At 45.0% G+C, this 72,089-nt stretch overlaps 2 protein-coding genes across 2 annotated transcripts; one reads left to right on the top strand and one right to left on the bottom strand.

The window, feature by feature from the left end:
- Window positions 1-25,357: 25,357 nt before the first annotated feature.
- On the top strand, window positions 25,358-26,303 carry LOC103650244 (WAS/WASL-interacting protein family member 1-like). Its single transcript, XM_020550816.2, has 2 exons — window positions 25,358-26,115; window positions 26,205-26,303. Exons 1-2 carry the CDS (start codon window positions 25,537-25,539, stop codon window positions 26,301-26,303), a joined length of 678 nt encoding a protein of 225 aa, XP_020406405.1. The 5' UTR covers window positions 25,358-25,536.
- Window positions 26,304-49,555: 23,252 nt separating this feature from the next.
- Window positions 49,556-50,466, bottom strand: LOC118476677 (uncharacterized). The gene is made up of 3 exons (XM_035966238.1): window positions 50,349-50,466; window positions 50,077-50,264; window positions 49,556-49,987 (listed from the first exon to the last, which is right to left on the bottom strand). The coding sequence occupies exons 1-3, from the start codon at window positions 50,464-50,466 to the stop codon at window positions 49,556-49,558; spliced, it is 738 nt and encodes a 245-aa protein (XP_035822131.1).
- Between the last annotated feature and the right edge of the window lie 21,623 nt (window positions 50,467-72,089).

Here is a 72,089-nt window from a genome sequence, read left to right on the forward strand (position 1 = left end):
TATCAACACCCAGCAGCAGCTTGCCGAGGCTAATGAGCACCTGGATATGCATCACCAGGAGATCCAGGATATGGAGGCCAACGAGGACGTCGACATTGAGGGAGGAGAGGAGCCTGCCTCCAGCTTGGACACTGTTGGCTCAGGGAGACCACCTTCCCGCGAGTCGAGTGTTGCCTCGTTCGCTCACTAGGTATCAGGGGTAGAGCTAGAAGTCGGTGATGGTGGGACTCCTCAAAGCTAGCTTAGCTTTTGCACCCTTGGGGTACTAGGCTAGATAGAGTTGAGTCTTTTGGGCCATTGATGTAATCATGATGAACTCTTTTGGAAGCATGGTTGATGGATGATGTTGGTCTTAATTTGGGAAGAAAGGTTTATGCCTTGTGAAATCCTTTATGTTTATGCAAGAATCTATCAATTTCGCCTTTTGACTCCTTCACCGCGATTAAACCTTAAACTTGAAGATGTGTTATTGAGAATATATGTGATTTTTCAGATGGCCGGGAGAGCGCGTCGTGGTCAGAATGAGCGCGTTCCTCCACCGCCGCCACCGCCTCCCACTCTGCAGGAGCTAATGGCTCAGCAGAATGAGATCTTTAGGCAGCTAGCTCAGCGCCAACCACCACCTCAGCACTATGGTGGTGGAGATCATCAACGTCACCCCGCGGCAGCCACCTACCAGGAGTTCCTCAGTACCCAGCCTCCATTGTTCACCAAGGTAGAGGACCCACTGGATGCGGATGTATGGTTGAGAGTAGTGGAATCCAAATTCCCGCTACTCCAAGGAGTTTGCTCAGAGGTCAATAAAGTCAGGTTCACCACCCAGCAGCTTCGCAGACCCGCAAGGACTTGGTGGGACCATTTTCTTGCTATGCAGCCAGATGACCGAGAGGTCGAGTGGAGAGAGTTCAAGGCAGCTTTCAGGGGGCACCATATACTAGCCAGAATTATGGACCAAAAGCTCAACGAGTTTCTGGCACTCACTCAGGGCAACAGGACAGTGTTGCAGTATGCTCAGGCTTTTAATGACCTGTGCCAGTATGCCGGGTATCATGCAGACACGGACGAGAAGAAGAGAGACAGGTTCAGGAGGTGGCTCAGCACTAAGCTCCGTGACCGTCTCAACACCGTCAGGGCCAACAGCTATAATGAGTTGGTCAACATGGCCATCTCCCAGGAGGACTGTATCACAGCTCGTCAGGCATAAAAAGAAGAGGAAGACCCCTGTGGCAGAACCTTCAGCTCAGCCACAGCGCTTCAGGATTGTGTCTGACACTCAGAACAAGGGACCTCAGCAGCAGCAAGGGCGATGGGTGATCCGACCACAGCAGCAGCAGCAGGCACCCAACCGTACGTAGTTTCCAGTACAGAGGAACCATCAACAGCAGCAGCAACATCGTCAGGCAAATGCCAACTGGTGTTTCACATGTGGCAACACCGGACATTATGCCAAGAATTGCCCCAGAAACCAGCAAAGGCATGGGCAGAATGTTAATCAGAACCAAGGCAAGAGGCAGAAGGTGCAAGTGAGGCAAGGCAGGCTGAACTTCACCACCATGGCTGATATTCCAGAGGGAGCACCCGTCATGACTAGTATCTTTACAGTTTTGAATTATCCTGCTATTATTCTTTTTTATTCTGGTGCATCACATAGCTTTATCAGTGCCAAATTTAGTGCCAAGTGTCAATTGCCTTTTCACCACACCAATGGGGGTATTACAATTTCAACACCAGGAGGCAGGGTTGCCACCTACCAAATCAACAAGAATGTGCCTATAAAGTTTGGTAGTCTGATAATTAAAACCAACCTCCTCATTTTGGGTTTGGATAGTGTGGATATCATATTGGGAACTGACTGGTTGACCAAACATCAGGCTGTGATTGATATTTCAGCTAGGGCCATTGAAGTGCACTCACCGACCTGTGGTGAAACCACATTATATTTGCCCGACCAGGGATGTACCCGTTCTTGTGCCTTCGTTATGATAGAATCCCAAGTGGAAAAGATCCCAGTGGTTTGTGGCTACCCAGATGTTTTTCCGGATGAATTGCCAGGAATGCCACCTGATAGAGACATTGAGTTCGCCATTGAATTACAACCCGGGACTGCTCCTATCTCCAAGAGACCCTATAGGATGCCTCCCGCGGAATTGGCAGAATTGAAAAAGCAACTGCAGGAGTTGTTGGACAAGGGGTTTATTCGCCCCAGTACTTCACCATGGGGATGTCTTGCTTTATTTGTGAAGAAAAAGGATGAGAGTTTGAGAATGTGTGTCGATTACCGCCCTCTCAATGCGGTGACTATCAAGAACAAATACCCACTGCCCCGCATTGATGTTTTGTTTGATCAGTTGGTGGGAGCCAAGGTATTCTCCAAGATAGATCTTCGCTCGGGTTACCATCAGATCAAGATCTGTGCGAGCGATATTCCCAAGACGGCCTTCTCAACTAGATATGGGCTTTATGAGTTTTTGGTGATGTCTTTTGGGCTAACAAATGCCCCGGCTTATTTTATGTACCTAATGAACTCAGTATTCATGCCAGAGTTAGACAAGTTCGTGGTCGTTTTCATTAATGATATTGTGGTCTATTCCAAGAATGAAGACGAACATACTGAGCATCTGCACATCGTGCTTCAGCGGCTACGCGATCATCATCTTTATGCCAAGTTGTCTAAATGTGAGTTCTGGCTAAGGGAAATTAAATTCTTAGGCCACACAATTTCTCAGGACGGGATATCAGTTGATCCTGAGAAGGTACAAGAGGTAATGGATTGGAAACCCCCGACTACAGTGAGGCAGATTCGGAGTTTTCTAGGATTGGCAGGGTATTATCGACGATTTATTCCAGATTTCTCCAGAATTGCCAAACCAATGACTGAACTATTAAAGAAGGGAGTCAAGTATAATTGGAGCCAAAAGTGCGAAGATGCCTTTCATACATTAAGGCAGCATTTGACAACAGCCCTAGTGCTGGCTCAACCTGACAACACCAAGCCCTTTGAAGTTTATTGTGACGCTTCTGGTACTGGTTTGGGATGTGTCTTAATGCAAGATAACCGAGTAATTGCTTATGCTTCCCGAGCACTCATACCCCATGAGCAGAACTACCCTACACATGATTTGGAGTTAGCAGTCGTGGTTCATGCTCTCAAGATATGGAGGCACTACTTGATGGGAGCTCACTGTAACATTTACACTGATCACAAGAGTCTCAAATACATTTTCACTCAGGCAGATCTGAACATGAGGAAGAGGAGATGGTTAGAATTAATCAAGGACTATGATTTGGAGGTGCATTACCATCCTGGCAAAGCCAATGTTGTGGCAGATGCCTTGAGCAGAAAGGCCCAGTGCAATTGTATGAGCATGGATGCAAGAGTTACCACCCTGTGTGATGAGTTGTGCAAATTGAACCTGGAAGTTGTTTCTTCGGGTGATTTAAATTATATCTCGGTGGAGCCCACACTGCAAGAGCAAATAGTCAGGGCACAGATTGAAGACAAGGGTGTACAGGTTATCAAAGAAATGATCAAGCAGAAGGCGGAGAAATACAAGTGCTTCCATCATGACAGCAAGGGAATTCTATGATTTGGTGATCGATTGGTTGTTCCCAAGGACCCTGAGCTCAGAAAGAAGATATTGGATGAAGCTCACCTTTCAAAATTCTCCATGCACCCTGGCAGCAACAAGATGTACCATTTTCTCAGATCCTTATACTGGTGAACCAGAATGAAGAGGGAAATTGCCAAGTACATATCCGAGTGTGACACCTGCCAGAGGATCAAAGCTAGTCATTTGAAGGCAGCAGGCCCCTTGCAACCCCTTCCCTTACCATCTTGGAAATGGGAGGACATTTGCATGGACTTTATCGTGGGGTTGCCCAATACCTCCAGGCACCATGATTCCATTTGGGTTGTTGTGGACAGATTGACGAAGACCGCTCATTTCTTACCAGTGCATACCACCCACAAGACAGAGAAATATGCAGAAATTTATGTTGATCAAATAGTGCGGTTGCATGGTATCCCAAAGACCATTGTATCTGACAGAGGAGCACTGTTTGTGGCACATTTTTGGGAGCAGTTACAAGAATCACTTGGGACCCAGGTAATACGAAGCTCATCATACCACCCTCAAATAGATGGCCAGACAGAAAGGGTAAACCAGATTTTGGAAGACATGTTGCGAGCATGTGTGCTACACTACGGAAAAGACTGGGACAAGTGTCTTTCTTTGGCAGAGTTTTCTTATAATAACAGCTACCAGTCCAGTCTGAAGATGGCACCTTTTGAAGCCTTATATGGGAGAAGATGTAGAACCCCGCTGAATTGGTCTTAAGCAGGAGAGAGGGAAATATTTGGGCCAGACTTGGTACTTGAAGCAGAGAAAAAGGTCAGAGTTATTACAAAGAACTTAGAAGCTGCTCAGGCCAGGCAAACTAGTTATCATGACAAGAGAAGGAAGCCTCTACAGTTTGAAGTGGGTGAACATGTTTATCTTAAGGTATCACCCACCAAGGGTGTCCAGAGATTCGGGATCAAGGGCAAGTTAGCTCCTCGCTACATTGGACCCTATGAGATCAAAGCAAGTTGTGGACCCGTAGCCTATCAATTGGAATTGCCACCTCGCATGTCAGCAGTTCACAACGTGTTTCATGTATCTCAGCTGCGGAAATGTGTCCGCCTACCCACTGAAGTGCTACCTGAACCAGACTTTGAGATAGAACCAGACTTGTCTTATCAAGAGTACCCCGTCAAGGTATTGGATCAGAAAGAGAGGTCAACGCGGGCAAAGTCGATCAGAATGTATAAGGTTCAGTGGAGTCACCATTCAATAGAAGAAGCTACATGGGAGACTGAGGATTTTCTACGCTCTCGCTTCCCCGACTTTATGCCCAAAGGAGTCGGTACGTAACCCAAAACCCCACCCCCACCTGCCCTTTGAATACAAATATAAGAAAAACTTAGATGACAAGGGTAGTCTAAGTTGTGGATTTAACTTAAAAAGGACTTCCTTCTGAAGTTGCAAAGAGAATGACATTCGAAGAGCAGATAACAAGAGAAACTTGGATAAAGGGAAGGGTAACACACTAGCACACCTTCATAGCACCCCCTATAATCTCAGGGCGAGATTTCTTTAAGGGGGGAGGGCTGTAACACCCCAGGTGTTACCAAGGGCTGGCTTCCTAATAACACATATACCTCTTATCACATGTGGTTAAAACTTGGAGGAGAGGGAGCACTTAAGACCTTGGAAGCATGAGTGAGTTAAGAAATGCCAGGGACCAAGGTAATACCCAAGCTTTAGGCAATGCTCACCTAGGGCAAGGGAGGATTGAACCTTGGGCCCTCTCTCTTGAAGCCTTTAGTTGAGAGAAAGATTAGGCAAATGCACATTCCATGATTTAAACCCTTAACCAAAGTTTAAGAGTACCAAAATGTTTACAAAAGACAGCAAAGGAACTTTACAAAAAGACCCCTAAAGGACCCCTAAATCAGCCCCAAGTGGAGAACACTATGGAATCACCCCATTCCCTCTAAGTCCCAAAATCAGCCCTAATCTAGAGATCAGGGGTGTTCACCTAGCTAATGACACCAAAACCCCAGGGTCTAAATAACAAAAAGGAGCCAAATTATCTAAGGAACCCCCTGGAAGAGTTTGAACCCAAGCCAAGACCGTTTGACACGGGTTGGCACCTATTTTGTCTCGGGTTGAACAGTGCAGACAGACAAGACTTGGCGCCACCATATCTTCTAAACCAGACCCGATCTTCCCTTGGAACTTACATGAACTAGGTAGCCCTAGGTGCAGGGAAGAAATCTTACATAAGCCATAGGGCGAGATTCACACGCTTGGCTGCTCAGTAGGCGCAAGAACAAGGGCAGAAGGCAACGACCACGTGTTCGACGCGCTCTGGACTCGCCAGAGCACGCCCGACGCGCGCCCCGTGTGCCCCGCGTCGCGCCAAAGATCAGCCGGCGCCATGGCCCGCGCCCGCGCCTATAAAGCCCCCAGGGACCTTGACCGTACCCCTCCGCACGCGCTCGACCTCACCGGAGCCCAAACCCACCGGCGTTTGCCCGTGCACGGCGTGTCCACGGCTGCCCGATCCCCCTGCCACCGTAGACCGGCCAGCAGAACCCTTCCCAGCACCGTCCAGCCCTCGGAGAAGACTATGCACACCTCGGTGAAGCTCCCCGAGCGAGGAATCGAAGTTTGCTTTGCCGGAGAGGCCAGTCCACGGTCGCAGGACTCCACCCGACCGCCGGCGAGCGTAGACCGGGTAATCCGCTGCTCCATTCCTCGATTCCTTGTGCACGCAACCTCTACGTCACCCCGTGAAGCTCACTGTGCCATTGGATTGAACTAGATCGCCGTGGTTTGGCCGGAGCACCTGCCGCCGACGAGAGCACCCGCCTGCGCACGTGGATCGGGCGATTCTGGCCACCCCCACCGTCAAGTCGTACATCGTTGTGACCGCCAGAACCTCCCGGAGCCAACCCCGCCCCTCGTCGGACCTCTCTCACCGCCGGTAAGCCGCGCCACCCTTTTCTTTCTCGCGGGTACTGTTTAAACCTAGGGAGGGACCGCGGGGGAGAAGAAGAGAAAGCTAGGGGGTTTTGCGCAATGTCAGTGACTCAGATGAATAGTAGCGCGGGGTTATAACTGAGAGAGTTAGTTTGGAAATAACCCGAGGACTTCAGTGCAAAGTGGTTTTTCCAGGAAACCTTTTAATAAATCTGATTTAAATTTAAACAGAACTTGAATAATTCATATCTTATGTTTTATTCACCCAAATCAAGTCAAATCAATTTTGCCAGATCTTAAATAATGTAAACTACTTAAGAAAAATATAAAACCCCTAAGTGCTATGGAAAACTTTAGGGTTCTGATTTAATTATTGTTTTGTTAAAAAGCTAAATAATAGGAAGAAAAATAGTTGCACTATTTAACTGAGGTTAAGAAAATTTGGAAAAGTACATGACCATCTGCTAACCTATTTAAAAATGATAAACCCCTCTGTACACCCCATTAAAGTAGAATTTGCCATTTATTTTACATTGAGCTTAAGGTTAAAGAAAATAGGAAAGGTAAATTAAATAAAGGATCAGGGAGCCCTCATATTTTTGTTAGTATACTTACTCAGTGTAGTTTACTAGAAAATTTTATTATACCCTGAATTAGTATAAAATAAATAGGATACCTTTTATTTTAAGAAAACAAGAAAAACTTAGAAAAACCCTACAAAAATAACCCCAAGGTGAAAATACCCCAACCCTTGGGATAGTTAATGTTTTGTTATGAAGAACATAGGAAAAATATGAAATCTGCTGTTTGACATTTTTCAAATAGCAAGGCAGTAGAAAGTGCCTTTTTGGCATTTAACTTTAGAAAATCACAACTAAATGACCATCCATGAACTTTCTGTGATTTTTGGCACAGAAGCTTATTATTACTGTTAGATGCCAACAAAAATAACCCTTAGAACAGAACCCACCCTTAGTTAAGAGTTGTAGTACAAAGTGGCCCATTTACACAACTTTTGTTATTTTTGTCTAAGGCATAGACTTTTTATTTTTGAACCTCAAATTCCTAGAACAGGCTATATTGACCAATGGCAAGCCACTGTAATTTTTACAGAATTTTTGGAAAAAGTTAATCCACTATTGTAGTTCAAACCTACACTAAAATTCATAAATAGAAAATAAAGAAAAGGGAAAAGGAATAATGGAAATTAGTGCCATCCTAAAACCCTTTGTAAATTGTCCACTGAAATATATAAAGGGAATACCAATCCACTATGCTTATTGGATCTATATTTTGGTATGGTTTAGTGGAAAAGTTTTTCTGTAGAAATTTGTATTTAAAAACTGGTTTACAAAATAAATGAACTTGCTTCTCTCCATAGTTTTATTTATAAAAATTCAAAAATGATGAAACTTGTTTTGTTAGTTAGATGCTGTCATACTCCATCTAAGAAAAATATAAAACATGTAGGTTGTTCACTGTTTTCTTGGTGTGTTAATTAAAACATGTTAAATAGGAAAAAGATGATTGTTTTGCTTGTTATTTTTAGATCTGTAGCTCTATTGCTCCAAATGGATTCAAATTGTTACAGTAGACTCTTGTTGTGATGCTTGGTAACTGGTAAAAATTTCATGAATTGTTGTGCATGTATGATTAAGTTAGTGATTTAACTTGTTTAATGCACCTTAAGTAGTTTTAAATGATTTATAAAAAATATATGGATGTAAAAATGGGAAATGATGTTCCACTGTCCTTATATGATATTATAGTAGCCTAAGAAAACTTGATATGGTCATGCATCCACAGAAAATAATTAGTTTTAGATTTAACCTTGTCTCATATGCTTTATTGCATCAACAATTTGTTATTTTTGTAGTAAATAAAATATAAAACCTGGGCATGTGAAATTTATACATTAGTCATAATTTGTTATTAACTATGCCTCATAAAAATTCCAGCCCCAAATTAGATAGTTTCATATGGTGCTAAAATAACACCCCTTTTATAATTACACGAGTTAGTGAAAATTAGGAGAAAACAAAATCATGCATGTTTCATGGAATGCTTGAGTTACACCTTAACATCAATTAGAGTTTAAATGGTTATGTCATGATGGTCTAAAGTTAAAAATTAGTATTTCATCACAATTTTGTGTGATGTCGGACATGTGTGCCGAAGTACTTTATTTGGTGCATGTGTTTGTTAATTGTGTGGTAATAACTCTAGCGCACGAAATGACTCGGATAAAATTTATAAGTGACTTGTTGGTCCTAATTTGTTTGTTTCAACTCTAATAAATAGTAAAGTGTTAGAGTAATTTCAGTCTCTAGAACATGACAATTCTTAAAGTAAAAAGGAGCTAAAATTTATAGTTGCTGTTTTGAACTGCACGCACTGTTTTAGTTGTGCTGTTTGTTTGATGAACTAAATCATGTTTTCTGTAGAAAAAACATATAGAAGAGTTGTATAAAACTCTATTATCTTGCTGGTGTTAAAATTTGACAACCATAGGTCTGACAGTTTAGGAGTTATGCTGTTCACAAATTCAGTAACTGAATCTGTCCAAATTCTGTACAGATTTCAGAAACTGCATTGTTTGCTCAATTTAATATTGCAATCTGTTCATGGTCGTTATAAGAAAGTTGTAGATGCTTTTCTGATCTTGCTTGTGTTAAAATTTCATAACCACAGGCCTGATAGTTTAAGAGTTATGAATTTTACAAAATGGTTGTTGTGTTCTGTCCACTGTCAGAACAAATTTCGAAAACTGAATTGTTTGACTTGGTTAAAGATAGAATCGCTTCTTGGTAATTATAAAAGTTGTGTAGTGCTTTTGATGAGCTTTTCAAAAAGTCTTGAATCACTCTTTTTGATGATCTGAAGATTAAGTTGTAGATGTTTGAAGTGTGAAGTCTGAATCTGTCCAAATCTGGACAGCAAAGCCTTCTAGTGTCTTTTACTCTTGATACACTTTAAATCAACCTAAGATGTTTATAAATAATTTGTAGAATGTTTAATTAGCTTTCCAGAAAATCAAGGATCAATTGATTTGAATGCCTGAGTCTCTAGTTATAAATTTTTAAAGTCGCAAGTCTGAATCTGTCTAAAGCTGAACAGAGCTATCGTTTGTCACGATTTAACCTTGTTAAGTTTCTAAACAAATTGAGATAACAGTACCAAAGTTGTAGAGCATTCCTTAAACCTTCCAAAAAGTATTTGATCACTATTTTTGGATGAATGTCTTGTATGTTATAACTGAAACAATCAACTGTTGTGCTGCTGTCACAAACATATTGAATGTGATTGATTGCTCTACTATGTTGTAGTTGTCTTGAGTTGACCGCTTGCTTGTTTTGGGTTTTAATTGAACATGAGTAATAATGATAGTGACTAATATAATTGAGGTTATATATAAGTAAGTAGTACACATCTCACTAAGTTAGTGAACCAAATTGGTTAAGGTCTAATAAGTAGCTTAGCTTAATCAACAGTTAGCAAGTGCAGTTATATATTAGGGAAACAAAATGAATAATGTCATGTCTTTGGCTTTCTGCTAATACTACTAAATAACCAACATCATTAAAGTAGTATAATTTGTAATTGTGAATAAACTATCTCCTCATGTGTGTTCTCTGGGGTGTATGCTTGCAGTAGAAGGTTGTGAATGATTGTAAAACCCGATTAAGCAACTATTCCTTTTTTTAACTAAGTCTGTCTATGTGTAAGTCATCGTAAATTTATGCGTACTTTACTAGTTTAATAATAAGTAACTAATGAATGATAAAAGTGAACGTGGCGAATGCTTGTACTTATGATGTCGCGTTTGCAATAGATAATTATAGGAAGTGTTTGTTGTTTTCCAGTGATGATTGACTACGTATGCCCGATGACGTATAGATAACTAGCGCTTGCGTACGGTTGTCGCGGTGTCTTACAATTTAATGTTTAGTTCGCTACCATCCATGTTGGGATTATCTTGTGACATATTTCATCATATTCATACATATGCATCCTGCATCTCATTTAGGACCGAGAGATGATGATCGTGCAAGTGATGTGGTGTCAACCACAAGATGCAGTTGGTGGACGACCTGAAGAATGGTGGACTTACCCAGTGGATGCTCGCCAAGCGAGTACCTCCCCAGCAAACACTATCTAAGTGTTAAAAATTAAAGGCAAGCCCCGGTTTTATGCATAACCGTTTATATATGCTATTTTACTACACTTAATGTTTGTAGGCTTGTGCTGTGCACTTAAGTGTAGGAGTTGACTGAAACCCTAGTTGCATGAACTCAGGATTCCTTTTTGAAATGGATACTAGTATGCTAGGTCGAGTAGCTGCTTTACTAATTAGGGATCTCGGTAGAAGTCGAGTGATTTTTCTAGCACTCGCGCGAGGTCAGGACATTGATTGTACCCACTTTCATATCGTACTGATGTTGGTTTGTGGGCAACAATCCATGGGGATTTGTTGTCCACGGGATAAAAATTGGAATAAGGATTAAGGTGTGGTACCGTGAGTCAAGCGTTTGAACGTACTAAACATATGCCGAGAAATATGGTAAATCGGTAAGCCTAGTACCTGAGTGAACCTAGCAGTGGACATATCCCCTCACATGACCTGAGACGTGGTCTCCCATTCCGGTTATGGTGGGTACAAGTGCGGTCACTGCACGACGGCAGTCGGGGTCAGTGAGGCATTGTACGCCAAGGCGGTGAGCCCTGATCTGCTGACGGGGAATCGATGGGGACGGTTGATGTGTGTGGGGACGGAGTGCCTCGCCACGTCGTGTGTTTAGGTTTACCTTGCAAGGTTTAAAAACTCGATTCGAATCGTCTGCTTCTCGCAGCTAATGAGATTGCTTGATCCATGCTGCTACATTGAGTAATAAGTGGAAATGAGGTGACTGGCAAAAAGATGTTGATTGATAAAAATGTTTGATATCATGTATGAGTAGCTAGGTACACATCTAGTTTAAAAGGATCATACTAAAACTTGAAAAGCTAAAACTTGATTTTTAGACACAGCTAGTGCTTTTGGCAAACCAAACCCCTCAGCCAAATAGCTGCATGTCTAGAGGTAGAGGAGTAGACTCCTCACACCGGGTAAGTCTAGCTAAGTATTAGTATACTCAGCCTTGCTTGTGGCACAATTTTTGCAGGTACCTCCTTGCTTTGGTTGTTGGTGTGACTTGGCCTTCATCCCTGCCACCGGGATAGATGGTCAAGAGGGTTACTGCTTCCACAGGAGAGGACCAGGAGGAGTAGCGTGGCCAGGCTTCGCCATGTTACTCGGTTTTCTCCGTTAGTTATTTCCGCTGCATTAAAATTTATGGTTATTATTTCTAAAACTCCGATAATGTAATCACTAATGATACTTATTAAATTTGTGGTATTATGTTTTATTGTATTTCTCTGTGCCTCACCTTCGAGTGAGCTAGTGGTATTCGATCCTGGATAAGTGGCTTTATCGGACTAGATCCGAGGGACTGGCGGGTTATTCCTGTTTAAGTGTGTTGCTACCCTTAAGGGTGCGACTTGGGCACTTAAGCTGGAATAATTCGGGCGGTTCCGCCACAAAAAGCTTTACCCTAATCCTTGCACACTTACAACCTTGGAGAAGAGGGGAGAAGAACCCTAGACCTCTCTTAAACCCTATCTCCCAAATCCCTTGATGAGAGGGAAAAGAGAGTGAACAAGTGTGCAAAGCATGAGTAACATTTACCCAAACCTTAAGTAACCTTATAACCAGCACTTAGGGTAGGGAAATATTGCAAAAAGACCCCTGGAGAAACCCTAAATCAAATCTCCAAGTGGAGAGAGAGCTAGAGCTCTCTATTTCTCTCTAAGTCCAATTTTTTTAACCCTAATCTAAAGATCAACCGTGTTCACTTTAAAGATGGCACCAAAACCACTTAGGATCTATACCAAAAATGTGGCATACCACCTAAGGCACCCCCTGGAAAAAGTGGAAATCGAGACTTTGACGTTTGACAGGTTTTGGCATCAGTTTTGTCGCGGTGTGGGCAGTGAGACAAGCCAGATTTGGCGCCCGTCTATCTTCTGATCTAGGGCGTATCCTCCATTGGAACTCACAGATGTGAGATAGCCCTAGGTGCCAGGAAGAGGTCTGCGCCGGATTCATGGCAAGATTCGCACGTTTGCGATCTCTGCAGACGTTTGAACAATGGAAGAAACACACCTCCACGTGTTCGACGCTTCCTGCCCGCGCCAGAGCACGCTCGCGCGCGCCCCCGCATGCCCAGCGCCGCGCCCGAGCCAAGCCAGCGCCATGGCCCGCGCCCGCGCCTATAAAGCCCTCCCAGGCTTCGACTGCACTCTTCCGCGCACCCTCAAACCTCACCGGAGTTTAGCTCGCCGCCGTTTGCCCGTGCGCAGCGTGTCCGCGGCCGCCCAATCCCTCTGCCACCGTAGACCGGCCAATAGAGCCATTCCCAACCCCGTCCAGCCCTCGGAGAAGACTGTGCACACCTCCGTGAAGCTCCCCGAGCGAGGAATCGGAGTTTGCTTCGCCGGAGAGGCCAGTCCACGCTCGCCGGAACTCTCAACCCCGCCGGAGTACGTGGACCGGGTAATCCACTCAACCATCCTTCGATTCCTTGTGCACACGGTCACTACGTTACCCCGTGAAGCTCACCGTGCCCTTGGATTGAACCAGTTCGCCGTGGTTTGGCCGGTACACTCGTCGCCGACGAGAACACCCGCCTGCGCGCGTGGACCGGGCGATTCCGGCCATCCCCGACGTCAAGTCGTACCTCGACGTAACCGCCGGAGCCTCCCCGAGCCAACCCCACCCTTCGCCGGACCTCCCTCGCCGCAGGTAAGCCGCGCCACCCTTTTCTTTCCCGCGGTTACTGTTTGCATAGGGGGAAGGACTGCAGGTGAGAGGGAGAGAAGGTCAGGGGGTTTTGTGAAATGTTAGAGACACAGGGGAATAGTGACGCAAGGGTAGAGTTGCGAAGGTTGATTTAGTTTAAACCCAGGGACCTCGGTGTAAACTGCTTTTTCAGAAAACCTTATTAAACCTGATTTTAAATTTGAACAGAAACTTTGAAAATTCATAACTTCTGTTTAGTTCATCCAAATTTGGTCAAACCAATTTTGTCAGACTCTAAATAATGTAACCCACTTGAGAAAAATATAAAACCCCCTATGTACTATAGAAAACTTTAAAGCTCTGATTTAATTATAGTTTTGGCCAAAAGCTCAATAATAAGGCAAAAATTAGTTGCACTATTTGACTAGGGTTAGAAAATTTGGAGAAGTTTATATCTACCTACTAACCCAAATAAAAATGTTAAACCTCTCTTTCCACTCCATTAAGTTAGTTTTTACCCCTTATTCTATAATATGCTTAAGGATAAGAAAAATAGAAAATGTAATTTAAACAATGAACGAGAGAGCACCCCTATTTTTGTTAGGATACTTATTTAATGTAGTTCACTGGAAAAATATATCATACCCTGTTTTAGTATAAAATAAGTAGGATACCTTTTATTTTAATAAAACAAGGGAAACTTAGAAAAACCCTACAAAAATAACCCCAAGGTGAAAACACCCCCACCCTTGGGATAGCTAATGTTTTGTTATGAAGAACTTAGGAAAAATATGAAATCTGCTGTTTGACATTTTTCAAATAACAATGTAGTAGAAAGTGCCTTTTTGACATTAAACTTTAGAAAAACATAACTAAATAACCACCCCTTAGCTTTTTGTGGTTTTTGGCACAGAAGCCTATTATTACTGGTAGATGCCAATAAAAATAACGCTTAGGACAGACCCCACATCTAATTAAGAGTTGCAGTACAAAGTGGCCCATTTACCCAACTTTTATTCTTTTTGTCTTAAGCATAGCCTTTATATGTTGAGCCTCAAATTCTTAAAACAGGCTAGAATAGCAATTGACAACCCACTGTAATTTTTACAAAATTTTTGGAAAATATTAAACCATTGTCGTAGTTCAAACCTACACTAGAGACCATAAGTAGAAATTAAGAAAAGGAAAATGAATAATGGTAATTAATGTCATCCTAAAACCCTTGTAAATTGTCCACTGAAATCTATAAAGACAATACAAATCCACTAAGTTATCCTAAATGAAAACCTAAGCCTAAAAGGTAATAAGTATATATACCACTAGAAGCCTCGCATGACTAAGAAACCCTAAGTCACTTCTTGACGTAGTTCTTTTTTTAGCATAATGTTATTAAATCTTGCATAATCATGACATACATGTTCACTGCATTCGATAGACTGTAACCTTGCTGACGGAGAGTACATCCTCGTGCCGGAGCAAGGAGCTGCTCAGGAGGTAGCCCCGGATCCAGCACCCGAGCCTGCACCAGAGGACCTGCTTGCCACTGCTTTGGAAGGCAAGCCCCGGTTTATGCATAACCTGTTATTTATGCTATTTTACTTCACTTAATGATTGTAGGGTTGATTGTGCACTTAAGTGTAGGAGTTGTTTGAAACCCTAGTTGCATGATCTCAGGAATCCTGTTGAGATGAATACTAGTATGCTAGGTCGAGTAGCTGCTTTATTAAGTAGGATCTCGGTAGAAGACGAGTGATTTTTCTAGCACTCGCGCGAGGCCAGGAAATTGATTGTATCCACTTCTTATCATAATGATGCTAGTTTGTGGACAACAATCCATGGGGATTGGTTGTTCATGGGATAAAAGAAATTGGATTAAGGATTAAGGTGTGGTACCGTGAGTCAAGCGTTTGAACGTACTAAACATATACCGAGAAATATGGTAAATCGGTAAGCCTAGTACCTGATTGAACCTGGCAGCAGATTGCCCTCCTCACGCGACCTGAGACGAGGTCTCCCATTCCGGTTATGGTGGGTACAAGTGCGGTCACTGCACGACGGCAGTCGGTGTCAGTGAGGCATTGTACGCCAAGGCGGTGAGCCCCTCTCTGCTGACGGGGAATCGATGGGGACGGTTGATGTGTGTGGGGACGGAGTGCCCCTACATGTCGTGTGTTTAGGTTTACCTTGCAAGGTTTAAAAACTCGATTCGAATCGTCTGCTTCTCGCAGCTAATGAGACTGCTTGATCCATGTTGCTACATTGAGTAACAAGTGAAATGGTGCTGAGACGATACAAGATGTTGATTGCTAAAAATGTTTGCTACTATGTATGAATAGATAGTACATGTTTAGCCTTAAGAGAGTCACACTTAATTTTGACAAAGTTAACAACTTGATTTAGAAACTCAGCTAGTGCTTTTGGCAACCAAACCCCACAGCCAAACAACTGCATGTCTAGAGGTAGAGGAGTAGACTCCTCACACCGGGTAAGTCTAGCTGAGTATTAGTATACTCAGCCTTGCTTGTGGCATAATTTTTATAGGTTCTCTGGAGGAAATGGTTGCTGGAGTGACTTGGCCGTCCATCTTGCCACCGGGTTGGACTGTCGAGTGGGACCCTGCCTCGGCTGAGGAGGAGCATGAGGAGTGATGGGACAGGCTTCCCCATCTCTCTATTTAATTACCGTTAGTTTATTTCCACTGCACTCCGAACAATGATGGTTACTTTTGGCAAAACTCCGATGGTGATGTAATAATTTTAATACTCTTACCTGCATGGTTTTATGCTTTATTGTATTTGCTCTGTGACTCACCTTCGAGTGAGATTGTGGTACTTGATCCTGTCAGTGGCCGTGTCGGACTAGATCCGAGGGATTGACGGGTTATTCCCATTTAAGTGTGGTCTAGCCTCTAAGGCGGGGCTTAGGCACTTAAGTTGGAATAATTCGGGCAGTTCCGCCACAGCTTGTATCGGAGCTTGTACCACCACAGAGGAATCAATAAAATGTAAATACCATCATTTTTCCAAGTAAAACTTGATAGAAACAATGTTGGATAGATAGTAGGACGAGCAGGATAGACCTAGGACGTGAAGCCTTAGGGTAATAGAAGGGTAGCTAGGTGGCTAAGTAACTAGGCCCTACAGGCCACTTTTACAGGATGGGAGTTCTTCCCTATTCCTTTTATCTTGTTGTGAGGTCGTTCAGGACGAGCATGCATGCATTCTTAATTAAGCAAATGGATAACTAAGTAAGGACTTAAACATAAGATAACAACCAACTAGGTCCCCAGTGCCTTTCTTTTTATTTAACTAGAGAAAGGCTGAGTTTTATTTTTCTTGTCTTTTTATAATTCTTTTTCTTTTTACGCTTAACCAGACACAGATGACTTCCCACGGATCCTCCGATGACGGAAATGCACTGTCCCACACTGACGGGCTTGCACGAGAGGGCTTTCCCCGCATTTTGTGGGAGGTACTTCAGGGGGCCGGATACGCGACACCCCCTCAGTACGCGGTGCAGCAGTTCGAGAAGCACCGAGTGCCCCGCTGTAGGGTGAGGATGACCTTGGAGCCTCATCCCCTGCAGCCAGGCTGGCGCTCTTTGGACTCCGAGTCTTTTGGATACCGAGCGGAGGACACGATCGAGGCGATCGCTCTGCATGGACTGACTACTTTCTGCGGATTCCATCCTTTGGAGCTGGCTACCCACCCCATTGGCTTGTTCCCCGCTGAGAGGGAGGACGACCCAATGTGGAAGGATCGGGTGGAGCATGCTAAGGATATCTGGGCCATCTACCCAGTACAGACCGCGCACTTGACCGTACGGTGCATGAATGCTCTGTACCGTCTGCAGGTGATGCGCGGTGAGGCGATGTCCCATCTGATGGCGCTGCTGGAGGCAACAAAGATTACGTTGGACAACAGAGAGGAACTCGTGGTTGACTTGTCCCAAGAGATGGTGGAGAAGGACTTGCAGGTGGAGCAGCTATCCACGGATATCCAAGAGTTGGAGGAGCTAGTGGGCACCAGGGAGAACACCATCGAGGTTCTAGAGGATCAACTCATTAACACTCAGCAGCAGCTTGCTGAGGCTAACGAGCACCTGGATATGCATCACCAGGAGATCCAGGACCTGGAGGCCAACGAGGACGTCGACATCGAGGGAGGAGATGAGCCTGCCTCCAGTGTGGACACTGCTGGCTCGGGAAGACCACCTTCCCCCGAGTCGAGTGTTGCTTCGTTCGCTCACTAGGTGTTCAGGATAGGATTAGAAGTTGGATAGTCGGACTCCTCGCAGCTAGCTTAGCTTTTGCACCCTTGGGGTACTAGGCTAGATAGAGTTGAGTCTTTTTGGAACAATTGATGTAATCGTGCTAAACTCTCTTGGAAGCTTGTTTGATGGATGCTGTCATCAGTTTAAATTTGGAAGGAAGAATTTATGCCTTTTAAAATCCTTTTGTTGAAGTCGGAGTCTATCATGTTGTTTTTAACTTTTTCTCCGCGATAAAATCTTGAACTTGGAAATGTGGTGTTAAGTATGTATGTGGTTTTTCAGATGGCCGGGAGGCAGCGTCGTGGCCAGAACGAGCGCGTTCCTCCACCGCCGCCACCGCCTCCCACTCTGCAGGAGCTCATGGCTCAGCAGAATGAGATTTTGAGGCAGCTAGCTCAGCGTCAGCCACCACCTCAGCACTATGGTGGTGGGGACCATCAGCGTCACCCTGCGGCGGCTACCTATCAGGAGTTCCTCAGCACCCAGCTTCCATTGTTCACAAGGGCAGAGGATCCACTTGATGCAGACGTGTGGTTGCGAGTGGTGGAATCCAAATTCCCACTACTCCATGGAGCTTGCTCAGAAGTCACCAAAGTTAGGTTCGCCACCCAGCAGCTTCGTGGACCCACAAGAACTTGGTGGGATCATTTTCTTGCTATGTAGCCATAGGACCGAGAGGTAGAGTGGAGGGAGTTCAAGGCAGCTTTCAGGGGACACCATATACCAGCCGGGATTATGGACCGGAAGCTCAATGAGTTTTTGGCACTCACTCAGGGCAACAGGACAGTGTTGCAGTATGCCCAGGCTTTTAATGACCTATGGCAGTATGCTGGGTATCACGCAGATACGGATAAGAAGAAGAGAGACAGGTTCAAGAGGGGGCTCAGCACCAAGCTCCGCGACCGTCTCAACACCGTCAGGGCCAACAGTTACAATGAGTTGGTCAACATGGCTATCTCCGAGGAGGACTGCATTACAGCTCGACAGGCGGCGAAGAAGAGGAAGACCCCTGTGGCAGGACCCTCAGCTCAGCCACAGCGCTTCAGGATTGTATCCGACACTCAGAACAGGGGACCCCAGCATCAGCAAGGGCGATGGGTGATCCGACCTCAGCAGCAGCAGCAGCAGGCACCCAACCGCGCCCAGTTTCCAGCTCAGAGGAACAGTCAGCAGCAGCAGCAGTACCGCCAGGCAAATGACAACAAGTGTTTCACATGTGGCAACACCGGGCACTATGCCAAGAATTGCCCCAGGAACCAGCAGAGGCAGGGGCAGAATGTTAATCAGAACCAAGGGAAGAGGCAAAAGGTGCAAGTGAGGCAAGGCAGGCTGAACTTCACCACCATGGCTGATATTCCAGAGGGAGCACCCGTCATGACTGGTATCTTTACAGTTTTGAACTATCCTGCTATTATTCTATTTGATTCTGGTGCATCGCATAGTTTTATCAGTGCCAAATTTAGTGCCAAGTGCCAGTTGCCCTTTCACCACACCAATGGGGGCATTACAATTTCAACACCAGGAGGCAGAGTTGCCACTTATCAAATCAACAGGCAAGTGCCTATAAAATTTGGTAGTCTGGTGATTAGAACCACCCTTCTCATCTTAGGATTGGATAGCGTGGATATTATTTTGGGAGCTGACTGGTTGACCAGGCATCAGGCAGTATTGGATATTGCAGCCCGGGCCATTGAAATTCATTCCCCTGCTTATGGCGAGACTGTTTTGTATTTGCCCGACCAGGGATGTACTCGTTCCTGTGCCTTCATTATGATAGAGTCCCCAGTGGAAAAGATCCCAGTGGTCCGTGACTACCCGGATGTTTTTCCGGAAGAATTGCCAGGGATGCCACCCGACCGAGATATTGAGTTCGCCATTGAATTGCAACCCGGGACTGCTCCTATCTCTAAGAGACCCTATAGGATGCCTCCCGCGGAATTGGCAGAATTGAAGAAGCAATTGCAAGAGTTGTTGGACAAGGGGTTTATTCGTCCAAGCACTTCACCATGGGGATGTCCAGCATTATTTGTGAAGAAAAAGGATGAGAGTTTAAGGATGTGTGTTGACTACCACCCTCTTAATGCAGTGACTATCAAGAACAAATACCCACTGCCCCGTATTGATGTTCTATTTGATCAGTTGGTAGGAGCCAAAGTGTTCTCCAAGATAGATCTTCGCTCAGGGTACCATCAGATCAAGATCCGTGCCAGCGATATTCCCAAGACGGCTTTCTCTACCAGATATGGGTTGTATGAATTTTTGGTGATGTCTTTTGGGCTGACCAATGCCCCGTCTTATTTTATGTACCTGATGAACTCAGTGTTTATGCCAGAATTGGATAAGTTCGTGGTCGTTTTCATTGATGATATTCTGGTCTATTCCAAGAATGAAGACGAACATACTGAGCACCTGCACATCGTGCTTCAGCGGCTGCGCGATCATTATCTTTATGCTAAGTTGTCTAAATGTGAGTTCTGGCTGAAGGAAATCAAATTCTTGGGTCATACAATTTCTCAGGATGGGATATCAGTTGATCCTGAGAAGGTACAAGAAGTGATGGATTGGAAACCCCTGACTACAGTGAGGCAGATTCGGAGTTTTCTGGGATTGGCAGGGTATTATCGACGATTTATCCCGGATTTTTCCAGAATTGCCAAAACAATGACTGAACTATTGAAAAAGGGAGTCAAGTATAATTGGAGCCAAAAGTGTGAAGATGCCTTTCACACTTTGAGACAGCATTTGACAACCGCCCCAGTGTTGGCTCAACCGGACAACACCAAGCCATTTGAAGTTTATTGTGATGCTTCTGGTACAGGATTGGGATGTGTCCTGATGCAAGAGAACAGAGTCATTGCTTATGCTTCCCGAGCACTCAAGCCCCATGAGCAGAACTACCCTACACATGACCTGGAATTGGCAGCTGTAGTTCATTCTCTTAAGATATGGAGACACTACTTGATGGGAGCTCACTGTAACATCTACACTGATCACAAGAGTCTCAAGTACATCTTCACTCAGGCAGATCTGAACATGAGGCAAAGGAGATGGTTGGAGTTAATCAAGGACTACGATTTGGAGGTGCATTACCATCCGGGCAAAGCAAATGTTGTGGCAGATGCCTTGAGCAGAAAAGCCCAGTGCAATTGTATGAGCATGGATGCCAGAGTCACCACCCTGTGCAATGAGTTGTGCAAGCTGAACCTGGAAGTTGTTTCTTTGGGTGACTTAAGTTATATCTCGGTGGAACCCACATTGCAAGAGCAAATAGTAAGGGCACAGATTGAGGATAAAGGTGTCCAAATGATTAAGGAAATGGTCAAGCAAAAGGCAGAGAAATACAAGTGTTTCCGACCGGACAGCAAGGGAATTCTATGGTTTGGAGACCGATTAGTTGTTCCCAAGGACCCTGAACTCAGAAAGAAGATCCTAGACGAAGCTCATCTTTCCAAATTCTCCATGCACCCTGGTAGCAACAAGATGTACCATGATCTCAGGTCTTTATATTGGTGGACTAGAATGAAAAGGGAAATTGCCAAGTACATATCCGAGTGTGACACTTGCCAGAGAATAAAAGCTAGTCACTTGAAGGCAGCAGGCCCTTTGCAACCCCTTCCCATACCATCTTGGAAATGGGAGGACATTTGCATGGACTTTATAGTGGGATTACCCAATACATCCAGGCACCATGATTCTATTTGGGTTATTGTGGATAGATTGACAAAGACTGCGCATTTCTTGCCTTCCAAAGCAGTGGCAGGCAGGTCCTTTGGTGCAGGCTCGGGTGCTGGATCTGGGGCTACCTCCTGAGCAGCTCCTTGCTCCGGCACGAGGATGTACTCTCCGTCAGCAAGATTACAGTCTATCGAAATGCAATGAACATGTATGTCATGATTAAGATGGATTTAATAATATTATGCCAAAGAGAACTAAGTTAAGAAGTAACTTAGGGTTTCTTAGTCATGCGGGGCTTCCAGTGGGTTAGGCTTATTACTCTTTAGGCTTGGGTTTTCAGTGAATATAACATAGTGGATTGGTATTGTCTGGATACATTTTTGTGGACAAATTTACAAAGGTTTTAGGATGACATTAATTTACATTATTCATCTTCCTTTCTTTAATTTCCAATTAGGGTTTCTAGTGTAGGTTGAACTACGACAGTGTTTTAATAGTTTCCAAAAATTCTGTAAAAATCACAGTGGGTTATCATTTGCTATTCTAGCCTGTTTTAAGAATTTGAGGCTTAAAGTACAAAGGCTAGGCCTGAAACAAAAATAACATTAGTTATGCAAAAATAGGCCACTTTACACTACATCTCTTATTTAGGGGTGGTTTCTGTCCTAAAGGTTATTTTTGCTGGCATCCAATAGTAATAATAGGCTTCTGTGCTAAAAATCTCAGAAAACTAAGGGGTGGTTATTTAGTTATGATTTTCTTAAGTTTAATGTCAAAAAGGCACTTTCTACTACATTATTATTTGAAAAATGTCAAACAGCAGATCTCCTATTTTTCCTAAGTTCTTCATAACAAAACATTAGTTATCCCAAGGGTGGGGGTGTTTTTACCTTGGGGTTATTTTTGTAGAGTTTTCCTAAGTTTCACTTGTTTTATTAAAACAAAAGGGATCCTACTTATTTTATACTAAAACAGGGTATGATATATTTTTCCAGTGAACTATATTGAATAAGTATCCTAACAAAAATAGAGGTACTCTCTGGTTCTTTGTTTAAATTGCATTTTCTATTTTTCTTACCCTTAAGCATATTATGAAATAAGGGGTAAAAGCTAACTTAATTGAGGGGAGAGAGAGGTTTAACATTTTTATTTGGTTTAGTAGGTAGATACAAACTTCTCAAAATTTTTCTAACCCTGGTCAAACAATATTCCTATTTTTCCTTCTAATATTGAGTTTTGAATAGTTTTCTTATTTAATTTAAAACTTCAGAAAGAAATACAGAAACCATGGGTTTTATTATTTTTATCTGATAGTCAATAATTTCCAAAATCTAGCAAAATTGGTTTGAACATTTTTGGATGATTATTCTTCAAGTTATGCATTTATTTAGTTATCTGTCATAACAAAAGAAAAATAAATTCGAAAATGGAAAAGAAAACAGGTTTACGCTGAGGCCCCTGGGGTTTACCTCTTTCTTTTCTCACAAAACAGTCCTCGGTCCACTATTGGCATGGGTCACTGACATTGCACAAAACCCCCTGGACCTAACCGAAATCTAACCCGCGCTCCCTGACTGACTTAAACAGTACCCGCGGCATAGATTACGGCGGTGGGGCTTACCGGCAGCAGTAGAGCTCCGGCGGGGTGGTCAGTGACGTCCGGGAGGTCGCGACGGTCACGTCGGTGTGCGGGTCGGCGTCGGAGGTGGTCGGAGCTACCCTGGCCACGAGCACAGGCGACGGGGGTCGTCGGCGGCTCCTGCTCCGGCCAAACCACGGCGGTATAGTTCAATTAAGGTGCACGAGGAGCTCCACTGGGTGATGTAGAGGCCATGCACGCAACGAATTGGAAATCGGTGCAGAGGCTTACCCGGTCCACGTGCGCCGGCGGGTTCTTGAACTCCGGTGAGCACGATTGAGCTATTCCGGTGACGCGGGTCCCCGGGTCAAGCTTGAGCAAGTCTCACGGCCTCACCAGGAAGCTATCTGAGGGCTTGGATCAAACGGAGGAGGACAGAAAAGGGGCTGGCCACGGTGGTTGCTCTCGGGCGGCACTGGCGGGTCGCGGGGAGGTCGCTGGAGCTAATGGCTGGCTCGGGTAAGTCAGGCGAGGTACGGAGGAGGCAACGGGGAAGGCAGCCAAGCACTGGGGCGGGCTTTATAGCCGTGGCGCGGGCGTGGTCACGGGCGGCCGCGGGCGCGCGGGGGTTCGTGCACGGGCGTGCTCTGAGCGCGCCCCCGGATGTCAGCTCGCGCCGAACACGTGGAAGCTTGCTTCTGCCATGGTTCAACGGCGGATTAGAGCACCATAGCGTGCGTATCTTGGCAAAGTCACTGTGTACGGTCGCTTCTCTGCTCCAAATCCTACCTTTTTGCTGTGAGTTCCAAGTCGAGATATGGTCGGGGTAGGGAGATAGAGAGGGAAGAAGTTTGTTGTGTCAGCTAGGTCCGAACCGAGACAAAAGTGGTGTCAAGTCGTGTCTAGCGCCCTAGGGTAGGTGTCATCTCTTTCCAGGGTGTTCTAGGGTTAATTTGGCGCCACTTTGTCAATTGGGTCGAAGGGTTTTGAAAATTGGATTAAGGTGAACATGTGGAATCCTTGTGCAAGGGTTAGTTTTTGCACTTAGGCAAAAACTGAATTCTCCCTTGTGCTGAACCTTAGGTGAACTTTTTAGGACTTTTCTGAAAACTTTTTGGGGGTACTTCCTTACTATTAATTGTAGGTTATTAAGTATATTACAACTTTTATATTTGGCCCAAACCATGATCATAGGGTTTACATGATCTTTTGATCATAGCTTCAATTAGGGTTCCTATTGCCCATGGGGGGTTTTGCTTTACGGTTTTGGGAAATCCCCACTTAGATGTGCATGACAAGCTAGGGCATGATATCCAAGATAGTTTGCACTTGATTAGGACCTTGAATTCAAAGTTTGAGGTACTTTGCCCATACAAATCTTCATGTGATAATGGGTTAAAAGGGGGTAAACCTGGGGTGGACACCCTGAGTAACACCTGGGGTGTTACAGCCCTCCCCCCTTAAAGGAATCTCGCCCCGAGATTTCATGTAGAGTCCTTTGGAGGGATGTTTGAAGGTGTGTGGGTGTGCTACCCTTTTCGTTATACTCAAGTTTCTCTTATTAACTGCTCTTCGAATGTCATCCTCTTTGCAACTTCAGAAGGAAGCCCTTCTTAAGTTAAATCCACAACTTAGACTATCCTTGTTATCTAAGTTTTTCTTATAATTGAATTCAAAGGGCAGGTGGGGTGTGACACCCCAGGTGTCTATTTCGCGTTATGTCGGGAGATTAATCCTAATCTCGGATGCTCAGTGAAAATTTCTATTTCTCGCTCGCGTATGCCTCTGATTATCCCGACTATTCGTACACAGTTCACCGAATTCGGAGTTAATCGATCACGAGAAACAGCCAATTTCGGAGCGTATGAAAACTTTTAATTCTCGGAACTCATGCAGACTCGAAGATCATTCTCGAATTTTAAATCTCATCTGAAGCTCTTTAAATCAAACTCTCGACGACTGTTATCTGATCTGAGCCCGAATCTAATTCCTGAACTTCGATCGATGTCCGACTATTTTAATCCGAGTCCGTCCTCTCAAACGGAATGCTCAACATGTCGTCCTCTAATTAATTCTTACTCGACTCGGCCAAATATCTCATGTCCGAACCGAACTCAAAACCCCGTATCGACAACGATTTTAAAATATCACAAATCACCTTCTCCGACTAAAAATCCGAAAGCCGGTCATATCCCAGGACGAATTATTTTCGAATCATGCGCGAGAAATTATTTTCGAGCGAAATCAAATCCAACTCTCGGCCAAATTAATCGCTCAATCGTCCGTTCGCCGAAATTCTAATTCCCTCTGTTCTCCATAGAAACGGATTTCGCAGAAGCATTTTTATTCCGGAAATAATTTAACCCAACCCAATTTCGTTTTGGGCCAAGCCCATTCCAGCCCATTAGGCCCACTAAGGAACCCTAGCCCATGTCTATAAATAGAACCCCTCTCCCCTTGCAAACTGGATTTTATCCATCTACCCCCCTAGCCGCCATTTTCTTTTCTCCCAGCCATCTCCACTTCTTCTCCCCACGCCATCCTCCTTCCTGCTCCTCACGCACACCAGTGGAGGGCCTCCCATGGCGTCTCCTCCCCTTTCCTCAAGCCAGCCACCCTAGCTTCCATTCCTCTCGCCACCAGCCATGGGGGTCGACATCCCCTCCTCCCCCTCTGCACCATGGCTGGTTCCTTGCTCCCCTCGGAACCCAGCAGGGAGAGCAGGCGCCATTCTCCCAGCACGCATGGAGCTCCCTAGGCTCCCTCGCAGGGAGCTCGACGCCCCTGTGCAGCCCACACCTTCTTCCTCCCGTGGCCGGGCCTCTACCCTTGTGCTCGGCTCCTCCCCTCCCATGGCACCTCCACCTACCAGCTTCGCCCAGCCGCTATGTCGCCCAAGCTCTCTGCTCCCTCCCTCTCCAATGCAGCAGCACATGAGCTCGCCCCCTCCCTCCTCTTCCCTGTCACGGCCAGGAAACACCGGATCTCGCGCCCTCTCTCTGGTTTGGGTGGAGCAGCGCCTCCCCTGCTATCTCCTCCCCGACGCCCCTTCGAGATGGCACCCAACAGCCCCAGCACCTTCCCTACTTCGTCTCGCTGCCACTGCTGTGCGCGTGCCATGTGTTCGGCAAAATGTCGAGGGAGGCGTGTTGTTGCAGCACCGTCGCCGCTCACCGGTTGGTCGCTGTTTTGCGCAGCCCCCAACCGCGCCGTCGAAACCCGTGGTGAGAAACCCCCGCTGTTCTCGATGTTTATTTTCCAATGTGTGTGATGTTCGATGAACTGCCGCCAACAAATTTGTGTGTTTTCGCAGCTAGTGGTCGACGTCGTGCCTTGCCCGTTCGACGAAATACCGAGCCATGTGGACAACCATGCGTCTAGTCACGACCCGTTCAGGTTGATTGATTTGTAGTTTATAATACATATGCTTTGGTTGGTGCCGGTCAATGCATGTATATATGTGGATGTGTGTAATATGTTTCGGCAATACACGTTAGTAGGATCGCATTTGCGGTTAAAGAACAAGCGGTTGATGAGGTGTGCGATTTGTAGTTTGTCTAATTACGTTTTGGGTCGATGTGGTGTATAGTGGTGTTTGATTAGATGTGGGCATAAAATGTTTGGATTATATGCCGTGGCAAGGTCGCATTCACGTTTTGGTAAAACACGTGTGTCGTGCTTGTTTTATGTGATGAGTAAGTTTGGAAATATATGTGTGATGTGAGGATTGAATTAGTATACGTACGTGTGTGTGTGCCGTAGTGTATTATAGTAGTGGTGGCGGGAGATATTTAATTGAGGTGCGCGGGTATATGCCGTAATATGGTTATACTCGCAACAAAGAAATATGTATGTATTGTGTGACCCGATGTTTAGGTTACTATTGTATAATCGTGTGAAGGACTCTCCCGATGGTCACGTGACTAAAGGGTGGTGTAGTGGTAAAGCGGGAAGTAAGTTTAGTTTTTCAATGGTTAGTGGATAGTATCTGTCAGTGTTGTCATGAATTTTTGTTGTATGACGGATCAATGCGTAGCTTTATAAATTATTGCATTCCATTCCCTTTTGATAAATAAATGTCTTGTTGATCGATTAGAAGTCTTATATGAGCGTTATCGTAGCCCAATAATTATTGGAGGTGAGTAGCGTTCATGAGTCAGTCCTTGCTAAAATTGAAGAACAATCCGCTAAGACATACACATAAGTGCTTTAGGTCCCTCAGTAGCCAATGTAGCCTTATGGTGTTTTACGCCATGTGTAAATGCCTTTATGTCAGACCCCAACAATATGCTATTTTAGGTGACTGATATGTTAACTAAATTAAGTTGAGAAATGGTTAAGAAAAGCTAACTAATCTGCTACAACCCATGTTTTTGAGTTGCAATGTCTAAAGTGGTTTGCTAAGTCTTATACTGCGTTAGCCAACTCATATTAAGTAGGAGTCTATTTCGTTAAGTGTTTGTTATATATGTGTTGTCTCGGATTGCGATAATATGCAAGCCGACGCGTAAGATGTGTAGCGGCCTAGATTGTTACTCTGGCTAGCCGACTTCTTAGACGGCTTTGGTTAAGTTTGTAGTCGCGATGAATTGCTTGTTGTGGTCTAAATGTGTATGGTTATGGTTGCGAATGAAAAATAGTAGTGCTCATGTGGTGTCTAAGTTAAAATGCGAACTAGTGGGTAAAAAGCGATTCGATATAAGTATATGCCGGATTTGATGATTGTGGTGAATGCGTTTGTTAACTGAATGTGGTAATTTTAGTGCACTAAATGATTTGGATAAAATTTGTAAGTCTACTTGTAGTCCTCGTTTAATTAATTCAACTCTATCAATTGTCAAAGCGTTAGAACAATTCGAGCATCTAGAACGCCGCAATTCTTGAATTATATAGAAACTGAAATTCATTGATTGCTGTTTTGGACTGCACGCACTGTTTTAGTTGTGCTGTATGTTTGATGAACTAAATTGTGTTTTCTGTAGATATGTGCTATAGAAAAGTGGTAGATAACTTTATTATCTTACTTGTGTTAAAATTTGACAGCCATAAGACTGACAGTTTAGGAGTTGTGCTTTTTACAAATTCAGTGACTGAATCTGTCCAAATTCTGTACAGATTTCAGAAACTGCATTGTTTGCTCAATTTAATGTTGCAATCTGTTCATAGTCGTTATAAGAAAGTTGTAGATGCTTTTCTGATCTTGCTTGTGTTAAAATTTCATAACTAAAGGCCTGACGGTTTAAGAGTTATGAAATTTACAAACTGATTGCTGTGTTCTGTCCTCTGTCAGAACAGATTTCGAAAACTGTAATATTTGATTTGATTAAAACTGGAATCACTTCTTGTTGATTATAAAAGTTATGTAGGGCTTTTTCTAAGCTTTCCAAAAAGTCTTGGATCACTATTTTTGGTGATCTGAAGATTAAGTTAAGGATGTTTAAACTCTGAAGACTGAATCTGTCCAATTCTGGACAGCAAAGCCTTCTAGTGTATTTTATCCTTAGTTAAATATTGAATCACCTTAAGATATTTATAAATGATATGTAGACAATTTTATTACCTTTCCAGAAAGTCTAGGATCACCTTGTTTGGATGCCTAAATCTTCAGTTGTGAATTTTTGAAGTTGCAAGTCAGAATCTGTCCAAATCTGGACAGTGCTGCTGTAATTTTACTTTTTGACCTTGCTAACAGCTGAATCCTGTGGAGGTAAAAATACCAAAGTTGTAGTTCACTTTTTAAGCTTTCCAGAAAGTCTTAGTTGGCTATTTTTGGATTAATATTTGAAGAGTTATGATTAAAACTAGCAACTGCTGTATTGCTGTCCAAGAATTCTGCTAGTGCGCTTTTGATTGTTTAGTTCACCCTTGTCGCTAAAAATGTTTGGTTTGCTCTTAAGTAATGTAGACTTGCCATGTTTAAGCTAGAGATGACATGTGTGTCTTGTTTTATATGTTTCTTCTTTAGTTGATGGTGATATAGAATTTCCATAGCCATTGATGCCTATGTCATCGGTTAAACTTGTGTTGGATGCTTTTGGGTGATAAATAGAAGAACTAATGAAAAGCCGTAGCAAATTAAATAAACGCTTGTACTTATGGGGTCGTATTTGTGTTGCGTAAGTATATGAAATGTTGTCATCTTTTAGTGGTGTTAACATTGTGCGCTCGATGATAGGTAGTTAGCTAACGCTAGTGTGTGTGGTTGCTTGGGATGTCTCGCTACTTAGTGTTTAATTCGCCAGCGTGTACTTAAAGTATCTTGTGCTATTTCATTATATTCATACATATGCATCTTGCACCTCATATAGGACCGAGAGATGATGATCGTGCAAGTGGTGTGGTGCCAACCACAAGATGCGGTTGGTGGACGACCTGAAGAATGATGGACATGACCAGTAGATGCTCGCCAAGCGAGTGCCTCCCCCAGCAAACACTATCTAAGTGTTAAACTAAAGGCAAGCCCCGGTTTTATGCATAACCTTTATATATGCTATTTTACTGCACTTAATGTTTGTAGGCTTGTACCGTGCACTTAAGTGTAGGAGTTGAATGAAACCCTAGTTGCATGAACTCAGGATTCCCTTTGAGATGGATACTAGTATGCTAGGTCGAGTAGCTGCTTTGCTAATTAGGGATCTCGGTAGAAGTCGAGTGATTTTTCTAGCACTCGCGCGAGGTCAGGAATTGATTGTATCCACTTTGATAACAGAATAATGATGGTCTATGGACACGGATCCATGGGGATGCGTGGTCTACGAGATGAAATTGGAATAAGGATTAACATGCGGATACCTGTGTCAAGCGTTTGAACGTACTAAACATATGCCGAGAAATATGGTAAATCGGTAAGCCTAGTACCTGATTGAACCTGGCAGCAGATTGCCCTCCTCACGCGACCTGAGACGAGGTCTCCCATTCCGGTTATGGTGGGTACAAGTGCGGTCACTGCACGACGGCCAGTCGGGGTCAGTGAGGCATTGTACGCCAAGGCGGTGAGCCCCTCTCTGCTGACAGGGAATCGATGGGGACGGTTGATGTGTGTGGGGACGGAGTGCCTCGCCACGTCGTGTGTTTAGGTTTACCTTGCAAGGATAAAAACTCGATTCGAATCGTCTGCTTCTCGCAGCTAATGAGACTGCTTGATCCATTGTACTGCATTGAGTAACAAGTGGAAATGAGGTGACTGAGAAAAGATGTTGATTGGTAAAAATGTTTGATACCATGTATGATTAGCTAGGTACACATCTAGTCTAAAGGATTCTACTAAAACTTGAAAAGCTAAAACTTGTTTTTAGACTCAGCTAGTGCTTTTGGCAAACCAAACCCCTCAGCCAAACAGCTGCATGTCTAGAGGTAGAGGAGTAGACTCCTCACACCGGGTAAGTCTAGCTGAGTATTAGTATACTCAGCCTTGCTTGTGGCACCATTTTTGCAGGTACCTCCTTGCTTTAGTTGATGGTGTGACTTGGCCTCCATCCCTGCCACCGGGATAGATGGTCGAGTGGGTTACTGCTTCCGTAGGAGAGGACCAGGAGGAGTAGCGTGGCCAGGCTTCGCCATGTTACTCGGTTTTCTCCGTTAGTTATTTCCGCTGCAACAAATTTATGTTTATCATTTTTGAAACTCCGATAATGTAATCACTAATGATACTTATTAAATTGTGGTATTATGTTTTATTGTATTTCTCTGTGCCTCACCTTCGAGTGAGCTAGTGGTATTCGATCCTGGATAAGTGGCTTTATCGGACTAGATCCGAGGGACTGACGGGTTATTCCTGTTTAAGTGTGTTGCTGCCCTTAAGGGTGTGACTTGGGAACTTAAGCTGGAATAATTCGGGCGGTTCCGCCACAGCTGGTATCGGAGCGAATACCAGTACAGAGAAGTCAATAAGTCATGATTACCAACCTTTTCAAAAGTAAAACTTGCTTAGAAACCCAGTTGGATAGATGTCAGGACGATAAGGATAGACCTAGGACGTGAAGCCTTAAGAAATAGATGGGTAGCTAGGTGGCTAGTTATTTAGGCCATAAAGGCTACTACTACTATTAATAAGGATGCTATAGCAAGCATCCGAAAAATTAGTTAGGTCTGAAAAGACGACTAGAATGAGCATGCATCATGATTGTTGCATTATAATTGTCTCTTGCGCATCAACATGCTTCTCTTACCTTTATTCCAATAATAAAAACTTGTGAATAATGTGATGTACTATGTTAGGAGCTATAAGAAGTGCCTTGTCCTGTGTTGTCATGATAGTCTTGATTAGGTTGTGTTATGTGTTCTCCTTGTCGTGCTGTCTAGGAGGTACAGTAACTATTTAGTACATTTTGCCTCTAACCAATAAAAAAATTGTTGCTTGTTTGGCCCATAAAAAGACCCCTCCAAAAAAAACCTTGAGTTTAGCAAGTGAAACCTCCAAAAAAAATCATGTTGTGTGAGTGTTTTCTAATACATGTGTGTTTTACCCTTGAATTTACACCTGCACCGTTTGTAGACACCCATAGCTTGACCCCTAAATCGACTAAAACTTCCTTGTGCACTTGTTGTGTCAAAAAAAAATTATTATTGTTGGTGTCTAGTTGCGCAAACCCTACAAAGGCCATGTTTCTTTCCATAAGTCCTTGCCCCTAAAACTTCATAGCATTTTTGTTGATCATCCTAGCAGATCTTGTTTTCCTACCTCTCCTTGTTTCGAAATTGGTAATCATTTTCCTTGTGAATCCTGTTGTGACTTTATCATCCGAATCTCTGGATCCTCTAATTATTCTGCCCTATTATCTGGTTATCTGCTATAACCCGTTCTCAAGTATCAGATGTTGATTTGCTTAAAATCTCTCATTTCTGGTTATTCTCATACCCCCTTCTCCGAGGATCATGACAGTGTTTTATCTAAGCAGTGTATCCCTTTGGTTCGATGGATTATGATGTTGTCTTTAGTTCTCTCATGTCTCAGCAAGTTGCCAATCTTGATCTCATGGTTGGTTCCTTCTCATATCAAATCTCGTACTAATCTCAGGCATGATAATCTCCGTGTTGATCATAAAATAGTTCTCCGAGTTGAAGAAAATTGTCATGTGATGCTCTTTCGACCAACAATCTTTGCTTCAACTCCGGTCACATTTTTATTTTCTGAGCCGGACTCTCATGGGCTCCATCTATCTGTGCTATGTGATTTTCTCATTGGTTGTGTTTGGTAATGGTATTATGACTAACGACCGATGGTGCCACGACGAGACCGAGAGCCTACTATGGTGCACGCATGGTTGAGCTGCTCGGCACGCGCTGGTATCGCGGTCAATAGTCGTGATCCATTATGAGACTATACTGATATGCTATCTTTTGTGGATATTCTCTCAAAGTGATCGCTGCATTTTGTCTCAACATGCCGCGATATTCTATCCAAATCTATCTTCAGTATCTTGTCAGATACCCTTTCACGAATTTTCATCTATCTTCAGCCTGGGCGTTACATGCTTCTCCACCCTTAAAGATCCTCATTCGAATCTCGGGACGAGATTCTTTTTAAGGGGGGAAGGCTGTGACACCCCAGGTGTCTATTTCGCGTTATGTCGGGAGATTAATCCTAATCTCGGATGCTCAGTGAAAATTTCTATTTCTCGCTCGCGTATGCCTCTGATTATCCCGACTATTCGTACACAGTTCACCGAATTCGGAGTTAATCGATCGCGAGAAACAGCCAATTTCGGAGCGTATGAAAACTTTTAATTCTCGGAACTCATGCAGACTCGAAGATCATTCTCGAATTTTAAATCTCATCTGAAGCTCTTTAAATCAAACTCTCGACGACTGTTATCTGATCTGAGCCCGAATCTAATTCCTGAACTTCGATCGATGTCCGACTATTTTAATCCGAGTCCGTCCTCTCAAACGGAATGCTCAACATGTCGTTCTCTAATTAATTCTTACTCGACTCGGCCAAATATCTCATGTCCGAACCGAACTCAAAACCCCGTATCGACAACGATTTTAAAATATCACAAATCACCTTCTCCGACTAAAAATCCGAAAGCCAGTCATATCCCGGGATGAATTATTTTCGAATCATGCGCGAGAAATTATTTTCGAGCGAAATCAAATCCAACTCTCGGCCAAATTAATCGCTCAATCGTCCGTTCGCCGAAATTCTAATTCGCTCTGTTCTCCGTAGAAACGGATTTCGCAGAAGCATTTTTATTCCGGAAATAATTTAACCCAACCCGATTTCGTTTTGGGCCAAGCCCATTCCAGCCCATTAGGCCCACTAAGGAACCCTAGCCCATGTCTATAAATAGAACCCCTCTCCCCTTGCAAACTGGATTTTATCCATCTACCCCCCCTAGCCGCCATTTTCTTTTCTCCCAGCCATCTCCACTTCTTCTCCCCACGCCATCCTCCTTCCTGCTCCTCACGCACACCAGTGGAGGGCCTCCCATGGCGTCTCCTCCCCTTTCCTCAAGCCAGCCACCCTAGCTTCCATTCCTCTCGCCACCAGCCATGGGGGTCGACATCCCCTCCTCCCCCTCTGCACCATGGCTGGTTCCTTGCTCCCCTTGGAACCCAGCAGGGAGAGCAGGCGCCATTCTCCCAGCACGCATGGAGCTCCCTAGGCTCCCTCGCAGGGAGCTCGACGCCCCTGTGCAGCCCACACCTTCTTCCTCCCGTGGCCGGGCCTCTACCCTTGTGCTCGGCTCCTCCCCTCCCATGGCACCTCCACCTACCAGCTTCGCCCAGCCGCTATGTCGCCCAAGCTCTCTGCTCCCTCCCTCTCCAATGCAGCAGCACATGAGCTCGCCCCCTCCCTCCTCTTCCCTGTCACGGCCAGGAAACACCGGATCTCGCGCCCTCTCTCTGGTTTGGGTGGAGCAGCGCCTCCCCTGCTATCTCCTCCCCGACGCCCCTTCGAGATGGCACCCAACAGCCCCAGCACCTTCCCTACTTCGTCTCGCTGCCACTGCTGCGCGCGTGCCATGTGTTCGGCAAAATGTCGAGGGAGGCGTGTTGTTGCAGCACCGTCGCCGCTCACCGGTTGGTCGCTGTTTTGCGCAGCCCCCAACCGCGCCGTCGAAACCCGTGGTGAGAAACCCCCGCTGTTCTCGATGTTTATTTTCCAATGTGTGTGATGTTCGATGAACTGCCGCCAACAAATTTGTGTGTTTTCGCAGCTAGTGGTCGACGTCGTGCCTTGCCCGTTCGATGAAATACCGAGCCATGTGGACAACCATGCGTCTAGTCACGACCCGTTCAGGTTGATTGATTTGTAGTTTATAATACATATGCTTTGGTTGGTGCCGGTCAATGCATGTATATATGTGGATGTGTGTAATATGTTTCGGCAATACACGTTAGTAGGATCGCATTTGCGGTTAAAGAACAAGCGGTTGATGAGGTGTGCGATTTGTAGTTTGTCTAATTACGTTTTGGGTCGATGTGGTGTATAGTGGTGTTTGATTAGATGTGGGCATAAAATGTTTGGATTATATGCCGTGGCAAGGTCGCATTCACGTTTTGGTAAAACACGTGTGTCGTGCTTGTTTTATGTGATGAGTAAGTTTGGAAATATATGTGTGATGTGAGGATTGAATTAGTATACGTACGTGTGTGTGTGCCATAGTGTATTATAGTAGTGGTGGCGGGAGATATTTAATTGAGGTGCGCGGGTATATGCCGTAATATGGTTATACTCGCAACAAAGAAATATGTATGTATTGTGTGACCCGATGTTTAGGTTACTATTGTATAATCGTGTGAAGGACTCTCCCGATGGTCACATGACTAAAGGGTGGTGTAGTGGTAAAGCGGGAAGTAAGTTTAGTTTTTCAATGGTTAGTGGATAGTATCTGTCAGTGTTGTCATGAATTTTTGTTGTATGACGGATCAATGCGTAGCTTTATAAATTATTGCATTCCATTCCCTTTTGATAAATAAATGTCTTGTTGATCGATTAGAAGTCTTATATGAGCGTTATCGCAGCCCAATAATTATTGGAGGCGAGTAGCGTTCATGAGTCAGTCCTTGCTAAAATTGAAGAACAATCCGCTAAGACATACACATAAGTGCTTTAGGTCCCTCAGTAGCCAATGTAGCCTTATGGTGTTTTACGCCATGTGTAAATGCCTCTATGTCAGACCCCAACAATATGCTATTTTAGGTGACTGATATGTTAACTAAATTAAGTTGAGAAATGGTTAAGAAAAGCTAACTAATCTGCTACAACCCATGTTTTTGAGTTGCAATGTCTAAAGTGGTTTGCTAAGTCTTATACTGCGTTAGCCAACTCATATTAAGTAGGAGTCTATTCCGTTAAGTGTTTGTTATATATGTGTTGTCTCGGATTGCGATAATATGCAAGCCGACGCGTAAGATGTGTAGCGGCCTAGATTGTTACTCTGGCTAGCCGACTTCTTAGACGGCTTTGGTTAAGTTTGTAGTCGCGATGAATTGCTTGTTGTGGTCTAAATGTGTATGGTTATGGTTGCGAATGAAAAATAGTAGTGCTCATGTGGTGTCTAAGTTAAAATGCGAACTAGTGGGTGAAAAGCGATTCGATATAAGTATATGCCGGATTTGATGATTGTGGTGAATGCGTTTGTTAACTGAATGTGGTAATTTTAGTGCACTAAATGATTTGGATAAAATTTGTAAGTCTACTTGTAGTCCTCGTTTAATTAATTCAACTCTATCAATTGTCAAAGCGTTAGAACAATTCGAGCATCTAGAACGCCGCAATTCTTGAATTATATAGAAACTGAAATTCATTGATTGCTGTTTTGGACTGCACGCACTGTTTTAGTTGTGCTGTATGTTTGATGAACTAAATTGTGTTTTCTGTAGATATGTGCTATAGAAAAGTGGTAGATAACTTTATTATCTTACTTGTGTTAAAATTTGACAGCCATAAGACTGACAGTTTAGGAGTTGTGCTTTTTACAAATTCAGTGACTGAATCTGTCCAAATTCTGTACAGATTTCAGAAACTGCATTGTTTGCTCAATTTAATGTTGCAATCTGTTCATGGTCGTTATAAGAAAGTTGTAGATGCTTTTCTGATCTTGCTTGTGTTAAAATTTCATAACTAAAGGCCTGACGGTTTAAGAGTTATGAAATTTACAAACTGATTGCTGTGTTCTGTCCTCTGTCAGAACAGATTTCGAAAACTGTAATATTTGATTTGATTAAAACTGGAATCACTTCTTGGTGATTATAAAAGTTATGTAAGGCTTTTTCTAAGCTTTCCAAAAAGTCTTGGATCACTATTTTTGGTGATCTGAAGATTAAGTTAAGGATGTTTAAACTCTGAAGACTGAATCTGTCCAATTCTGGACAGCAAAGCCTTCTAGTGTATTTTATCCTTAGTTAAATATTGAATCACCTTAAGATATTTATAAATGATATGTAGACAATTTTATTACCTTTCCAGAAAGTCTAGGATCATCTTGTTTGGATGCCTAAATCTTCAGTTGTGAATTTTTGAAGTTGCAAGTCAGAATCTGTCCAAATCTGGACAGTGCTGCTGTAATTGCACTTTTTGACCTTGCTAACAGCTGAATCCTGTGGAGGTAAAAATACCAAAGTTGTAGTTCACTTTTTAAGCTTTCCAGAAAGTCTTAGTTGGCTATTTTTGGATTAATATTTGAAGAGTTATGATTAAAACTAGCAACTGCTGTATTGCTGTCCAAGAATTCTGCTAGTGCGCTTTTGATTGTTTAGTTCACCCTTGTCGCTAAAAATGTTTGGTTTGCTCTTAAGTAATGTAGACTTGCCATGTTTAAGCTAGAGATGACATGTGTGTCTTGTTTTATATGTTTCTTCTTTAGTTGATGGTGATATAGAATTTCCATAGCCATTGATGCCTATGTCATCGGTTAAACTTGTGTTGGATGCTTTTGTGTGATAAATAGAAGAACTAATGAAAAGCCGTAGCAAATTAAATAAACGCTTGTACTTATGGGGTCGTATTTGTGTTGCGTAAGTATATGAAATGTTGTCATCTTTTAGTGGTGTTAACATTGTGCGCTCGATGATAGGTAGTTAGCTAACGCTAGTGTGTGTGGTTGCTTGGGATGTCTCGCTACTTAGTGTTTAATTCGCCAGCGTGTACTTAAAGTATCTTGTGCTATTTCATTATATTCATACATATGCATCTTGCACCTCATATAGGACCGAGAGATGATGATCGTGCAAGTGGTGTGGTGCCAATCACAAGATGCGGTTGGTGGACGACCTGAAGAATGATGGACATGACCAGTAGATGCTCGCCAAGCGAGTGCCTCCCCCAGCAAACACTATCTAAGTGTTAAACTAAAGGCAAGCCCCGGTTTTATGCATAACCGTTATATATGCTATTTTACTGCACTTAATGTTTGTAGGCTTGTACCGTGCACTTAAGTGTAGGAGTTGAATGAAACCCTAGTTGCATGAACTCAGGATTCCCTTTGAGATGGATACTAGTATGCTAGGTCGAGTAGCTGCTTTGCTAATTAGGGATCTCGGTAGAAGTCGAGTGATTTTTCTAGCACTCGCGCGAGGTCAGGAATTGATTGTATCCACTTTGATAACAGAATAATGATGGTCTGTGGACACGGATCCATGGGGATGCGTGGTCTACGAGATGAAATTGGAATAAGGATTAACGTGCGGATACCTGTGTCAAGCGTTTGAACGTACTAAACATATGCCGAGAAATATGGTAAATCGGTAAGCCTAGTACCTGATTGAACCTAGCAGCAGATTGCCCTCCTCACACAATTCCTACACCTAAGTGCACAATCAATACTACAATCATTAAGTGAAGTAAAATAGCATAAATAACAGGTTATGCATAAAACCGGGGCTTGCCTTCCAAAGCAGTGGCAGGCAGGTCCTTTGGTGCAGGCTCGGGTGCTGGATCTGGGGCTACCTCCTGAGCAGCTCCTTGCTCCGGCACGAGGATGTACTCTCCGTCAGCAAGATTACAGTCTATCGAAATGCAATGAACATGTATGTCATGATTAAGATGGATTTAATAATATTATGCCAAAGAGAACTAAGTTAAGAAGTAACTTAGGGTTTCTTAGTCATGCGGGGCTTCCAGTGGGTTAGGCTTATTACTCTTTAGGCTTGGGTTTTCAGTGAATATAACATAGTGGATTGGTATTGTCTGGATACATTTTTGTGGACAAATTTACAAAGGTTTTAGGATGACATTAATTTACATTATTCATCTTCCTTTCTTTAATTTCCAATTAGGGTTTCTAGTGTAGGTTGAACTACGACAGTGTTTTAATAGTTTCCAAAAATTCTGTAAAAATCACAGTGGGTTGTCATTTGCTATTCTAGCCTGTTTTAAGAATTTGAGGCTTAAAGTACAAAGGCTAGGCCTGAAACAAAAATAACATTAGTTATGCAAAAATAGGCCACTTTACACTACATCTCTTATTTAGGGGTGGTTTCTGTCCTAAAGGTTATTTTTGCTGGCATCCAATAGTAATAATAGGCTTCTGTGCTAAAAATCTCAGAAAACTAAGGGGTGGTTATTTAGTTATGATTTTCTTAAGTTTAATGTCAAAAAGGCACTTTCTACTACATTATTATTTGAAAAATGTCAAACAGCAAATCTCCTATTTTTCCTAAGTTCTTAATAACAAAACATTAGTTATCCCAAGGGTGGGGGTGTTTTTACCTTGGGGTTATTTTTGTAGAGTTTTCCTAAGTTTCACTTGTTTTATTAAAACAAAAGGGATCCTACTTATTTTATACTAAAACAGGGTATGATATATTTTTCCAGTGAACTATATTGAATAAGTATCCTAACAAAAATAGAGGTACTCTCTGGTTCTTTGTTTAAATTGCATTTTCTATTTTTCTTACCCTTAAGCATATTATGAAATAAGGGGTAAAAGCTAACTTAATGGAGGGGACAGAGAGGTTTAACATTTTTATTTGGTTTAGTAGGTAGATACAAACTTCTCAAAATTTTTCTAACCCTGGTCAAACAATATTCCTATTTTTCCTTCTAATATTGAGTTTTGAATAGTTTTCTTATTTAATTTAAAACTTCATAAAGAAATACAGAAACCATGGGTTTTATTATTTTTATCTGATAGTTCATAATTTCCAGAATCTAGCAAAATTGGTTTGAACATTTTTGGATGATTATTCTTCAAGTTATGCATTTATTTAGTTATCTGTCATAACAAAAGAAAAATAAATTCGAAAATGGACAAGAAAACAGGTTTACGCTGAGGCCCCTGGGGTTTACCTCTTTCTTTTCTCACAAAACAGTCCTCGGTCCACTATTGGCATGGGTCACTGACGTTGCACAAAACCCCCTGGACCTAACCGAAATCTAACCCGCGCTCCCTGACTGACTTAAACAGTACCCGCGGCATAGATTACATCGGTGGGGCTTACCGGCGGCAGTAGAGCTCCGGCGGGGTGGTCAGTGACGTCCGGGAGGTCGCGACGGTCACGTCGGTGTGCGGGTCGGCGTCGGAGGTGGTCGGAGCTACCCTGGCCACGAGCACAGGCGGCAGGGGTCGTCGGTGGCTCCTGCTCCGGCCAAACCACGGCGGTATAGTTCAATTAAGGTGCACGAGGAGCTCCACTGGGTGATGTAGAGGCCATGCGCGCAACGAATTGGAAATCGGTGCAGAGGCTTACCCGGTCCACGTGCGCCGGCGGGTTCTTGAACTCCGGTGAGCACGATTGAGCTATTCCGGTGACGCGGGTCCCCGGGTCAAGCTTGAGCAAGTCTCACGGCCTCACCAGGAAGCTATCTGAGGGCTTGGATCAAACGGAGGAGGACGAAAAAGGGGCTGGCCACGGTGGTTGCTCTCGGGCGGCACTGGCGGGTCGCGGGGAGGTCGCCGGAGCTAATGGCTGGCTCAGGTAAGTCAGGCGAGGTACGGAGGAGGCAACGGGGAAGGCAGCCAAGCACTGGGGCAGGCTTTATAGCCGTGGCGTGGGTGTGGTCACGGGCGGCCGCGGGCGCGTGGGGGTTCGCGCACGGGCGTGCTCTGAGCGCGCCCCCGGATGTCAGCTCGCGTCGAACACGTGGAAGCTTGTTTCTGCCATGGTTCAACGGCGGATTAGAGCACCATAGCGTGCGTATCTTGGCAAAGTCACTGTGTACGGTCGCTTCTCTGCTCCAAATCCTACCTTTTTGCTGTGAGTTCCAAGTCGAGATATGGTCGGGGTAGGGAGATAGAGAGGGAAGAAGTTTGCTGTGTTAGCTAGGTCCGAACCGAGACAAAAGTGGTGTCAAGTCGTGTCTAGCGCCCTAGGGTAGGTGTCATCTCTTTCCAGGGTGTTCTAGGGTTAATTTGGCGCCACTTTGTCAATTGGGTCGAAGGGTTTTGAAAATTGGATTAAGGTGAACATGTGGAATCCTTGTGCAAGGGTTAGTTTTTGCACTTAGGCAAAAACTGAATTCTCCCTTGTGCTGAACCTTAGGTGAACTTTTTAGGACTTTTCTGAAAACTTTTTGGGGGTACTTCCTTACTATTAATTGTAGGTTATTAAGTATATTACAACTTTTATATTTGGCCCAAACCATGATCATAGGGTTTACATGATCTTTTGATCATAGCTTCAATTAGGGTTCCTATTGCCCATGGGGGGTTTTGCTTTAGGGTTTTGGGAAATCCCCACTTAGATGTGCATGACAAGCTAGGGCATGATATCCAAGATAGTTTGCACTTGATTAGGACCTTGAATTCAAAGTTTGAGGTACTTTGCCCATACAAATCTTCATGTGATAATGGGTTAAAAGGGGGTAACCCTGGGGTGGACACCCTGAGTAACACCTAGGGTGTTACATGCTCAGGCCAGACAAAAGAGCTATCATGACAAGAGGCGGAAGCCCCTACAGTTTGAAGTAGGAGATCGTGTTTATCTCAAGGTATCACCAACCAAGGGTGTCCAGAGATTCGGGATCAAGGGCAAGTTAGCTCCTCGCTACATTGGACCCTACGAGATCAAGGAAGCTTGTGGACCCGTAGCCTATCAAGTGGAATTGCCACCTCACATGTCAACAGTTCACAATGTGTTCCATGTATCTCAGCTGCGGAAATGTGTTCGTCTACCCACTGAAGTGCTACCGGAACCGGACATTGAGATAGAACCAGACTTATCCTACCAAGAGTACCCCGTCAAGGTATTAGATCAAAAAGAAAGATCAACTCGGGCAAGGTCCGTCAGAATGTATAAGGTTCAAGTCACCATTCCGCAGAAGAAGCTACATGGGAGACTGAGGATTTTCTATGCTCTCGCTTCCCCGACTTTCTGCCCAAAGGAGTCGGTATGTAACCCCAAAACCCCACCCCCACCTGCCCTTTGAATTCAATTATAAGAAAAACTTAGATAACAAGGATAGTCTAAGTTGTGCATGTAACTTAAGAAGGGCTTCCTTCTGAAGTTGCAAAGAGAATGACATTCGAAGAGCAGTTAATAAGAGAAACTTGAGTGTAAAGGAAGAATAACACAAACACACCTTCAAGAACCCTCCAAGGGCCTCGACCTAAAATCTGGGGGCGAGATTCCTTTAAGGGGGGACGGCTGTAACACCCCAGGTGTTACAATGGCTAGAACCCACCTTGATACTAAGGCTATGAGCACCTGTGGAAGAACTTAAGGAGCAGAAGCATGAGGGCCTTGGAAAGTTAGATGTTAACCAAGGATTGTGAGTGACCAAAAGCTTTACCCTAATCCTTGCACACTTACTACCTTGGAGAAGAGGGGAGAAGAACCCTAGACCTCTCTTAAACCCTATCTCCCAGAACCCTTGATGAGAGGGAAAAGAGAGTGAACAAGTGTGCAAAGCATGAGTAACATTTACCCAAAACTTAAGTAACCTTATAACCAGCACTTAGGGTAGGGAAATATTGCAAAAAGACCCCTGGAGAAACCCTAAATCAAATCTCCAAGTGGAGAGAGAGCTAGAGCTCTCTATTTCTCTCTAAGTCCAATTTTTTAACCCTAATCTAAAGATCAACCGTGTTCACTTTAAAGATGGCACCAAAACCACTTAGGATCTATACCAAAAATGTGGCATAGCACCTAAGGCACCCCCTGGAAAAAGTGGAAACCGAGACTTTGACGTTTGACAGGTTTTGGCATCAGTTTTGTCGCGGTGTGGGCAGTGAGACAAGCCTGATTTGGCGCCCGTCTATCTCCTGATCTAGGGCGTATCCTCCATTGGAACTCACACATGTGAGATAGCCCTAGGTGCCATGAAGAGGTCTGCGCCGGATTCATGGCAAGATTCGCACGTTTGCGATCTCTGCAGACGTTTGAACAATGGAAGAAACACACCTCAACGTGTTCGACGCTTCCTGCCCGCGCCAGAGCATGCTCGCGCGCGCCCCCGCATGCCCAGCGCCGCGCCCGAGCCAAGCCAGCGCCATGGCCCGCGTCCGCGCCTATAAAGCCCTCCCAGGCTTTGACTGCACTCTTCCGCGCACCCTCAAACCTCACCGGAGTTTAGCTCACCGCCGTTTGCCCGTGCGCAGCGTGTCCGCGGCCGCCCAATCCCTCTGCCACCGTAGACCGGCCAATAGAGCCATTCCCAACCCCGTCCAGCCCTCGGAGAAGACTGTGCACACCTCCGTGAAGCTCCCCGAGCGAAGAATCGGAGTTTGCTTCGCCGGAGAGGCCAGTCCACGCTCGCTGGAACTCTCAACCCCACCGGAGTACGTGGACCGGGTAATCCACTCAACCATCCTTCGATTCCTTGTGCACACGGTCACTATGTTACCCCGTGAAGCTCACCGTGCCCTTGGATTGAACCAGTTCGCCGTGGTTTGGCCGGTACACTCGCCGCCGCCGAGAACACCCGCCTGCGCGCGTGGACCGGGCGATTCCGGCCATCCCCGACGTCAAGCCGTACCTCGACGTGACCGCCGGAGCCTCCCCGAGCCAACCCCACCCTTCGCCGGACCTCCCTCGCCGCCGGTAAGCCGCGCCACCCTTTTCTTTCCCGCGGTTACTGTTTGCATAGGGGGAAGGACTGCGGGTGAGAGGGAGAGAAGGTCAGGGGGTTTTGTGAAATGTCAGAGACACAGGGGAATAGTGGCGCAAGGGTAGAGTTGCGAAGGTTGATTTAGTTTAAACCCAGGGACCTCGGTGTAAACTGCTTTTTCAGAAAACCTTATTAAACCTGATTTTAAATTTGAACAGAAACTTTGAAAATCCATAACTTCTGTTTAGTTCATCCAAATTTGGTCAAACCAATTTTGTCAGACTCTAAATAATGTAGCCCACTTAAGAAAAATATAAAACCCCCTATGTACTATAGAAAACTTTAAAGCTCTGATTTAATTATAGTTTTGGCCAAAAGCTCAATAATAAGGCAAAAATTAGTTGCACTATTTGACTAGGGTTAGAAAAATTTGGAGAAGTTTATATCTACCTACTAACCCAAATAAAAATGTTAAACCTCTCTGTCCACTCCATTAAGTTAGTTTTTACCCCTTATTCTATAATATGCTTAAGGATAAGAAAAATAGAAAATGTAATTTAAACAATGAACCAGAGAGCACCCCTATTTTTGTTAGGATACTTATTTAATGTAGTTCACTGGAAAAATATATCAAAGCCTGTTTTAGTATAAAATAAGTAGGATACCTTTTATTTTAATAAAACAATGGGAAACTTAGAAAAACCCTACAAAAATAACCCCAAGGTGAAAACACCCCCACCCTTGGGATAGCTAATGTTTTGTTATGAAGAACTTAGGAAAAATATGAAATCTGCTGTTTGACATTTTTCAAATAACAATGTAGTAGAAAGTGCCTTTTTGAAATTAAACTTTAGAAAAACATAACTAAATAACCACCTTAGCTTTCTGTGGTTTTTGGCACAGAAGCCTATTATTACTGGTAGATGCCAATAAAAATAACCCTTAGGACAGACCCCACCTCTAATTAAGAGTTGCAGTACAAAGTGGCCCATTTACCCAACTTTTATTCTTTTTGTCTTAAGCATAGCCTTTATATGTTGAGCCTCAAATTCTTAAAACAGGCTAGAATAGCAATTGACAACCCACTGTAATTTTTACAAAATTTTTGGAAAATATTAAACCATTGACGTAGTTCAAACCTACACTAGAGACCATAAGTAGAAATTAAGAAAAGGAAAATGAATAATGGTAATTAATGTCATCCTAAAACCCTTGTAAATTGTCCACTGAAATCTATAAAGACAATACAAATCCACTAAGTTATCCTAAATGAAAACCTAAGCCTAAAAGGTAATAAGTATATATACCACTAGAAGCCTCGCATGACTAAGAAACCCTAAGTCACTTCTTGACGTAGTTCTTTTTTTTAGCATAATGTTATTAAATCTTGCATAATCATGACATACATGTTCATTGCATTCGATAGACTGTAACCTTGCTGACGGAGAGTACATCCTCGTGCCGGAGCAAGGAGCTGCTCAGGAGGTAGCCCCGGATCCAGCACCCGAGCCTGCACCAGAGGACCTGCCTGCCACTGCTTTGGAAGGCAAGCCCCGGTTTATGCATAACCTATTATTTATGCTATTTTACTTCACTTAATGATTGTAGGGTTGATTGTGCACTTAAGTGTAGGAGTTGTTTGAAACCCTAGTTGCATGATCTCAGGAATCCTGTTGAGATGAATACTAGTATGCTAGGTCGAGTAGCTGCTTTATTAAGTAGGATCTCGGTAGAAGACGAGTGATTTTTCTAGCACTCGCGCGAGGCCAGGAAATTGATTCTATCCACTTCTTATCATAATGATGCTAGTTTGTGGACAACAATCCATGGGGATTGGTTGTTCATGGGATAAAAGAAATTGGATTAAGGATTAAGGTGTGGTACCGTGAGTCAAGCGTTTGAACGTACTAAACATATACCGAGAAATATGGTAAATCGGTAAGCCTAGTACCTGATTGAACCTGGCAGCAGATTGCCCTCCTCACGCGACCTGAGACGAGGTCTCCCATTCCGGTTATGGTGGGTACAAGTGCGGTCACTGCACGACGGCAGTCGGGGTCAGTGAGGCATTGTACGCCAAGGCGGTGAGCCCCTCTCTGCTGACGGGGAATCGATGGGGACAGTTGATGTGTGTAGGGACGGAGTGCCCCTACATGTCGTGTGTTTAGGTTTACCTTGCAAGGTTTAAAAACTCGATTCGAATCGTCTGCTTCTCGCAGCTAATGAGACTGCTTGATCCATGCTGCTACATTGAGTAACAAGTGGAATGGTGCTGAGACGATACAAGATGTTGATTGCTAAAAATGTTTGCTACTATGTATGAATAGATAGTACATCTTTAGCCTTAAGAGAGTCACACTTAATTTTGACAAAGTTAACAACTTGATTTAGAAACTCAGCTAGTGCTTTTGGCAACCAAACCCCACAGCCAAACAGCTGCATGTCTAGAGGTAGAGGAGTAGACTCCTCACACCGGGTAAGTCTAGCTGAGTATTAGTATACTCAGCCTTGCTTGTGGCATAATTTTTACAGGTTCTCTGGAGGAAATGGTTGCTGGAGTGACTTGGCCGTCCATCTTGCCACCGGGTTGGACTGTCGAGTGGGACCCTGCCTCGGCTGAGGAGGTGCATGAGGAGTGATGGGACAGGCTTCCCCATCTCTCTATTTAATTACCGTTAGTTTATTTCCGCTGCACTTCGAACAATGATGGTTACTTTTGGCAAAACTCCGATGGTGATGTAATAATTTTAATACTCTTACCTGCATTGTTTTATGCTTTATTGTATTTGCTCTGTGACTCACCTTCGAGTGAGATTGTGGTACTTGATCCTGTCAGTGGCCGTGTCGGACTAGATCCGAGGGATTGACGGGTTATTCCCATTTAAGTGTGGTCTAGCCTCTAAGGCGGGGCTTAGGCACTTAAGTTGGAATAATTCGGGCAGTTCCGCCACACACGGCAGGATTTATTAGAGAGGTGTTGCATCCTGAGTGGCTAGCTAATCCTGTTCTTGTACTCAAAAAGAATAAAGTGGATTGGCACATGTGCGTCGACTATACGGATCTCAACAAACAATGTCTAAAGGATCCCTTCGGGCTCCCTAGGATAGATCAGGTGGTAGATTCCACAACCGGATGTTCTGTGTTGTCTTTCTTGGATTGCTACTCTGGGTATCATCAGATTAGTCTGGCAAAAGAAGACGAGGAAAAAACAGCATTCATCACTCCATTCGGAGCTTTCTGCTATACCTCCATGCCGCTAGGCCTCAAAAATGCTGGAGCGACTTATCAGAGAGCTATTCAAACATGCTTAGCCGATCACTGGGGCAAGCATGTGGAAGCTTATGTGGATGATGTGGTGATCAAAACAGAAAATTCAGAAAATTTCATTGAAGATTTACAGCTGGTCTTCAACAGTCTACGACGATATCGATGGAAGCTTAATCCCGAAAAATGTGTTTTCGGAGTACTAGCAGGAAAGTTGCTCGGGTTTATTGTCAGCCATCGAGGGATTGAATCCAATCCAGAAAAGATCGAGGCTATCATGAGGATGGAAGCACCACGATCACAGAAGAAAGTTCAAAGACTTACCGGATGTATGGCAGCTCTGAGCAGATTCATATCAAGGCTGGGAGAGAAAGGCTTACCATTCTATAAGTTGCTCAAGAAGGTAAACAAATTCCAGTGGACTTCAGAAGCACAAGAAGCTCTGGATGCCCTAAAAAAATTCTTGACAACACCACCAGTGCTGAAACCGCCGCGCCGAGCCACGCCGACTCAACCGGCTGAAGATCTGCTATTATACATCTCTTGCACGACTCACGTGGTAAGCACCGCGTTGGTAGTCGAGCGAGCAGAAGAAGGACATGCATACCCAGTTCAGCACCATGTCTATTTCATCAGTGAAGTCCTGGGTCCCTCGAAGAAAAAATACCCTCAAGTCCAAAAGCTATTATATGCAAGACTTCTAACTGCACGCAAGCTCCGTCACTACTTCGACGACCACAAAGTCATAGTAGTCACTGGATTTTCGATATGAGATATTCTTCACAACAAAGAAGCCATCGGGAGAATAGCCAAGTGGGCTTGTGAGCTAGGATCTCATGACATTGAATTTTGACCTCGCACTGCTATCAAAACTCAAGCACTGGTTGACTTTGTATCAGAATGGACTGAGGAGCAGGTGTCGGATAACCCGGAAACCGCTTTAGTGTGGCGAATGTATTTTGATGGTTCATTGAAGCTGCAGGGAGCAGGCGCAAGGATCCTCTTTATTGCACCAACAATGGTGAACCACTCAAGTATGCTCTTCAATTGTTATTCCTGGCATCCAACAATGCAGCCGAATACGAAGCTCTGATTCATGGACTAAACATTGCCATATCACTGGGCATCAAGAGACTGATGGTATATGGAGATTCTCTGGTGGTGATAAGTCAGATAAACAAGGAATGGGATTGCTCGAATGATGCCATGGGAAAATACTGCACTGCTGTTCGGAAACTAGAAGACAAATTTGAAGGTTTGGAATTTCATCATGTGGAGAGAGACCGCAACGCGGCAGTTGATGCATTGTCTAAACTAGGATCCAGTCGGACTCAGGTCCCTCCTGGAGTTTTCGTCCAAAAAGTACCACGCTCGAGCATCTCAATGGATCGGGTAGAAGAATGTAACACTCTGAGCCAACCAGAGTCAAATTCTGATGACTAGAGGGAGTCGATCATTAGATATATAAAGAATGAAGAGGAACCAGATGACAAAAATACAGCTGAGCGCATTGCAAGGCAGTTAGCTCACTATACACTCATTGGGGAAACGCTATACAGAAGGGGCGCATCAGGAGTCCTCATGAAATATATTCTCTCAGCTACTGGAAAACAACTTCTGGATGAGGTCCATGCTGGGCAATGTGGAGTACACGCAGCATCCAGGACCCTGGTCGGGAAGGTCTTCAGGTCGGGTTTCTACTGGCCAACAGCAAAGAGTGACGCAGCCGAGTTAGTCCAGAGGTGCGAAGCCTGCCAGTACTTATCAAAGCAGCAACATCTACCAGCGCAGCAACTGCAAACCATACCTGTAACTTGGCCGTTCGCGTGCTGGGGATTGGATATGATTGGACCTTTCAAGAAAGCTCAAGGAGGATACACTCATGTACTGGTTGCTATCGACAAATTCACTAAATGGATAGAGTTCAAACCCATTGCTTCTCTGACTTCAGCTAAGGCCGTAGAATTCGTACAAGACATAATATTTAGGTTTGGAATACCGAATAGCATCATAACCGACCTGGGATCCAACTTCATAAGTTCAGAGTTCTTCGATTTCTGCGAGCAAAAGAGCATTCAGATCAAATATGCCTCGGTGGCGCACCAAAGAGCCAACGGGCAGGTCGAAGGAGCCAACGGGATGATATTGGAAGCGCTCAGAAAGAAAGTCTTCGACAAGAATGAAAAGTTCGCAGGAAAGTGGATCAGAGAGCTGTCGTATGTTGTTTGGAGCCTGAGAACTCAACCTAGTCGAGCTATGCATGGAAACACACCTTTCTTCATGGTCTATGGTTCGGAAGTAGTGCTACCTGCTGATCTCAAGTTCGGGGCACCAAGGTTAATCTTTGAAAACATAGCAGAAGCTGAAGCTACTAGGCTGGAAGATGTTGATGTACTCGAAGAAGAGCGACTGAACACGGTGATTCAATCGGCACGGTATCAGCAAACTCTAAGGCGCTATCATGATAAGGCCATACGGCATCGATCCTTCGTAGTGGGAGATCTCGTCCTCCACCGAATTCTAATGGGGGAGGGATGGCACAAATTGTCACCTCTATGGGAAGGACCATTCATAGTAGCTAAAGTCACTCGGCCGGGATCATATCGTCTCACTCAGATGGATGGCACGGAAATTGGGAACTCATGGAACATAGAACACCTCAGGAAGTTTTACCCCTAGCTACATCCCCGAATCTATTGGGACGACGATGTAATCTGTAAATTGAGAAATATATCATCAATAAAAAGACTTCAAAGACACTCAAATTGTTCGCTGTCAATTGGCATACTTACTTAACTCAGGGTGACCACTATGCCCTACTAACGGAGCAATCGGCTTAAGTCGGCAATGACTTAAGGCGGTGCGACATGCTCACACTTACTTAACTCGGGGTGACCACTATGCCCTACTAACGGAGCAATCAGCTTAAGTAGGCAATGACTTAAGGCGGTGCGACATGCTCACGCTTACTAAACTCGTGGTGACCACTATGCCCTACTAACGGAGCAATCGGCTTAAGTCGGCAATGACTTAAGGCGGTGCGACATGCTCACGCTTACTAAACCCGGGGTGACCACTATGCCCTACTAACGGAGCAATCGGCTTAAAGTCGGCAATGACTTAAGGCGGTGCGACATGCTCACGCTTACTAAACTCGGGGTGACCACTATGCCCTACTAACGGAGCGGTCGGTTTAAGTTGGCACTGACTTAAATTGACACAGCACACTCGGCACGTTTGCGATCACCCATCTTAGGGCGACCTCTATGCCCCACGACGAAATTTCAAAACCATCACACTACAATTACTTCTACAATTGTAGATACTGTTGAATTCTAACATTGGGAAAACAATAGTAGCATTCAGTATTCAAAAGTGTTCTCTAACAAAACATCCGAGCACATTGACCACACATTCAAAGCATTCAGTGTTTTCTATTTAGTAATGTTCTTTTCAGGAGCAACTTACGAAGAAGGACGACTCGAGGAATCAGGAGCGGCATTCATGTCAGCCACTATGTCGTCAGGAACAACCACGCCAGGTCTCCTCATCAGGATCTGCCCCGCGCGAATAGCTTTGTCCATGGCTTTGTCGCGCTGGGCCCTCAGAGTAGCAGAAGTCTCTTCAGCAGCTTTGACAGCCAACCGAGCAGTTTCTAGCTCCTGGGCGACTGATTTCTTGGAAGCACGCAAATCCTTGATGAAAGTATCCTTAGTCGACACCAACTGTCTGAGGCGAATCACATCATCCAAGGACTCTTGCAGCTTATAACGATGATTATCCAACTCTTCCCTGGTGAAGCGATGACTCCTCTCCAAGATGGTCAACGAGTTGCTGGCATCACGGTATAGCTTGTCAAGGTTGTCACGAGAAGTGGCAAGGGCGAGTTTTTCCTCCTGCAGACAAGAATCAGCTTCTCCAAATATCAAGCAAGCAATAAGAACACAGCAGACAAAGCCAAGTAAAACTTAAATTCACTGGTCACCTTTTCAAAGTCAAGCTGAGCATGGAGAGTGGAGTTCAGCGTGTTAGCATCATTCAGAGAAGCAGAAACCCGGGCCAGTTCAGTCTGACCTTGAGAATATTTTTCTTCAAGATCAGAGCACTGCCGGGCCAGTTCAGTCTGACCTTGGGAATATTTCTCTTCAAGATCAGAGTACCGCCGGGCCATATCTGTCAAGAAATAGTCAAGCAAAGGTGTTCAGTTAAAAAGCAGAATTAATCAAGTAGTCAAAAAAAGAAACAAAGGGTACTAACCAGCGTTGGCCATCTCCAAATCAGACACCCGCCGCTGAAGCAGCACTGGATTCCAATGTGCCAGAGATAGAGCCTTTTCCGGGACAGAAGCACCCTGCGACCTCAGCTGATCAACCATTTCATCAACCAATGCCTGGCATTAAAGACAAATGAGTACCAGAACAATATCACACCTGGGGTACAGCTAGATCAGTAAAAATCAAGTTACCTGGAGGATGGAAAAGAATGAAGGAACTCCCAAGTCGTGGGAAGTTAGTTGATGGCTCGATGAAGGATCACCAACCGGAACAACTCACAGTGCATCAGTGGGGACCAGATCAGTATCATCAGCAGAGGTCAAAACTTTGTCATCAGGAGCGCTGGCCTCTAAGGCGACTTCCTAACCCGAAGCTTGGGCTGCTGCCATGCAACCAGAATGTGGAGGAGAAGACCCTACGTGAACGTTCATGGAAGTGTGAGAGGGAGAACCGACTCGAACACCCTCGGGGGCTGGGTCATAGCTCGCGCTACCCATCCGAGCTGGGTCATCCCCGGCAACACCCTCGGGGGCTGGGTAAGCGCTAGCGCCATCCTTGAGGGCCAAGCTCTCTATAACAGCCACCTCTAAGGCTAAAGGACCTTCACCCACTTCCATGGGTGCAGAACAATCTAGACCAGCCTCCTGACCCTTAAGACCACGCTCCAAGGTCGATGAGGCACGAGACGCCGCCCGGGATAACTCCAGCCCAGCATCAGGCACATCAGTGCAAACATCCATCATGCCACCGTCTGCTGGCTCTGACAACAGATCTTCTGGGACCATGTCTTCAAGAGTCTGATCAAAATTCACCAGAGATAATTCTTGCAGACCAATGAGGGCAAATAAAGCTAGAGAAGGAACACCACTGCTTTCCCCGCTGGCTAGGTAACGCCGGCTGTTCTTCCGAATTAGAGGGATTTCATCCTCTTCTTCCTCATCTTCATCAACAACGCGAACAGTACACCCATTGGGGTCAGCTTTGGCCAGATCACACCCATTGGGATCAATGTCATCTAGGTCACACCCATTGGGATCCGCAGCAGTCGGGTCACACCCATTGGGGTCAGTTTCAGCAAATGCAGGCACTGGCACTTCCTCAGCAGCAGGAACAGAAGGACCGGCATCCTGATCCAAGCTAGACACTCGACGAAGACGTCTCTTCTTCTTTTTCTTCCCCTCAGCAGGAGAAGTGGGCTGGTTGGCTCTGTGAGAACGCTTTGGGCGAACACTGTCAGACCTCTGAATATCCAAAGCTTTGCCGGCCTCAGGGATGGCCACCACCACCAGTGTTTCAGTAGGAGCGACATCAGAAGAATCCTCAGCTAACATATCCAGCATGGCACTTATATCTGCGTCACTTGGATTCAAAGGCACCTCAAAATGAACCTACCTCTCGTCGTCAGGAATTTCTTCGAGTGAAGCAACCAAAGCACTAACTTCTTCGGGAGAGGGTCGCACTCTAAGGCCCAAACCGCTATCACCAGCAGGAGGATTTGACACAAAACTGGTAAAGGCCTTGGAAGGAGGCAGATTCCAGGCCGAGTATGAAATAGGAGCGCCGATGTTCGACACCTTGCCTTTGAGTATCATCTCGAGCCGACTCACCAAGTCCACAGCAGGAATTCTTCTGTTGGTTACCCGGGTTGAATCAGCCAGGCCCCGATACAGATATGCGGGGTATGCTCTGTCTTTCAGTGGCTGAATGTTCTTGAAAATGAAGTCGACAACCATAGCCTTTGCAGTCAAACCCCTCTCTTTCAGCAGCCCAACCTTAGCAAGCAGAGCCCTTGCCTCAGCCACCTCCTGGTCCGTGGGGGATTCGGTCCAGCTCGGAGTGCGAACATCTAACTGTCTCCCTGACCGTGGGGGAGAGAATTCCCATGATTCTCCACGATGAACCATTCCAGGCGCCATCCCTTGATGTTGTCCTTCAGTGGGATGTCGAGATAGTCTTTCTCCCACGGCGCATCTCCAAACTCGCGCCCCCACAAGCTGGTGCTTCCCTCCGGCCATCCCAGGCCGACAGTGGTACAAATGTTTCCAAAGGCCGAATTGAAGCAAAACACCAAGGAAGGCTTCGCATAAATGGACAAAAACAAAAACTTGCAGAATGGAATTGGGATTCAGATGGGTCAGATTCAAGCGATAGAAATCAAGGAGACCACGGAAGAAAGGAGAAATGGGAAGAGCAAAGCCGCAGATAAGAAAAGGAACATAAATGATGGATTCGTGGGTGTCTTCTGTCGGAACAATGACTTCACGGCAGATCCGCCAGGAATAGAGCTCCTTCGGAGGAAGAACTCCGATGGATACGAGATGAAAAATGTCAGATTCAGATACAATGGACATATGGTTACCTACGAAGGGCAACTGACTGTTGGGATCGATGGGTGGAATGATTGCGATGGACGAACTCGAAGCTTTCCGCTTGGGCGCCATCTCAACCTTGCTAGCGAGCGGAGCAGAAGCAATATTGCAGGAGAGCAGAGAAGGCCAGGATGCAGAAAAGCAAAAACTAGGGCACGGAACGCGGAGGCGTGCAGCAGTGCAGTACATATGGGGTTTTCTCGAGCCAGGCGCCACTTCCGAAACGTTGGCATGCCATGTCATCACCCGACCTTTATTTCTAAAACGCGGGCATGCCACATCATCACTCGGCCGTTATTTCCAGAACAACCGACGCAGCTCATTTTAACTCAGCGGTTATTTCTAAAAATGCTGACGTTACCAGACTTCACCTGGCCATTGTTTCCAAAGCGGTCGGGGTGGCCCGTTATCACTCGGCTGTTACCTCTAAAACACCGACGTCGCCATCGATCTCTCGGCTATTACCTCTAAGACGCCGATGTCGCCATCAGTCACTCGGTTGTTATTTCTAAAGTGGCGACGTGGCTCCAAAGGATTCAGCTGTTACCTCTAAAACGTCGACATCACCAGTAACCGCTCGGTCGTTACTTCTAAAACACTGACATGGCCCGCTATCACTCAGTCATTATTTCAAAAAGCGCCAACATCACCAATAATAACTCGGCCGCTACCACCAAAGCACTGACATAGCGAATAAAGCGGTCTGAAGCGTGACCCGATGACTCCAAGTTGCTACTCAAGCGTTGCAGACAGAAAACATCATTGGCGGTAAATATTAAAACGATTGACGACTGACCAGAAGGCAAAATAATGCACACAGAAGTGGGGCGGAATCATTCTTCATAAGGGAAGCGTTACTGAACTTACAAATCAACTCATTATGAGCTGATGCCTTCCCTACTACTACATTACATTTCACTAACTATACTACTAGCTATTACTACATTATTTCGCTAATACTATTTCTAGTAATCTACACTAACATCTAAAACCAGTGGCGTCTAGCCACTGGCCTTGTTGCTGCCATTGCTGCTACCCTTGCTGCCGTCGTCACCGTCACCGCTGCCGCCCTTGCCGTTGCCGCCGCCGCCCTTGCCGCCGCCGCCGTCACCATCGCCTCCGTCATCGTTGCCATCACTGCCGTCGCCGCCGCTGCCCTCCTCAGACGGGTCGGAGGAGTTCTCCTCGTCCGAGGAGTACTCCGACTCATCCGAGCCCTCGAGCCCGGTGCGCTCGACGGCCCGGATGTAAGTCCATACCTCGCGGCAATCCCCTAGGAGTCGTCTGAATCATCAGACGACACCGGGGGGAGGCAGGAGCCGGAGAGCCCTCGGACTCTGAGGAGAACTCCTCCGAGTACTCTGAGTCGCCGAAGTCCTCCGAAGGAGGAGTCGGCTCGGGCTTGCGCTTGTCGCCGGAATGATGCGAAGAACTACCACCTTTCTTGCTCTTGCCCATGGTGGAGTGGAAGGAAGAAGAAGAGAGTAAACAGCAAGCAGCAGCAAGAAATGTGAAAATGCCGGAGAAGCAAGAACACTATTTATAGAAGAAGAAGGCAATCGCTCACCTCCTACCACAGTCATCGAACAGTCACAAAAATTCAATATGCAATTCAAACCGTCTGAAGACACGCCATGCGGCTGACGCCAATTCACGTAACACGACACCCATTGGGACTCCAGTCAACTACGCGGGCGATATGATTACACCCGCGGTCACATCAAGTTACTACTCAGAAGCAGTTTGCTAAACGCTCCGCGTACCAAGCCGTCCCTTGCCTACACCCATTGGGGGGACGCCTAGGAATTATCAGTATATTTTCCAAAACTGTCACATCCGTACAGTATATGCAATGAATACTCCAAGACAGAAGAGAGATATGAGCAAGGATCAAAGGAAAGCCAAATATGGTCGATAAGGTACAAGTCTAATCAACAGAAGCATCAAAGCACGAAGTGACATGAAGACTAGTCAGTGACCATCTATCAAACGTCCAATGAGTCGCAGATCAAATAAATTGCAGGACCTAGCAAGATATGGGCAGATTGCGCACTCAGCCTCAAAGACAAAAATGTGTGTTGACCTCTAAAGCATAGTGTTAACAATATATTGTTGATCTCTAAAAGCATTTGACAAAAGAAAAGGATGATTCCCAGAAAAAGGCATGAAATGAAGACCTTCGAGTGGATTATTTTCAAAAATCCACTCGAAGCTCGGGGGCTACACCCATTGGGTGCACATCATCCCCGAAGAAGCAAAATGCTGACCTCTAAAGCAGAAGGCAAAATTAAGACAAGGCTGACATCTGAAAAAGTACAAGTGGAAGATAAAAGTGATTTCTGATAATACTTGAAGTGAAGACCTTCGAGTGGATTGTTTGCAAAAATCCACTCGAAGCTCGGGGGCTACACCCATTGGGTGCACCTTCGGTGCACCCAATGAAGTTCGAAGTCCAACAGTACAAAATGCTGACCTCCGAAGCATGAACCTGAGATAGAACACCAAATTTCGAGGAATAATGGCAGAGCAAGACAGTAAAAAAATCGTCTTAACCGGATCGCTCAGAATTCAGAAGCAGTGGCCCGACAGATTTATTTCCAAAGCATTCCCGGTTAAAATCAAAGACTGCAAGCTGGACCTAGGATCTTTGGGCCGTTTATTTCAAAATCAACCCAAAGGTCGGGGGCTTGTGGGGGACAGATATCCCCCGGGTCCACTAGAAGGATAAAAGACCTCACGAAAGGCCCAAGGGCCCCATAATTCATAAGGTCATCCCCTCATGGGCCTGGGAGGAACGACAAGTGGAACAGATTAACACAAGGCCGGGTCGGAGCTAGCCCAGGCGGCCCAACAAATTCAGGCAGTAATCACAACAATGACCCGACCTTCCCGCGCAGGAGCCCCATGCAACAGAACCAAGCGAGGATGGGTCGGCTGAAATATAGGACGATAGATTCAGATGGTTCACTATTTCTTAGGCACGCGTTGTTATCATATCTGCATGTAATGCCCCACGGTCGAGTATATAAGGCCTAGGGGGCACCCCTTCAGAACAGACACTCATTACATAGCCATCCACCCTGATCTCTACGTTTTCCAGCACTAGGGAACTTCCTTGTAACCCATCACATAAAGCACTCTCGCCAGGACGTAGGGTGTTACGCATCTCAAAGCGGCCCGAACCTGTACATCATTGTCCACTATTTCTCGTGCGCCCAGCACGAACCATCGAGCTACAGTCGGTAACACCGTCCTACTCCTAAAAGCACCTTGAGGGGTAACCCCGGGTGCGCGGTCGGACCCAAAACACTGACATGGAGTCTCGCCCTCTGCAGCCCGGGTGGCGTTCCCTTGATTCCGAGACTGTCGGGTTCAGGGCGGACGACACCACTGAGGTCGCAGCGCTAAAGGCCTTGACAACCTTCTGCGGATACCATCCCCTGAATATGATGATGCACCCACTTGGACTCTTCCCCATCGAGAAGAGGGATGACCCAATGTGGTGCAACAGAGTGAGTCACGTGAAGGATGTGTGGGCCATGCATCCCGACCAGGTTGGGAGGATCATTGTCCAATGCATGAGTGCACTATATACCGCCTGCAGGACTTGCAGAGCGACGCCATGCACACCTCACTATGCTCGCTCAGGCTACAAAGATCACCCTCGATAATCGGGAGGACTTGGTAGTCAAGTTGTATTCAGAATTGGTGGAGAAAGATATACAGGTGGAACAGATGAACCAGCGCATCCTGACTCTAGAGCAGCAGGTGGAGATCTAGGATAACACCATCGATATCTTGTAGATCCAGCTCCACGATGTGCAGGAAGAGCTTGTAGAGGCCAACGATCAACTGGAAATTCACCACCAAGACATGGAAGCTAATGAGGGAGGCATCGAGGGAGAGGAGGATCCCGAGGAAATAGAGCTTGCTTCCGGACCGAATGTGACTCCCTCTGGAGTGTCCCCTTCATCTGTATCCAGCGTTTCCTTTACCAATCATTGTTAGACGGGTTAGTTTTAACATGTTAGGAGGAAGGGAAACCACGTAAGCTTAGTTTTGGTACCAACTTTTGGACTAGGCTTTAGGGTGGATCCCCTAAAATGTTGTAACCCAGGAAAACTTTTGTGAACGATGCAATGAATGAATGAATGAATGTTATCCTTGTTTGCTTCGATATAATGTTATGTCATTTTTCTTCTCATGATATAAAGATTTTGTTTGGAACCATGAATCGAGGTAACAACGACAGAATTTCTATTTTCAGATGGCAGCTAGACCTCGTCGCGGGCAGAACGAGCAAGTTCCCCCACCACCTCCTCTAGCTCCCATGATGCAGGAGCTATTGGCTCAGTAGAATGAGATCCTGCGGCAGCTGGTGTAGCGCCAACCCCACCCTCAGCTATATGGTGGAGGCCAGTAGCAATGCCAACCGCTATTGTTCACCAAGGCAGAGGACCCGCTAGACACCGATGTGTGGCTCAGGGTTGTGGAGTCCAAGTTCCCACTCCTCACGGGAGCTTGCCCTGACCCCGCGAAGACTGACTTCGCCACATAGCAGCTCCGTGGACCTGCAAGGACATGGTGGGACCATTTCCCATGTTACCCGCTGACCATGTGGTGACATGGGAGGAATTCAAGACGGCTTTTAGAGGACACCACATTCCTGTAGAGATTCTAGATCACAAGCTTAATCAATTCTTGGCACTGACTCAGGAAACCCGCACTGTGCTACAATATGCCTAGGCCTTCAACGACCTGTGCCAATATGCGGGTTATCATGCAGATTCAGATAAGAATAAGAGGGACCATTTCCGAAGGGGACTCAACACCAAACATCATGAGCGCCTCAACACTGTTCGTGCTGATAGCTACAATGAACTGGTCAACCTTGCCATATCACAGGAAGACTGCATCGTAGCCCACCGGGCAGAGAAGAAGAGAAAATCACCAATGTCAGGGTTCCCAACTCCAGCTCAGAGGTTCCAGATTGTCACCAACAATCAGAGCATGGGATTCCATCAGCAACCAGGGAGATGGGTCATTAGGCTGCCACAGCAACAGCAAGTACCTAACCATTTCCCCGCTCCCGCTCCAAGGAATAATTAGCCCCAGCAGCAGCAGTTCCACCAAGGGAATAGAAACAAATGCTTCACGTGTGGCAACACAGGTCACTATGCCAAGGATTGCCCATAGAATCAGTCAAGGCAAATGCCAGCACCCAACCAAGACAAAGGGAAGAAACAGAAAGTGCAAGTTAGGCAAGGGAAGATCAACTTCACTACTCTGGAGGAGCTACCTGAAGGAGCACCCGTCATGACTGGTACTTTTTCTATTTTTAATCAACATGCATTGATTCTCTTTGACTCCAGTGCATCACATAGCTTCATTAGCCAGATGTTTAGTGCCAATTGTCAACTGCCTTTCTATCATACCTAAGGGGCTTTCATGATAGCAACGCCTGGGGGCAAAATTGCAACAAACCAACTAAATCGCAGTATACCTATCCAGCTGGGAAGCAAGGTGTGCAAGACCACTGAAAGTCGCCTAGAGGGGGGTGAATAGGGCGAATCTGAAATTTACAAACTTAATCACAACTACAAGCCTGGTTAGCATTAGAAATGTAAACGAGTCCGAGAGAGGGCGAGAAAACAAATCACAAGCGAATAAAGAGTAAGACGCACGGATTTGTTTTATCGAGGTTTGGTTCTCGCAAACCTACTCCCCGTTGAGGTGGTCACAAAGACTGGGTCTCTTTCAACCCTTTCCCTCTCTCAAACGGTCCCTCGGACCGAGTGAGCTTCTCTTCTCAAATCAATTGGGAACGAAACTTCCCGCAAGGATCACCACACGATTGGTGACTCTTGCCTCAATTACAAGTGAGTTTGATCTCAAGAAAGAATGAAAAAAGGAAGCAATCCAAGCGCATGAGCTCAAAAGAACACAACAAATCTCTCTCACTAATCACTAAAGCCTTGTGTGGAATTGGGAGAGGATTTGATCACTTTGGTGTGTCTTGTATTGAATGCTTAGCTCTTGTAAGTGGTTGGAAGGTGAAAAACTTGGATGACTTGAATGTGGGGTGGTTGTGGGTATTTATAACCCCAACCACCAAACTAGCCGTTTGGTGAAGGCTGCAGTCGATGGGCGCACCGGACAGTCCGGTGCGCCAGCCACGTCACCAGGTTGTTAGGGTTCGACCGTTGGAGCTCTGACTGGTGGGCCCGCCTGGCTGTCCAGTGGTGCACCGGACACGCCCTGTAGGCTGTCCGGTGTGCCACCCGCGCGTGCTCTGCTCCTCTGCGCGCGCTGGCGCGCATTTAAAGCGTTGCAGACGACCGTTGCGCTTGAAGTCCGCTGTCACACCGGACAGTCCGGTGACTCACCGGACAGTCCGGTGACTCACCGGACAGTCCGGTGAATTTTAGCGGAGCTGATTCCCGAAGCTGGCGAGTTCAGAGTCGCTCTTCCTTGGAGCACCGGACACTGTCCGGTGGGCACCGGACAGTCCGGTGAATTATAGCAGCGCGCCTCTGAGAATTCCCGAAGGTGTTGAGTTCAGCTTGAAGTCCCCTGGTGCACCAGACACTGTGCGGTGGTGCACCGGACACTGTCCGGTGGCGCACCGGACAGTCCGGTGCGCCAGACCAGGGCACACTTCGGTTATCCCTTGCTCTTTTTGTTGAACCCTTTTCTTGGTCTTTTTATTGGCTTTTTGTGAACCTTTGGCACCTGTATAACTTATAGACTAGAGCAAACTAGTTAGTCTAGTTATTTGTGTTGGGCAATTCAACCACCAAAATTAATTGGGAAATAGGTGTAAGCCTAATTCCCTTTCAATCTCCCCCTTTTTGGTGATTGATGCCAACACAAACCAAAGCAAGTATAGAAGTGCATAATTGAACTAGTTTGCATGATGTAAGTGCAAAGGTTACTTAGAATTGAGCAAATAAAACTACTTATAGGATGTGCATGGATTGTTTCTTTATTTTTAACATTTTGGACAACGCTTGCACCACATGTTTTGTTTTTGCAAATTCTTTTTGTAAATTCTTTTCAAAGTTCTTTTGCAAATAGTCAAAGGTAAATGAATAAGATTTTGAGAAGCGTTTTCAAGATTTGAAATTTTCTCCCCCTGTTTCAAATGCTTTTCCTTTGACTAACCAAAACTCCCCCTTAATAAAATCCTCCTCTTAGTGTTCAAGAGGGTTTTAAGATATCACTTTTGAAAATACTACTTTCTCCTCCTTTTGAACACAATGAGATACCAATTTGAAAATCATAAGTTTTAAATTTTGGTGGTGGTGCGGTCCTTTTGCTTTGGGCTAATACTTTCTCCCCCTTTGGCATGAATCGCCAAAAACGGATACTTAAAGTGAAATATAAGCCCTTTTGCTAACTACTTTCTCCCCTTTGGCAAATAAAACATGAGTGAAGATTATACCAAAGACGGAGAATTGCTTGGAGCGGCGGTGAAGTAGAGTTGTGGAGTGGAAGCCTTTGTATTCGCCGAAGAGTCCAATTCCCTTTCAATACACCTATGACTTGGTTTGAAATTCACTTGAAAACACATTAGTCATAGCACATGAAAGAGATATGATCAAAGGTATATTTATGAGCTATGTGTACAAGATATCAAAAGAAATTCCTAGAATCAAGAATATTTAGCTCATGCCTAAGTTTGTTAAAAGTTTGTTCATCTAGTGGCTTGGTAAAGATATCGGCTAATTGATCTTTAGTGTTAATATATGCAATCTCGATATCTCCCTTTTGTTGGTGATCCCATAAGAAATGATACCGAATGGCTATGTGTTTAGTGCGGCTATGTTCAATGGGATTATCCGCCATGTGGATTGCACTTTCATTATCACATAGAAGAGGAACTTTGGTTAATTTGTAACCGTAGTCCCTAAGGGTTTGCCTCATCCAAAGTAATTGCGCGCAACAATGGCCTGCGGCAATATACTCGGCTTTGGCGGTAGAAAGAGCTACGGAATTTTGCTTCTTTGAAGCCCAAGACACCAAGGATCTTCCCAAGAACTGGCAAGTCCCCGATGTGCTCTTTCTATTAATCTTACACCCTGCCCAATCAGCATCCGAATAACCAATTAAATCAAAAGTGGATCCCCTAGGATACCAAAGCCCAAACTTAGGAGTATAAGCCAAATATCTCAAGATTCGTTTTACGGCCGTAAGGTGAGCTTCCTTAGGGTCGGCTTGGAATCTTGCACACATGCATACGGAAAGCATAATGTCCCGTCGAGATGCACATAAATAGAGTAATGAACCTATCATCGACCGATATACCTTTTGATCGATGGATTTACCTTCCGTGTCGAGGTCAAGATGCCCATTGGTTCCCATGGGTGTCTTGATGGGCTTGGCATCCTTCATCCCAAACTTGTTTAGAATGTCTTGAGTATACTTCGTTTGGCTGATGAAGGTGCCCTCTTGGAGTTGCTTCACTTGAAATCCTAAGAAATACTTCAACTCCCCCATCATTGACATCTCGAATTTTTGTGTCATGATCCTACTAAATTCTTCACATGTAGATTCGTTAGTAGACCCAAATATAATATCATCAACATAAATTTGGCATACAAACAAATCATTGTCAAGAGTTTTAGTGAATAGAGTAGGATCGGCCTTTCCGACTTTGAAGCCATTAGCAATAAGGAAATCTCTTAGGCATTCATACCATGCTCTTGGGGCTTGCTTGAGCCCATAAAGCGCCTTAGAGAGCCTATAGACATGGTTAGGGTACTCACTGTCTTCAAAGCCGGGAGGTTGCTCAACATAGACCTCTTCCTTGATTGGTCCATTGAGGAAGGCACTTTTCATGTCCATTTGATAAAGCTTAAAGCCATGGTAAGTAGCATAGGCAAGTAATATACGAATTGACTCAAGCCTAGCTACGGGTGCATAGGTTTAACCAAAATCCAAACCTTCGACTTGGGAGTATCCCTTGGCCACAGGTCGAGCTTTGTTCCTTGTCACCACACCATGCTCATCTTGTTTGTTGCGGAAGACCCATTTGGTTCCTACAACATTTTGATTAGGACGTGGAAATAAATGCCATACCTCATTCCTAGCGAAGTTGTTGAGCTCCTCTTGCATCGCCACCACCCAATCCGAATCTTGTAGTGCTTCCTCTACCCTGTGTGGCTCAATAGAGGAAACAAACGAGTAATGCTCACAAAAATGTGCAACACGAGATCTAGTGGTTACCCCCTTATGAATGTCGCCGAGGATGGTGTCGACGGGGTGATCTCGTTGGATTGCTTGGTGGACTCTTGGGTGTGGCGGCCTTGGTTCTTCATCCTCCTTGTCTTGATCATTTGCATCTCCCCCTTGATCATTGCCGTCATCTTGAGGTGGTTCATCATTTTGATTTTCTTCATCAATTTGAGCCTCGTCCTCATTTTGAGTTGGTGGAGATGCTTTCGTGGAGGAGGATGGTTGATCTTGTGCATTTGAAGGCTCTTCGGATTCCTTAGGACACACATCCCCAATGGACATGTTCCTTAGCGCGATGCACGGAGCCTCTTCATCACCTATCTCATCAAGATCAACTTGCTCTACTTGAGAGCCATTAGTTTCATCAAACACAACGTCACAAGAAACTTCAACTTGTCCAGAGGACTTGTTAAAGACTCTATATGCCCTTATGTTTGAATCATATCCTAGTAAAAAGCCTTCTACAGTCTTAGTAGCAAATTTAGATTTTCTACCTCTTTTAACAAGAATAAAGCATTTGCTACCAAAGACTCTAAAATATGAAATATTGGGCTTTTTACCGGTTAGGAGTTCGTATGATGTCTTCTTGAGGATTCGGTGTAGATACAACCGGTTGATGGCGTAGCAGGCGGTGTTGACCGCCTCGGCCCAAAACTGATCCGAAGTCTTGTACTCATCAAGCATGGTCCTTGCCATGTCCAATAGAGTTCTATTCTTCCTCTCCACTACACCATTTTGTTGTGGAGTGTAGGGAGAAGAGAACTCATGCTTGATGCCCTCCTCCTCAAATAAGTCTTCAATTTGAGAGTTCTTGAACTCCGTCCCGTTGTCGCTTCTAATTTTCTTAATCCTTAAGCCGAACTCATTTTGAGCCCGTCTCAAGAATCCTTTTAAAGTCTCTTGGGTATGAGATTTTTCCTGCAAAAAGAATACCCAAGTGAAGCGAGAATAATCATCCACAATAACTAGACAGAACTTACTACCGCCGATGCTTACGTAAGCTATCAGGCCGAATAGGTCCATGTGTAGGAGTTCCAGTGGCCTGTCAGTCGTCATGATGTTCTGTTGTGGATGATGAACACCAACTTGCTTCCATGCTTGGCATGCGCTACAAATCCTGTCTTTCTCAAAATGAACATTTGTTAATCCTAAAATGTGCTCTCCCTTTAGAAGCTTATGTAGATTCTTCATCCCAACATGGGCTAGTCGGCGGTGCCAGAGCCAACCCATGTTAGTCTTAGCAATTAAGCAAGTGTCGAGTTCAGCTCTATCAAAATCTACCAAGTATAGCTGACCCTCTAACACTCCCTTAAATGCTATTGAATCATCACTTCTTCTAAAGACAGTGACACCTACATCAGTAAAAAGACAGTTGTAGCCCATTTGACATAATTGAGATACGGAAAGCAAATTGTAATCTAAAGAGTCTACAAGAAAAACATTGGAAATTGAGTGGTCAGATGATATAGCAATTTTACCCAAACCTTTGACCAAACCTTGGTTTCCATCCCCGAATGTGATCGCTCTTTGGGGATCTTGGTTTTTCTCGTAGGAGGAGAACATCTTATCCCCAGTCATATGGTTTGTGCATCCGCTATCGATAATCCAACTCGAGCCTCCGGATGCATAAACCTACAAAACAAGTTTAGTTCTTGATTTTAGGTACCCAAACAGTTTTGGGTCCTTTGGCATTAGATACAAGAACTTTGGGTACCCAAACACAAGTCCTTGATCCCATGTGTTTGCCCCCAACAAACTTGGCAACTACCTTGCCGGATTTGTTAGTCAAAACATAAGATGCATCAAAAGTTTTAAATGAAATGTTATGGTCATTTGATGCATTAGGAGTTTTCTTCTTAGGCAACTTAGCACGGGTTGGTTGCCTAGAGCTAGATGTCTCACCCTTATACATAAAAGCATGATTAGGGCCAGAGTGAGACTTCCTAGAGTGAATTCTCCTAATCTTGCTCTCAGGATAACCGGCATGGGAGCCTTGCCCTTTACAAAGTTTGATAATCTTTTAGGAGGGGCACTAAGTTTGACATTGTCTCCCTTTTGGAATCCAATGCCATCCTTTATGCCAGGGCGTCTCCCATTATAAAGCATACTACGAGCAAATTTAAAATTTTCATTTTCAAGTTCATGCTCGGCAATTTTAGCATCTAATTTTGCTATATGATCATTTTGTTGCTTAATTAAGACCATATGATCATGAATAGCATCAATATCAACATCTCTACATCTAGTGCAAATAGAAGTATGCTCAACGGTAGATGTAGAGGGTTTGCAAGATTTTAATTCTACAACCTTAGCATGTAATATATCATTTCCACTTCTAAGGTTAGAAATGGAAGCATTGCAAACATCTAGTTCTTTAGCCTTAGCAAGCAATTTCTCATTTTCAATCCTAAGGCTACCAAGAGAATTGTTCAATTCTTCAATCTTAGCAAGCAAATCATCATTATCATTTCTAAGATTGGGAATTGAAACATCACAAGCATTTGAATCAACCTTAGCAATTAAATTTGCATTCTCATTTCTAAGGTTGGTAATAACATCATGGCATGTGCTTAGCTCACTAGTTAAATTCTCACATTTTTCAACTTCTAGAGCATAAGCATTTTTCACCTTAACATGCTTCTTATTTTCTTTAATTAAGAAGTCCTCTTGAGAGTCCAAGAGATCATCCTTCTCATGAATAGCACTAATTAATTCATTTAACTTTTCTTTTTGTTGCATGTTAAGGTTGGCAAAAAGGGTATGCAAATTATCCTCCTCATCACTAGCATTACCCTCATCACTAGAGGTTTCATATTTAGTGGAGGATCTTGATTTTACCTTTTTCCTTTTGCCGTCCTTTGCCATGAGGCACTTGTGGCTGACGTTGGGGAAGAGGAGGCCCTTGGTGACGGCGATGTTGGCGGCGTCCTCGTCGGAGGAGGAGTCGGTGGAGCTCTCGTCGGAGTCCCACTCGCGGCACACATGGGCATCGCCGCCCTTCTTGTGGTACCTCTTCTTTTCCTTTCTTCTCCCCTTCTTGTCGTCGCCCATGTCGCTGTCACTAGAAATAGGGCATTTGGCAATAAAGTGACCGAGCTTACCACACTTGTAGCAAACCTTCTTGGAGCGGGGCTTGTAATCCTTCCCCTCCTTTGCTTGAGGATTTGGCGGAAACTCTTGATGATGAGCGCCATTTCCTCGTTGTCGAGCTTGGAGGCGTCGATGGGTTGTCTACTTGATGTAGACTCCTCCTCCTTCTCCTCCGTCGCTTTGAATGCCACCGGTTGTGCTTCGGGCGTGGAGGGGTTATCTAGCTCGTTGATCTTCTTTGAGCCTTTGATCATCAATTCAAAGCTCACAAAATTCCTGATTACTTCCTCGGGAGTCATTAGTGTATATCTAGGATTGCCACGAATTAATTGAACTTGAGTGGGGTTAAGGAAAACAAGTGATCTAAGAATAACCTTAACCACTTCGTGGTCATCCCATTTTTTGCTCCCGAGGTTGCGCACTTGGTTCACCAAGGTTTTGAGCCGGTTGTACATGTCTTGTGGCTCTTCCCCTTGGCGAAGACGAAAGCGACCGAGCTCCCCCTCGATCGTTTCCCGCTTGGAGATCTTAGTCACCTCGTCTCCTTCGTGTGCGGTCTTTAGCACGTCCCAAATCTCTTTAGCACACTTCAACCCTTGCACCTTATTATACTCCTCTCGACTTATAGAGGCGAGGAGTATAGTTGTGGCTTGGGAGTTGAAGTGTTGGATTTGGGCCACTTCGTCCTCATCATAATCTTCATCCCCTACGGATGGTACCTATTCACCAAACTCAACAACATCCCATATACTTCTGTGGAGTGAGGTTAGGTGATATCGCATCATATCACTCCACCTAGCATAATCTTCACCATCAAACATTGGTGGTTTGCCTAATGGGACGGAAAGTAAAGGTGTATGTTTAGGAATGCGAGGATAGCGTAGAGGGATCTTACTAAACTTCTTGCGCTCATGGCACTTAGAAGTAATGGACGGCGCGTCGGAGCCGGAGGTGGAAGGTGATGAAGTATCGGTCTCGTAGTAGACCACCTTCCTCATCTTCTTTTTCTTGTCGCCACTCTGATGCGACTTGTGGGAAGAGGATTTCTTCTCCTTCCCCTTCCCCTTGTTGCAGGACTCTTCCGATGAAGCCTTCTCGTGGCTTGTAGTGGGCTTGTCGCTGGTCTCCATCTCCCTCTTGGCGTGATCTCCCGACATCACTTCGAGCGGTTAGGCTCTAATGAAGCACCGGGCTCTGATACCAATTGAAAGTTGCCTAGAGGGGGGGTGAATAGGGCGAATCTGAAATTTACAAACTTAATCACAACTACAAGCCGGGTTAGCGTTAGAAATGTAAACGAGTCCGAGAGAGGGCGAGAAAACAAATCGCAAGCGAATAAAGAGTAAGACGCACGGATTTGTTTTACCGAGGTTCGGTTCTCGCAAACCGACTCCCCGTTGAGGTGGTCACAAAGACCGGGTCTCTTTCAACCCTTTCCCTCTCTCAAACGGTCCCTCGGACCGAGTGAGCTTCTCTTCTCAAATCAATTGGGAACCAAACTTCCCGCAAGGATCACCACATGATTGGTGTCTCTTGCCTCAATTACAAGTGAGTTTGACCTCAAGAAAGAATGAAAGAAGGAAGCAATCCAAGCGCAAGAGCTCAAAAGAACACAACAAATCTCTCTCACTAATCACTAAAGCCTTGTGTGGAATTGGGAGAGGATTTGATCACTTTGGTGTGTCTTGTATTGAATGCTTAGCTCTTGTAAGTGGTTGGAAGGTGAAAAACTTGGATGACTTGAATGTGGGGTGGTTGGGGGTATTTATAACCCCAACCACCAAACTAGCCGTTTGGTGAAGGCTACAGTTGATGGGCGCACCGGACAGTCCGGTGCGCCAGCCACGTCACTAGGTCGTTAGGGTTCGACCGTTGGAGCTCTGACTGGTGGGCCCGCCTGGCTGTCCGGTGGTGCACCGGACACGCCCTGTAGGCTGTCCGGTGTGCCACCCGCGCGTGCTCTGCTCCTCTGCGCGCGCTGGCGCGCATTTAATGCGTTGCAGATGACAGTTGCGCTTGAAGTAGCCGTTGCTCCGCTGTCACACCGGACAGTCCGGTGAATTTTAGCAGAGCTGATTCCCGAAGCTGGCGAGTTCAGAGTCGCTCTTCCTTGGAGCACCAGACACTGTCCGGTGGGGCACCGGACAGTCTGGTGAATTATAGCGGCGCGCCTCTGAGAATTTCCGAAGGTGTTGAGTTCAGCTTGAAGTCCCCTAGTGCACCGGACACTGTCCGGTGGTGCACCGGACACTGTCCGGTGGCGCACCGGACAGTCCGGTGCGCCAGACCAGGGCACACTTCGGTTATCCCTTGCTCTTTTTGTTGAACCCTTTTCTTGGTCTTTTTATTGGCTTTTTGTGAACCTTTGGCACCTGTATAACTTATAGACTAGAGCAAACTAGTTAGTCGAGTTATTTGTGTTGGGCAATTCAACCACCAAAATTAATTGGGAAATAGGTGTAAGCCTAATTCCCTTTCAACCACCCTCCTCATTTTGGGGATGGATAATGTGGATATCATTTTGGGCACCGATTGGATGACCCAGCACCAAGTAGTACTAGACATCGCAAATCGCATCGTTGAAGTCCATCCCCGACTTGTGGAAAATTTACCTTATATCTGCCTAGTCAAGAAACCACTCGGTCATGTGCCTTTTCCATGATAGAGCTACCCTTAAAGAAGTTCCAGTGGTCTATGAGTATGCATATGTCTTTCCTAATGAGTTGCTAAGAATGCCGCCGGATCGAGATATCGAGTTCAGCATTGAATTGCAACTAGGAACGACACCAATCTCCAAGAGGCCCTATCGGATGCCACCCATCGAGCTGGCAGAATTGAAAAAGCAGTTGCAAGAATTGTTGGACAAGGGATTCATCCGCCCAAGTATTTCACCTTTGGGATGTCCAGCCTTGTTCGTGAAGAAGAAGGACGAGAGCTTAAGATTATGCATAGATTACCGCCCACTCAATGCGGTGACTATCAAAAACAAGTATCCTTTGCCTCATATTGATGTTCTTTTCGACCAATTGGTTGGAGCTAAGGTGTTTTCCAAAATAGATCTTCGCTCCGGTTATCACCAAATCAAGATATGAGCAAGTGATATTCCGAAGACCACCTTCTCAACGAGATATGGGTTGTATGAATATCTGGTGATGTCGTTTGGGATGACGAATGCACCCGCATACTTCATGTACCGGATGAATTCAGTCTTCATGCCTGAACTGGACAAATTTGTGGTGGTCTTTATCGATGATATCTTAGTATACTCGAGAAATGAAGAAGGGCATGCTGGTCATTTGCATGTAGTGCTCCAATGTTTGAGGGAGCACCGCCTTTATGCCAAATTATCAAAGTGTGATTTCTGGCTGAAGGAGATTAAATTCTTGGGTCACACCATCTCTCAAGAAGGAATCGTAGTTGATCCGAATAAAGTGCAAGAGGTGATGAATTGGAAGCCATCCACCACTGTTCATCATATTCGGAGTTTCCTAGGATTGGCCGGGTATTATTTGCGATTCATTCCGGATTTCTCCCGAATTGCTAAGCCCATGACAGAACTATTGAAGAAGGGTTCAAAGTTTGAGTGGGGCAGAAATGTGAAGATGCTTTTCACACCTTGAGGCAACATCTGACCACAGCACCTGTATTGGTGCAACTTGACAACAACAAGCCATTTGATGTGTATTGTGATGCCTCTAGCACTGGACTGGGTTGTGTTTTAATGCAAGACAACCGAGTCATTGCCTACGCATCAAGAGCACTCAACCTCATAAGCAAAATTATCCTACTCATGACCTAGAGTTGGCAGCCGTGGTTCATGCCCTAAAAATGTGGAGACATTACTTGATGGGAACTCGCTGCAACATCTATACAGATCACAAGAGCCTCAAGTACATCTTTACTAAGGTTGATCTCAACATGAGACAAAAAAGATGGCTGGAATTGATCAAGGACTATGACTTGGAAGTGCATTACCACCCTGGGAAGGCCAATGTGGTAGCAGATGCCCTAAGTCGGAAGTCGCAATGCAATTGTATGATGATGGATTCTCGCATCAATACCCTATATGATGAGTTGAGTAAGATGAGGATTGAAGTAATTCCTTTTGGTACCTTGAATTACATCTCTGTTGAACCAGCCTTGTTAGACCAGATTATTAAGGCCCAACTCTATGACAACGGAGTGCAAATCATCAAGAAAAATCTTAACAAAAAATGGAGAAGTATAGGTGCTTTCGCCAGGACAGCAAGGGGATACTATGGTTCAAAGATAGACTAGTGGTTCCTAAAAATAGGGACCTCAAGAAGAAAATTTTGGATGAGGCTCACCTCTCCAAATTCTCCATGCACACAGGAAGCACCAAAATGTACCATGATCTGAAACCCCTGTATTGGTGGACTAGGATGAAAAGAGAAATAGCCATGTATGTGTCAGAATTTGACACATGTCAGAGGATAAAGGCAAGCCACTTAAAGTCAGCTGGTGCCTTGCAACCCCTATCAATAGCTTCATGGAAATGGGATGACATCAGCATGGATTTCATTGTGGGTCTGCCCAACACCTCTCGACATCATGATTCAATCTGGGTCATTGTGGACCGATTAACAAAAGTGGCTCATTTTCTTCCAGTGCACACCACCGATAAGGCACATAAGTATGCAGAGTTGTGTATTGACCGAATTGTGTGTTTGCATGGATTACCCCGGACAATTGTCTCTGATCGAGGAGCCCAATTCATAGCCAGATTTTGGGAGCAATTGCAAGAGTCCTTGGGAACCAAGCTGGTAAGAAGTTCGGCTTACCACCCTCAAACTGATGGTCAGATAGAAAGGGTAAATCAGATCCTTGAGGATATGCTGAGGGGTTGTGCAATCGATTACGACAAGAACTGGGATAAGTGCCTCTCTTTGGCAGAGTTTGCTTATAACAACAGTTATCAATCGAGTCTAAAGATGGCACCTTTTGAAGCCTTGTATGGAAGAAGGTGTTGAACACCCCTCAACTGGTCACAGCCCGGAGAGAGAGAAATTTTTGGACCCGACCTGGTGTCGGAAGCCGAAAGAAAAGTCAAAGTAATTTGGAAGAACCTAGAAGCTGCTCAGGCCAGGCAAAGAAGTTACCACGACAAAAGGAGTAAACCCCTACAATTTGAGGTGAGAGATTACGTATATCTGAAAGTATCACACACGAAAGGAATGCAAAGATTTGGGATCAAAGGCAAGCTAGCCCCTCGCTACATTGGACCTTATGAGATCATAGAAGCATGTGGACCCGTGGCACACAAATTGAAGTTACCTCCAAAGATGTCTGCCATCCACAATGTGTTCCATGTATCCCAATTGAAGAAGTGTGTTCGGTTACCAACGGAGGTCATAACCGAGCTAGAGGTAGAGATAGAACCAGATCTATCATACCAAGAACACCCCTCCAAGGTTCTAGATTGCAAGGAAAGATCAACTCGTGCAAGGACGATCAAGATGTATAAGATCCAATGGAGCAACCATACGGAATAAGAGGCTACATGGGAGACTGAGGATTTTCTTCGCATGAACTACCCAGATTGTCTACCTAAGGAAGTCGGTACGTAACCATACCCTAGCCCCCTGCCCTCTGAATCCAAATATTAGAAAGATGCTCTTAACAAAAAACAAGTTAAGCTATAAAGCTAGGACAAAAAAGGCTTCCTTCTGAAGTTGCAAAGAGGATGACATTTGAAGAGCAGATTTTCTAGTGAACCTTATAAAGCTAACCAATACCATGAAAGCAAGATATAACCTCTTCCTCACCCCTCGAGGACGCCAACCCGAATCTCGGCGTGAGATTCTTTGAAGGGGGAAGGGCTGTAACACCCCAGGTGTTACTCAGGGTTTTTTCCTTAGTACCCACATTATGACCATAATCACATGAGTTTTAGTTGAAGCAAAAGGCACCAAACTTGTGAAGCCTAGTCTATCTAAGTATTAATCACCCTAGAGGTCATACCCTAACCACATCATGCACCTCAAAGTGGGAAAATGCTCAAACCCTAGAACTACCCTATTTAAGCCATTTGAGTACCAAAAGGAAATCTAGTAAAAAGGCTATGTGAAACACAAAATCATGATTTGGACCAATTAACAAAGTTGTAGTACACTAAATAAACTACAAAATATAGTCACAAAGTTTACCCAAAAGAGTTCTGCAAAATCCTGAAACAAGCCACTCAAGTGGGGACTTCAAATAAAAATCAGGATTTCAAATTTCTGAAATCCAACCCTCTCACAAAGATCAATTGCATTCACCTTGTTCCAAAACTAAAAACACATGGTCCAAATAGAATAATGGCACCAAAACAACCTAGGCACACTCTAGTGAAGTTTGAAATCAAACCAAAATCGTTTGACATGATTTGTCTTGACCTTGGTCTCGGGTTCCAGCTGGGCGACAGACCCAACTTCACCTCCTCATATCTCACCAACCTGAGATCAAATCCACTCGAGCGCTGCATGGGAAACAAAGGGTAAATGACAAGGAAGATATCTTGTGTAGGGATATTGGATAATTACAAGAAGATTGTGGGCCAATTAGCGCTTGAAAATGACTAGACCGAACGCTGCCACGCGCTCGATGCCTTGCCTGACCGGCTGAGCGCAGACTGGCCACTGCAGCGCGCGCCCCCACGTGGTTGACCCACCCCACGGCCACGCCTGTGTCGGGCCCGCGAGCGGCTATAAAGCTTGCCCTCATGCATGGCCACCCTCCCTGTCACTCCCTCCGCACCACTCCTAGCTTTCCCGAGCCAGCCAGCAGCTCCGGCGACCTCCCCAAGACCCACCTCCTCCTCCGTAGACCGGCCACCACGACCAGCTCGCCGTAGTCACTCCCACGCCTAGCTAAGCTCGCCAGCGGCTTTCCAACAACTTCCCATAGCTCGCTGACTGGTTTAATTGAGCCCTACCGTGCCGGTGAGGTCTGCTCTCGTCTGCCACTCGACGTGCGCCCGTCGGTGAATGTGGACAGGCCCACCCGAGCTACCATTGCCGAGTCAA

This window comes from Zea mays, chromosome 3 (assembly GCF_902167145.1).
Source record: "Zea mays cultivar B73 chromosome 3, Zm-B73-REFERENCE-NAM-5.0, whole genome shotgun sequence".
Lineage (NCBI taxonomy): Eukaryota > Viridiplantae > Streptophyta > Magnoliopsida > Poales > Poaceae > Zea > Zea mays.

Bases quoted from the DNA above. Each gene is read 5' to 3' on its own strand.
- LOC103650244 (XM_020550816.2), top strand. From the start codon at position 25,537: ATGGGGGTCGACATCCCCTCCTCCCCCTCTGCACCATGGCTGGTTCCT. The intron at 26,116-26,204 runs GTGAGAAACCCC...GTGTTTTCGCAG, and splicing joins CCGCGCCGTCGAAACCCGTG to CTAGTGGTCGACGTCGTGCC.
- LOC118476677 (XM_035966238.1), bottom strand. From the start codon at position 50,466: ATGGTTGATCAGCTGAGGTCGCAGGGTGCTTCTGTCCCGGAAAAGGCT. The intron at 50,265-50,348 runs GTTAGTACCCTT...ATTTCTTGACAG, and splicing joins TTTGGAGATGGCCAACGCTG to ATATGGCCCGGCGGTACTCT. The intron at 49,988-50,076 runs GTGACCAGTGAA...TCTTGTCTGCAG, and splicing joins CTCAGCTTGACTTTGAAAAG to GAGGAAAAACTCGCCCTTGC.